This window comes from Falco punctatus (assembly GCF_963210335.1).
Source record: "Falco punctatus genome assembly, chromosome: 1".
Classification (NCBI taxonomy): Eukaryota; Metazoa; Chordata; class Aves; order Falconiformes; family Falconidae; genus Falco; species Falco punctatus.
The window spans coordinates 5,112,123-5,183,378 of NC_137580.1; the positions used below are offsets into that span (position 1 = coordinate 5,112,123).

At 42.9% G+C, this 71,256-nt stretch overlaps 3 protein-coding genes and 2 long non-coding RNA genes across 8 annotated transcripts in view; 2 read left to right on the forward strand and 3 right to left on the reverse strand.

Moving 5' to 3' along the window:
* Positions 1 to 8,857: 8,857 nt before the first annotated feature.
* On the reverse strand, positions 8,858 to 17,746 carry IL21 (interleukin 21; the record flags this gene model as incomplete). 2 transcript variants are annotated; one of them, XM_080373814.1, is made up of 5 exons in its annotated part: positions 8,858 to 12,500; positions 12,601 to 12,678; positions 13,121 to 13,258; positions 17,450 to 17,485; positions 17,612 to 17,746. In XM_080373814.1, 5 exons carry the CDS (start codon positions 17,744 to 17,746, stop codon positions 12,486 to 12,488), a joined length of 402 nt encoding a protein of 133 aa, XP_080229940.1. In that variant the 3' UTR covers positions 8,858 to 12,485. The 2 variants fall into 2 exon arrangements, with proteins under 2 accessions (XP_080229940.1, XP_080229939.1); XM_080373813.1 differs by having other exon boundaries at positions 8,858 to 12,678.
* LOC308058270 lies at positions 13,251 to 48,863 on the forward strand. 3 transcript variants are annotated; one of them, XR_013925753.1, is made up of 3 exons: positions 13,251 to 16,215; positions 17,692 to 20,212; positions 20,485 to 40,909. It is a non-coding gene; the product is annotated as an uncharacterized lncRNA (long non-coding RNA). The 3 variants fall into 3 exon arrangements; XR_013925754.1 differs by having other exon boundaries at positions 17,951 to 20,212; XR_013925755.1 differs by lacking the exon at positions 13,251 to 16,215 and having other exon boundaries at positions 17,693 to 17,829; positions 17,951 to 20,212; positions 20,485 to 48,863.
* On the reverse strand, positions 41,004 to 59,513 carry LOC308058275. Its single transcript, XR_013925760.1, has 2 exons — positions 48,854 to 59,513; positions 41,004 to 44,679 (listed from the first exon to the last, which is right to left on the reverse strand). It is a non-coding gene; the product is annotated as an uncharacterized lncRNA (long non-coding RNA).
* A 7,717-nt stretch (positions 59,514 to 67,230) lies between these two features.
* BBS12 (Bardet-Biedl syndrome 12) overlaps positions 67,231 to 71,256 on the forward strand; it is a 32,627-nt gene continuing 28,601 nt past the window's right edge. Inside the window, 2 exon segments of the mRNA XM_080373817.1 lie at positions 67,231 to 67,643; positions 67,646 to 67,655. Coding sequence (XP_080229943.1) covers positions 67,571 to 67,643; positions 67,646 to 67,655 — 83 coding nt within the window. The 5' untranslated portion in view covers positions 67,231 to 67,570.
* Positions 69,845 to 71,256, reverse strand: part of LOC308058261 (uncharacterized protein) — a 5,410-nt gene continuing 3,998 nt past the window's right edge. The window contains exons 4-5 of the mRNA XM_080373808.1: positions 71,035 to 71,172; positions 69,845 to 70,798 (exon numbers count right to left, since the gene is read on the reverse strand). Coding sequence (XP_080229934.1) covers positions 70,709 to 70,798; positions 71,035 to 71,172 — 228 coding nt within the window. The 3' untranslated portion in view covers positions 69,845 to 70,708. The remainder of the gene's footprint in view (positions 70,799 to 71,034; positions 71,173 to 71,256) is intronic.

The window sequence follows — 71,256 nt, forward strand, 5'->3', positions numbered from 1 at the left end:
CTCATGCCTGGGTCAGAGAACTGACCCAGATGAAATACAGCTTGCCTCCTCACCCCCTCCCAAAAAGATGCAGCTGTTGGGGGCTGGTAGGAGGGAGAAGTAGGAATGGTTTAATCCAGCCCTGCCCAGTGAAACACGGGTGGAAAAACAGCTTGAGGCAATCGGTAGCCAGTATTTTATTCTTCAGTGCCATAAAAAATGCTTACTGCCAGGTGAGGTTGTTACCTGGTATTTGTTCAGCTTTTTGTAGGGCCATGGTGTAAACCAGATAATGGAAAGGATGGAAGAAAAGAGAACCCTCTAAGGCTGGTTTTAACCTGAATCATTTCAGGTTTGAAGAGCAGTTGCAGTTAGACTTGCCCAGCGAAGACAACTGTGGAGGGTTGGGATTGACTTGAGTTGAAAGGGTAAACGAGGACGGGGAAAGGAACAAAAATTTCTGAAGCTAGTCTCACCAAACAGAACTTCCTTTATGTTTGTCTAAAAATATTCCTGTAAAGGCAGGGACTGAAAAAACTAGAGGGGGAGTAGAGTGTAGCAGCTGTCAAACAGAATGTGGGACACCTGAAGAGACTGAGACATTTAAGCAAAAATGATGTGTCCGCCAAGAAAGAAGGCAGTAAGCTGGTGGAGAACGCTCAGAACTATTGCTCGGCTGCAGATACTGTATCAGCATTTCAGAAACAGGCTGAGTGCTCCAAGCCAGAAGAGCAGCAGTGCTCCATGCCACGGGAAGGGTGGCCACTGTGGCACCGAGCCCCTCGGGGGGCTGGTGTAGGGATGACTCCAAGGGACCCGCTCACCACTGAGCCCTCCCACATGTCTTCCTACCCCACTGGCTCCCTGCCTTACCTTCCAGCCCTGGCCTGACTCTGAGCCAGCTGTTCCCTTGCAAAAAATCAGCTTTTGGTTTGTGCTGCAGCTCATAATTGCTATCGGAGAGAAATTGTGTTAGAAACTGTTAGAAGGGAAGTGTAAATTCTTCCAGGGATAGCAAAGAACCTGTACATTTTTCTGCTTGTTATTTGTGATTTATTGAAGTTTCAAGTGATACTTCTCCTAACGGTACAGCGTGGCATCAATGCTTCTGAGCTTTCACCGGTAGGTTCCGAAATAGGAACAGCTTTTGCTGTAAGGGCCCTTTCTGAGAAAAGGCTTTGGTCACCGTCTGGGTGCCAGGTTACAGAGTGATTATGCCACCACACCTGTCTGCAGGGAGGGGCATGCCCAAGGCCTCCCAATGAGGGGTGCCCAAAGCCTCCCACGTTGTAGGTATGGGGGCAGAAGAGCCCTCCACAGATGAGCACGGAGGAAGCAAACAGCTCCGTGGAGTGTGAAGTGGCTGCAAAGGTGCTTTGCTGCACGTAGGCATATTCCAGGACAGAACCTGGGTGGATGAGCGATTGTATGTAGTCAGCACTTACGTATGCGATAAAGGACCTCACTCAGGGTCTGTGCCTTCATATGCTGCATTTTGTGATTAACAGGCTGTATTTAGCTGAGAAGCTGGCCATGGTATGGATATTTCCTAGCTGTTCAGTATCCAAACAGCAAAAGTTTTATGTACTGGTAGCATGCTGGTCTCAGCATTTTATAAAAGCAGGGTGCATTGGCAGCTGGGGATAATTTTAGTGCTTTTTCTGAGTATTAAAGGACCTGTGACATAAGGTGGGGCAGGACCAGCCAACGCTTTCTCCTGTGTGGTGTTGATGTATAGCAGTTGTAAATAGGCACCGTTAAACTGGCTTTATCTAAGGGAGGGAAGGAAAGCAGAAGAAAAAGAGTGATAGAATGAATGAGGAGGGAGTAAAGTAAAATTGGGAAAGGTATTAATATAGAAAGAGGGAATAGAAATTAATAAGTAGGCAGCATTTGAACTGTGCCTGTGGAAGAGAACACAAAGCAGAACTAACAACGAACTCTTTCAAAACTTCATAGGTAAGGTCGTGCCTATTTTCGGTTTAAGTAAATTTGATGTCAAGATATTTTTGATTAAAAATACCAGTTTTCCACAAAATGAGCTCTTACTCAAAAAAAACAACCCCACCACATTGCAAAACTGTTCAGTCTTATCACAGGGTGTGTTTGAGTGGCAAACTAAAATGTGATAGGTGTTCTGGGTTTTCTGTGTGTTCCTTGCTCACAGAACCTGGGCAAAGAGCCTTTTTTAGTTTTTTGATGCTGTTTTTGGTATACCACAAGGTAAGCCAGATGTTTCTTGCTGTGTTGGCTTAGTTCACTGGTGTCTTTATATACTCCCCTTCTTAAGCAGCCTTGAAAAGAGAGATCATATGGGTGGGAGGGAGAAAAACAGTATAAAAACTTCCAGCTTACTTCCTTACAGATCCCGAATTTAAAATCGGCCTCACCATTAGCACGTGCACATGGAGGCTCATGCCCTTGTGAAAAGTGCTCATAAGATACCAGGTGAGCTGTTCGGAGGGTGGGTGCACGCCTGCTGGGTGGCACGCCTGTGTCTTCATAGGTGTCTGGTAAAGGTGCTGGATTGGGTTTGTTTTACTTCACTCTATGCCTCTGTTACAGAGTTTATCTAAGGGCTTGAGAAAGCCATCTGATTACTTTGTGTCCGATTCATTTCTCCGTTGGTAAAATAGGAAGTAATGATAATACTGATGACATGAATTATTTGTGGGGTCCTGTAACGCAGTGATAGTAGGCTTTATAAACACCTGATACATAATGTTTTATCTTTTTTCTAATATTTTTCCTTGTCCCTGTTTTTAACCTGTCAGAATTAATAGTCTTTGCAGACAATGTCTTAATCAGAGAAAATTATTTTTAGGACTGATCAGATCTGTTTCACGGAGTTTGGGTCGTTGTTGGGTAAACGTTGGATTTTCCTTCTAAGGAGTTCACCAAACTCTAAAGTATCTTAGTTTGTATTGAAGAAGTCAGCTTCATAGCTTCTAATCATTAATCTTTTATCAGAAATGGGAGGACCGTAGCTCTTCTTAGTAAAGCTGCCTCTTTGTACGTGATTTCCCTACATTTGAGGGCTGATGAGATGATTTTTTTTTTTAAAGCTGGGGGACGGGGGCTCCTGGGGGGGGAGGGGGGAGGAGGAGGAGGAGGTCTGTTTTCCTTTCTCAGTTGCCTGCTGCCCTCTTGTGCTATGATGTGGTCTTCACACAGGTATGTTCACTCGCCGTCCGTAAAGGCAGTCATGAGCCTGGAGTTGCTTCTCGATTTGATGAAGTGCTGGATTTGGTGTGCTGGCTTCACACCTTTTTCTGTATTTTACTCCCTGCAGATAGTGTCTTCCATTCAACTTCTGTCGTAATATAAACCGACTCCAGCCTTGATCCCTTTTTCATTTATTGTTTCTACACCTGGTTGAAAGTTTTGAGGCAGATGGAGAGAGCTGTTCTGTCACAGTGTTAAGGCATTTGTCTGATCTGTTGTGATAAGCTTTCTATGAAATGGACTTTATATTCCATGACATCTGGTTCGTGAGTGGTTCCTCCACTTCTGTGGCTTAAAAATTAAAATCTTGCTGACTTCCTTCTTCTAAGGATAGTCTCCCATGGATGATCCTTTGATATTCAGCCTGGAGAGGTTGCCATAAACCATATTTTTTCTCATCAGTTGATACACAGCAGTTGTGATGACTAAGGAGTTTAATGCTCATGTCTAGTGGCCCTTATAAAGTTATGTTCAACTGTTTTTCCTTTTTAATGGAATTATACAGCTAATGTTTATGCACCATGTGTCAGAAAATCCATGAAAACAGAAAGGAAATTGGAGGAAGCATAACAGAAGGAAGAAAGCGAATTGGAGTTGGAGAACAAATGTTTAGGAATTCAAAGAATGATTCTCCATCTTTCTCCTTCCCAAGGGTGGGCATGGAGAGAGGACAGCAAATAGGAGAGACAGAGAGGTTTAAGAACAAGGTTATCTTTAAAAGGTGAAAAGAGATAAAAATGAGAAAGCTCTTTACAAAGAAACAAAAAGGGGCAGGAGAAATTCTGCTAGGTTGTTGGAAAACTAATGAAGGGGAACATGAACACAGCATCCTTTTGTGCAGTCCATTACAAAGGGAAAGGAGAAGCTGAAGAGGCTAACTGGCATGGTGAGTGGGCTATTGACATCTTTCAGGAAAGCGGCGATGTATTCAAATGAAGAAAACAGGATGATAAACTGGCAGATATAGTGTAAAAAAACCCTGATAAATAAAAGATGGGCTAAAGAAGAGTTTGAGGTAACATCTAGCAAAAATTAATACTAGATCTTCTCTTAGATGTAGGAGCAAGAAATGCTCCAGAAGTGTTTGTAACACAATGATCAACCATGAAAGGACTGCTGAAAAAGGATAAGGCTATCAAAGGCAAGCTAATTAGTTATCTGTGTAGAATAAACTAAGAAGTTCCACTCGGAATAAAGTGAGAATGTTTGCAACTGTCTCCATGAGGAAACCAAAAGATCTCTCAGGAACTGAAGTGGCTAAAAAAAAAAGTCTGTGGAACAACATTTTACAACAAATGGTAGCAGGCCACTGATGGTATTTGCCCAGGGGTTCTGAAATAGGTGAATTGCTAAGTGAGATATGTAACCTCTCACTCTAAATTGCCATGATAACTGAGAATGAGATGGGCTGCGGTGCATGGGAAGCCAATGTTTAAAGAGGTTCCACAGGGCATTTAGGAAACTGAGAGCTAGTAGACTTTATGAGGAAAAAAAAATGAATTAGTGGGTACCTGAGTAAATGTAATTAAGAAGAGTCACTGTGGCTTTTGGAAAGAAAAATCCTGCCTTACAAAGTATGCTGGAAAACTTTGAAAGGATTGATAGTCATATGGAAAAAGGTGATTTGACTTCCATAATCATGTGGATTTCCAAAACTGACAGCATCCCTCCCTGAAGGATAATAACTCTAAGCATCAGTAGACTCAAAAGGAGGGTCATTGCAAGAGAAACAAGTCGGCTGAAAAATAACAAACAGAAGATGGAAATGCAGTTCTTGTAATGAAGTTTGCCTTGGGGAAGTTTGCTGATGGTGGGGCAGTGAGGGCAAGGGCACAGCATAAGAAGTTCTGGAAAAACTTTGCAGGACTGACTGGGCAAAAGAATGGCAAAATTCAGTGTTGATAGAGGTAAAGTCACATCTCCGTGTCTGTGCGTGGGAAATCCGAACTTTGTGTAGAACAGTGGGCTCCAAGTTCTACTTAATCACACGTGAATGACACTTTTGGGTAACCTGATACTCGCACAAAATAGTCAACTGGTGGTGCAGGGCCAGTCAGGAAAGCAAGTTAAATGTTAGGAAATAAGAATAGAGGAGAGAAAACATTGCTGTGCTACTGTATACAAGCCAGCAATTGCAGGAAAGGTTGCTGGACATAAAGGTGGCAAGCGCCTAAAGGCAAGTTATGGAGAATATATGGTGTTTATGTAAATTCAGAAGCAGGAATCTATTCCCTTCTAAGGACGGCAATAAGAACAGGGAGTGTATTCACTTCATTATCAAGTTCCTGATTCAGGAGGATTGTCTTAAGGTCCATGTACAGACAACATGGAGAGATGTTCTGCAGGATCTCAGTTGACTATGTACAGATAAATTGTTATCTGTTGGCGAGTTGGTGCCAGCAATGAGTTTTGAGGACTCCAACTGTATTCTCTCTTGCCACAGCATATAAATCCTCATCATAATCAGTGTTGCTCCAAAAGAAGTTTTGGAGGTATTCATTAAAGGTTATTCGCTCAGGGATTTTGTTACACGTGGCAGTGTTACTGCCCAAGGAGGATGCTGCAAGTAGCTGCTGTCCTTGTTAGCTTCTCTGAAAACTTCTTTGCTTCTTGGGGCTGCCAGCCAATGTCAGTATAAACAGTAAGTGGTATTACCTGGGCGCCAGGTTTGATCCAATTGTATTTTGAAGGTGATTCTCTGGAAAAATAAGCCAGCTAATGATGTGACATCAATGTATGCATGCTAAAGTGTCTTGAACCCAGCAAAGATACTCTTGTCCAAAAGAAAACAGAGACCTTAATTTAGCCTCCGAATATATGTATATAGGTAGCATGCTTTGACCTGTGCATATGGGTCATGATTTGAGATGATTGGTCATATCTTGATCTTAAACTAACTTCTAATTTTCTGAGTGACTATATATTGCCATACTTTCAGTCTTAATCCTCTCTAATTCCAGAAGTTTTAGCTACCATGTAAACCCTTCATCCTCTAAGTTCTTGCTGTTACTTCAGTCTGTTCAAGAGTGGTGGAAAAGGTATGCAAGAAAGGTGCTGAAGTGACGGAGTCCTGTGATACATAAATAGGTAGAAAAGTGAGATAGAGCAGAGAAGCAAAGCTTTCATCAGAAATGAGCAGATTATTCTGTACGAGTAATGCCCTGTATTTTGGGTTCTTAACATCCCCGAAGCCTAGAAAATAGAAACTCTTTTTGAGTAACTTTTCAGGTGCCTTTACGCTGGGTTTTGTAAACACGCATTTCATGTTGTTACAGCAGTAACGCGATTGGACAAAGAAAAAGAATATTGGGAAGCTGTGTAAGCAGGAAAAGGGAAAACTAAGTGGGAAGTCGGTTATTATCTCTGTAGCGTAACTCAAAGCATACAGCCATGAGAATGATTCTTCCAGTTTACCGATCCTGTACCCGGAACTCTTGAATTTCCGTACATATCAACAGGTGGCACTGCAGCAATTCGGATCGTTGGCTTGGACAAAGGCGTTCGAGTAGGGAACGTTCTCTTTCACCTGTGCTCCTTGTACAGCGTGGATCAGCAGCACGAGTGCAAAGCAGTGAACACTGTTGGGCGCTTTTGTTTTGTTCCCCGGCCCCACAGCTGTTGGGACAATATTCAGGGATGTAAAAAAAAAAAACTTAGTGGAGAGAAAGAGCATGGTGTTCATATGCGGCACAAACCAACGTACTCGAGACGTTCCAACTCTGAAAAGGAATTCTTTTATATCTATAAGGATGTCTCGTTCAGTTTGGGCCACGTTGTGTCTAGGCTTCTCAGCCGAGTTAAATAGTTGAGCTATTCCAGCATTAGCGCCGTTGTCTCTGGTTTGGGAGGCTCTGCTGTTGCATACTGTGCCAGCACGATCCATGCAGCGCACAGCATGCATGGGATGCTCTGCTCCAGCAAATCTTCTGAATGTACCACACGCCTAAAGCCTTCTCTTAAAGCTTCTGTGTGATCTGTTTCAGCTTCTGTGAGGTCTATAATGTTCTGACTGGAGTGGTGAGACTACATCTACACAAAGAACCATGTACCTAGGAAGACTAAGTAGCTTGGCCACGGGGATTCAGGGTCTATTTGCTTCCCACAACGCAGGTCAAGATACGTCGACACTATCAGTTGCCCACAGCAGAGACACTGTTAGATCAGCCACTAGTAATATTCCTGAAATCATACTCACATATTTAATCTGTATTTATTTTTCAGTTTCCTTAGATTTTAAAATCAAAGGTCTGCTCCAAACATTTTCTTTCCTGTATTTTCTAACTTGCTTGTAGCTGTAGGTGGAAATACTGAAAGATGCAAGGAAGAAATGAAAGAAGTGTATATGTGCAAAATTAAATATTTTATACCAGGAAAGAGAGGCTACAGTGTATTTAGCAAATATGCACCTGGAAACACTGCATCAGCCACAGGAAGTATTCAAGATATGCAAGAATATTTTGGCTTGCATGTAAATCCTAGGTAGTTGTGTGAGATTCATCATACCTAGCAATAGGCATCAAATACGTAGTTATCTGAGTGCGAACTATTCCCTATGCTTTTCTCCAGTCACCTATATCACATAGCTAGTTGGGAGTGGGATGCCTGGGTCCAGAGTAGTCTGTGTCTCTTCATTAAGTGGACAGATGGCTCAGGTTTGACTAATGGTTAACTCCGGGTGAATCCCAGACTACTTGACTCGCACTGGTTTCTTGCGTGCAAAGATGGGAGGGATTGCTTGGATTAGACCCTGTCCTTTGGCTCTTCCCTCCAAACACTTCTACAGGGTGATCTAGGCTGCAAACTCAGGTGTCTGTCACCACTGAATTATTTGGGAGCTAACAGGAGGCAACTGGCACATCCAGCTCCTTGGGAGTCAGTCTGCTGGCTCTTATTTTTGAGAGGAAAATACCTGCTGGACGGAGCAGAACTGCTTGTCTTCTAGGAGAGAGATCGCAGCAGCATTGTCCTGCACATCACCCTCCATCCTGGACAGAGGAGCAGTTTATGCCTGAAGTCTCCAGGGTATTATGACACTTACTATTTGTTTTCATGTATTTTTGAAGGATTTTTTTTCCTTTTTTTCTTCCTTTTTTCTTTTTTTTTCCTTTTTAAGAAAATGAGGCCAAATAAATGCGGGTGTGTGATGACATGAAACACAATGGAAGGCGATGCTATTTGAGTCAGTGTTTTCTGAACAGTTGAAAAGGGAAGGAATAGTTGTTCAACTGTTTAGTCTTTGTGTCTCTTAAAGCTTTGTGCTTGTTTGTTGGAACAAAGTCCATTTTTGTTACATTTTAGGGCAAAGGCATTTTTATAAAAGATAAAGCATACCTACTGCCGTAAGGTATACTAGCTAAAAATACTCATTTTTTGAGAACTTCAATACATCCTATCAAATTGGGATGTGGAAAAGGATTGACATTTCGAAGTGAGATAAAAGTAAGATGAGGAGAGAACAGTGAAAACCATACTGGATAATTGTTACTTCTAGAGTTACATTTTCAGGTGTTTGGCTTTTATTCTGTGGGGACTCAAGCCCCATGAAGTGACCTCATTTTTGTTCATGTCAGGCTAAGGATATCTAGGTGGCGTGCTTGAACCTGCTGTGAGTTTACTGAAAGGAATTCATTAAGCTTGAAAAACCAATTTAAAAAAAAAATTCCAAATGAGATGGGAACAATAAAAAAATAACAACCCTTTTTTAACAGTTATATAAGAACTGGGGGAAGATAAACTTTGTATACCATGTCCCTCATCTGGCAAAATCTGTGACGGTGAAGGCTAATGAAGTTCAGAGGGGTTTTATGGGCCACTGGTCCATAAATGACCATTATGGAAATGGTCAGATGTTTTCAAAGAAAAGAGCACGAGAAAATTGTAGTAGCTAAAATTATTTAATATCACTGGCATATAAATAAATCAGACCACATAGTCCTTAGTACAAATATTTCATTCACAGAAATGCAATAAATAATTAAATTAAATGAGTCAATTGGTATAAAAATAAGAATCTTCTCAGGAAAAGTAAGTATTATACAGAATTGTATATACCATGCTAAAACACATCTTGAGGTGCCTGCAAAGGGCACTTATGACCAAAATCATAAATATATCGAAAAACCTCCCTGGGAGGTAGTGAGTTTTTATGGCTTACTCTAAGTACTCAGTTAATGAAATATACATTGTTTCTGCAGAGAGTGCAGTTAGTACAAAGAGTTCATCTTACAAATAAAAATAAGTCACAATTGTGTACACATCTGGAATTGCGATAACTAGTCCTTCCTAGGATCACAAGCTCTTCCTGGGCATCTTCATTTTTTTTTCTCCTGAGAACAGTGTTGAAGAACAAGATGATGTCTTTTCGAAGACTGATCTGCCCTTCATTGATTTCCCATTCTTCATCTGGGATTTGAATAACACACCCTGAATAATACACCGAACCTTTCATAACTGACAAATCAGAGTTAGCACGAGGCCTCAGCATCGTGTGAGTCCAAATGTGTTGGAAGTGCACAAAGCTGCCCACGGTGGGTGGGCTGATGCTGCCCAGAAGTTTGATGTTAAATACAACGAGCTGTGAATATTTTGTGATTAATATTCTCCATACATATCTGGACTGGATTGTCCAGTAAATACCATTTTCTGCCAGATACCGGAACGGTTAACCCTCTACGTTACATTTGTTACAGTTTCTCACTAGTTTTTTGAATCCTATGAACAAGGACTTTCAATTAAGTTGTTCTGCAGGTCCAAGAAATAGCCTCAATTAACAAATGAGTATATTACATTTAAAACAACAACCTTTTGCACTATGCTTGGTGTGATATAGATCCATAGGTTAAAAACAGTGGAGCAAGTCACTAAACAGGAATAGCTACATGACAGCATGTACAAAACCCAGAACCCTTCCAGTGTATGCAGGGGTAACTAGTTAGCTTATGACATGCTGGTAGGAAATTGCTTTTCTGCTATAAAATAACCATCCTGGGTACAAAATTTGCTTCTCAATGCTTATAATGATTACTAATAAATATGTAATATACGACGTTCTCTTTGTTAGGGCATGCTGATCGCTTATCATCTGTTCAATAAGAATTTTAACAGCTTCTTTTAGAATATTGATTTGAATGCGCTTAGCAAATTACTGGAAAAGACATTTACAAATATAAAGAAAAATGCATACTGTATTCTTTGTACAAAACTGAAGCTCTTTCCCCAACACTCTGCATGTGCAAGTATTCCGTGGACGTGAATGAAAAGTGCTGGTTTATTGGTTGGCCTTCCAGGATTCACTGAAAAAAGCACCTGGTTCATGATAAAGGCGTTCAATGAAACATGTCCACAAAAATTTGGATGTAATGTTGTGGAAACATCAGCAGGTACTCTGGAATTGCAGGAGCTGCTTTAATATTTTCCCAGTTGTTTTTACCCAGACCTGAAATAATCAAGTTCTGTAACTTTAAAATCCATTGCAGTCGCAGCTGCAGCTTTGCATATTGCTTACCAGTTGGTGATCATGGGATTTTATGGGTAGCAAAGTCAGAGAAACAGGGATAAAAGGTGCCATGTAAACTTACCAGCTTGATTAAATACGTATGAGGGGGTAGTTCATGTTTAGAATGTTAATTGTCATGCAGTAATGTGGAGACACTGAGGTATGAGATAGAACATTACTCGGAGGAAAAGCAGGTTTTGAAGCAGGAAAAAAAAAAAAAGAAAGAAAAAATATTATGTAAATCAAAATGGTCATTGCTAGAAACAAGGAGTTCACTGTGGAAACTTGGTTCTTTGTTGCCCTGAGGATCTTCCTTCCTCCTCTGACATATGTTTTTTAGGAGGTTCGCTTTTCAGGGTAGTGAAAACGTGGAGGTAAAAAAGCCTTTTGTATTAGTTTTCCTTTAGGCTGACATTGGTAGGAATGGAAATATTTTTATTACTACCTCGTCGTTTTTGGAGGTATCTTAAGCTTGCCATTTTCCACCATAACACTAGATGTAGTTTTCCAGTTTCCTCTCTATACCGCATTTCTACTGAGTAGAGAGAAAATTAGACGAAAGGTTAACTTTTACTGGAAGGCTTTATGCTCTCTTCCAAGATCGGTTTCCACATGTGGGGCTAATATCTGGGGGTAAATTAACAGATGGAAGAGTCTAGAGGTCAGAATCATTGCAAGCAGAATATGGTAGTTTGTAATTAAGCTAAAAACTAGTTTTAAGTGCTATGATACTCACTTTTATTTCAAAAAGTTGCAATGATATCCCTGGCCTTAGTTGCACAGAAATGCCCAGGATTAAGAAGCTGTACACGCAAGTTTCCACATAGCAAAATCTTGAAAGTTTTTAAAGAAAAAATTGAAATTAAAACTTAAACAGAATGAATTGAGAGTAGAGAGAAGGAATAGTGTTAATGGTACGTGAACGTGAGTGTAAAATATTGTCTTTTGAGAAAGAGCAATACGCGTTTGAGCTGCCGCACTCTGAAGAAGCATCAACTACTGGATTTGTTGGACCTGTTGCAGTGGCTCATTGTACCAGCTAGTCATGTCTCTGCTGCATTTGTTACATTAAGTTGAGGGAGTTTAGGTGGAATTCCATCTCCTGAAATGTGTTTTTCCCCACAGATTCTTGTATCTCCAGTAAGAGCAGCTGGCTTACTCCTCTCCCTGTCAAAATCCATGGCAAATGTGCCATTAACTTTGAGATGGATCCAGGTCAGACCCGTGCCATACAGTATGATTTGTAAATGTTTTTCCAGTAGTTCTAAGACAGTTAAATGCAGGATATTTTCCCATAGCTAGCTAAGATACAGTCAAAGGACTTATAAATAAAATTGTGTGTGTGGTATTATCATAAGTAAGGAAATCAGTCCAATACGTTTTGAGGCTTCAAAGCCTCTGATAATTTTTTTTGTTCATTTTCTTTAAAAAGTTTCAGATCTCTGTATGAGATTCATTTAAGATCAAAGCAAAAATACCATCGCATGTATTTCTAGTTCAGCTGAAGGTGACAGTTAAGTCCTTTAAGAAAACCTGTTTTTGTGAAATGCCAATTTAATTTTCTCTATAAGATGAGGCTAGGATCACTTTCCAGAAAACACCCATCTTATGAATAGCCATCCAAATAAGACTGCTTAATATTTTGGGAGAAGCTTTCACTTACCACACACACAGCACAGCACAGTAGCAATGGAAAATATTTACATTTTTCATGTTGTCTTAAATAACATAGTGTCTGCTTTAAATAGTAGATTTTCAGTAGCCTTCAGCTCTGGTGTGTCCTGTATTAGTCCTTGATTAACTGTAAAAACAAGACATTGTTAGAAATGGTGTAAAATAAAGATAGCTGTGATAGTTTGCAAAATGTTAAAAAGCACCCAGCAGGAATCTGCTCCGATTACCTTTCTGACTAGGTTTGCAAAGCTCGTCAAAAACACTTTGGGGTTTTTTTTCTCATGAGATTCACACGAAGACTCACACTGTTGGAAGATAAAGAAAATCGTGCCACTTCTAAACTGCACATTAGGATCATAAATAATACTTCAAGCTTTCTTACTGAAAAATCAAGAGAGTGATAATCAAAGCCTTTTACACACGGAAAAGCTGAGAGACAGGCTATTTTGGAAAGGGAAAGAATATAGTAATGACACCTTTCCTTCACAGGTTTTTGCAGTAATGCCTGTCCTTTTGTCCAGCACATCATATGGTTGCCAAGTACATATGGGCAATTGATGAATAGAGTCAGAGTGAATGCCTCTCCATGAAGTGCACAAAATTGGGCAATTTTATTTCCAAAGTAACGAAAGGCAGATCAGTTTTTCTAACAAGTTTGTTTTCTATAGTTCCACCATTGCAGATGCTGTCTGCTATAGAAAATAAGGAACAATGATCACGATTATGAGCATTGTGAGGAAATCCTACCGTTCCAGGGCTCCTGAAGGTGAATTTTTTCAAGGTTTTAAGGGTTTGGATGAATGTAGAATTTACTTGGCTATTTTCTGGTTGTAATTTCAGTGCGCCATGCTGGAAGCAGGTCAGAGCCATGAAGATGCATGCATCCTAGGGCAAGAAAAGAAGCAATAGCTTTAAAAAGAATGTTGCAGCATTTTTTTTTTCCTGCATGTGTTAGGTTGTGGCCCATGTGCAAAAGTAAGTATGCATGATATTAAATGAGAAGACTCAATGATACTCATTTTTAAGTTAGTTTTAGATACACAAGAGATCTTTGACCTTTACTCTGCCTGTTCTTTGATAATTAAATATTTCCTCATAAAATAAATGTCCACTTGGATATTAATCATGACAGCAATTGAAAGAAAATGCTACTGAAGTTGATCATGTTACATGCAGTAAGTTTTCACAAGCACGAGTGTGAATATTTTTGTTTAAAAAAATTATGAATATCACTCTGGACTGTTCCTCAGTGCTACGCGTGAGAATATATTTTTTCTTCCTTTTTTTTTTTTTGCCATTTCTAATATGATCTACTTAATTATACTTAGAATTGATGTAGAACTGCATATTTTCAAATACTATTGAAATGTTCTCGCTTGATAGCATGGGAAATGAAGGTGATGAAGTAGGTTAGTTGCCTTACTAAAGAGAAAAAAGGGATTGAGGATGAGAGGCAGGATAAGGAGCCAGGCTCCTAGCTTGAATTGTCTTACTGTATCGGTTTAAATTCAGGCGCACGTTAAACCTAAGTCAAGAAAATTAAACACCCTCTGTATCTAACTTGAAAAAGAAGCAATTTATACTTGTGATAGAAACTTTCTGTTGCTGCTGCTTATCTGGAATTAAAGCAACCTGCCTTTTTCCTTTCATGGTGCAGCTGCATATTAATTTTACTGATGCTAACAGAAAGACTGCAAGCTCTCCCTAATCTCTTTTCCTTCACAGTAGCTGTTTTCCTTTGCTAGGCACATAGCTGTGGAAAATACCACTGAAACTAACCCATAGTCAACAGATAAAGAAAAGCAATGTTTACTGAAGCCGATTTCTAACTTGTTTTCTGTTTTCCAAAGGAGGAAACGTTTAGAACTGCTGATTATGCATATTAGAAAGGCTTTAAAGCATCATCCCTGTTTTGCATACCAACTGCTACTGAATCTGAATCTCACCTGGTTTCTTAGATGCCCCTGCAGTTGGCTGCTTTGGCAAGGACACAAGGCAATCTTCATGTATGTTGTTTATAGCAAATTTTAATAGCAGCATTTTATATTGGTTAGATTTAACATTTTCTCTTCCTTAAAAACCACACATTTATGTTTGTTTCAAGCTTCTTACCGTAACCAGTCTTGCTTACTGGAAAAAAAACACTCGTTTTTAAAGAGATCAATTTTCCAGCTGAAACTGAAAACATTTTCTGCCTCATCCGTGATGAGCCGAGAAACCAGCATTTCTCATATATGCTGCCTTTTTTTTTTTCTTTTTTCTTTTGCTGAGTTAACAGTTAGCTGTAGGCAGGCCAACAGTCAGAGTACCACAAGGATTGTGGGTTCTAGTATGTTGTGATGGGTTAAGCACTTCAGTGAAGAGACATTAAAAAGCATAGACCACTGGTAACGTTTGGGGGGGCTAGGCAAATACGTAAAATATTTGTATAGGAGGCAATTTGCAGCAATACTCTGCATCTGACTCACACTAACTTTACAGATTAGCCTGAAAAGCCTTCATTTCCTGAATTAGTGATCAGCATCTAGTTGGGTTAGATGCTGATCTGATGTAAACTGACATTGTGTCACTGGCTTCAGCTTGCAATGTCAATAGATCTTATTTTCACTCTGGTCTTGGATCACTTCAGCCTTAAGACTACTTTTTCAGCCTCAGCATGTTTTCCCTCGAGTTGATTCCTCTGAGCTTTTAAACTTCTCACCTCCACTATGTTGTTTGTTTTGTTTTTTTTTTAAAAAAAAGTATTTCATTGTTGAGTGTACAAGGAAATAGTGTGGGGTTGAACTGGGGCTAACAGTCCACTGACAGGAACCTCAAGGAAGTCAAAACGAAGAGTGAATTTTGAATGTTATAAAAGGTGGTCACCTTCCTGAATATTCAAAGCCAAATGTAAAGCTGGTATAACCAGGTTAACACAGAAGCAATATTTTGGTGTTTGAAACACATTAATACGAAAGACGACTTCTTAAACCAGGTTTCCTGAGGGTTTAAGAACCCAATATAAAATGCTGCTATTAAAATTTGCTATAAACAACATACTTGAAGATTGGCTTGTGTCCTTGCCAAAGCAGCAAGCTGCAGGGGCATCTAAGAAACCAGGTGTGATTCAGATTCAGTAGCAGTCGGTACGCAAAACAGGGATGATGCTTTAAAGCCTTTCTAATATGCATAATCAAGCAGTTCTAAATTAGATTGCACCTAATCACCCTGAGTGCAAATTTGGCACACTGTAATTCATATCTAAGTATGTGGACAATTCAGTAAATGCAAATTTCACCCTGTAGAATGAAAAGGTTGTTAATGTGGGTTTTGGTGATAATTACTATTAGCACGATAATATTTTTAAAAAAAGTTTTTCATGGGAGGTTGAACCTGTATCAACTTAGTACCTTCTAAATATGTGAATTCTCTGTCTCCTCTGGTTTTCAGCAGAGGTACTTGGGACCTCCCAGAATGAGGGTGTAAAGCCCTAAGCTGCAAATTAACTGTTATCTTCCTTCCTGAGGTAACCATGTTTTTTGAGAGAGAGAGAGGAAAAAAAAGTGATTAAGCAATTAGTCACTAGTTGTATTTGCTTTGTTTCTGAGCTAGTGGCAGACACTGCAGTAAAATGACAGCTAATCATCTCCTTCTTTTCACTTTGACACCACAAGTTAGAAAGAGTGTTAATGAAAAATCCCCAGCAATTAGTTAAGGGTGCATCAGGTTTTTGCGCTGCAGTTTTTTCTAGCAATGAGAAGGAATGTATCTGTTTTGGTCATGCTGCTGTATATTTTAGCAAGTAAAAAACTCACCCAACTGTAAAGCCTAGGAGGAAGCTAACAAAACCAGTGTGAAACAAGGTGAGTTTGTTTTTTTTCCTTTCTTCTTGTTGTTGCTTTTCAAGAGAGTTTACAGTCTTGAGTAAATAGCTTTATGCTTTAGGTATTTTTCAAAAGACTATGCATAATTGTTTTCATGTGTCGATCAAAATCGTTTGCTTTCTGAAAGAGTTGTTGGAGCTCAAAAATCAAAATTACGGGTAAATTTAAGGCAGCTCATAACAGAAGTGTAACACTAGGTTAGCCGCAGCTAGCTCCAGACCTTTGTTGCATGTTGAGGATTACCAAAGCAAGCAGGATGCATTTACCTTCTAAGCTTTTAAGACGTGTTGGTACTATTATTAGCATTCAATTTCACAGCATCCTGCCACTTCTGAGTATGCACGCACTTTCTGTGACTCTGGTGTAATTTACTACATATAAGAAAGTACCTGACCTTGCCACATGCAATATAAATTATAAAACTTAAATTAGCATTTAATTTCACAGCATCCTGCCACTTCTGAGTATGCACGCACTTTCTGTGACTCTGGTGTAATTTACTACATATAAGAAAGTTCCTGACCTTGCCACTTGCAAAATACCAGCTTTAAGTAATGTGTTAATAAATATTTGTATTAAAAGGATTAATGGGGACCTGTTCCGGTAATTGTAACTAGCTATAATCCAAAAAGAATACTTGCAGAACGCAGTCTTATCTTCTCATTGGTAGCACGATCCTTACACATGAATAGTTTTGGAGAAATTAGTGTGGCTACGTATGAGAGGAAGTGCTGTGTAACACTGCCTTACAGTGCTACTCGTGGCGCTTTGCTTCGGGGGGAGGGAAAGGAGGGGGCCTTCGGGTTTGGCTCAGCAAGGCTCCCAGTGCGGCTGGAGCGTGTGGCAGCTGGATGCACTTCCACTCCCAAATCCTGCATCCCCAAGAGCACTGCTGCTCGCCTGGATCTTGTATGAACCCTCACTCTGAGCACCGTTTATTGCAGAAATGGAATACGGACCAATTTGAATCTGTGGGTGTGTTAGAATACACACGCGATAGCAACGTAGTAATTAAGATTTCATAATAGAAACACCCCTACCATTAAAAATTCAGAAATAAGGATCTTTTACCAAAGTATTTTCTTATTCAGTCTAGCTTGCATTAAGAGTACTAGGTCAGAGATGTGAAGAAGGCATCTGCCATTTGTCAATGGAATAAACCAGTACAAAATCAAATTGATATAATTAGAAAGAAATGTTAAAGCAGTCTCACCACAGGGTTTTCTGGTGTATGCAGCAATTCAACGTCCTACAATAAAACAAAACTAAGTTAGAAAAGTTTAAGGTTTGAAAGTGATGTCTCTCACAAGATATATTCTAAGCAATAAATAATGCTTGAAAATAATTTCAATACCACAAGAAATACTTTGCTTACCGTATCTTTCACTGTGGTTTGTAACACATTAATTGTCTTCAAAAGCTGTTTATATGTTACTATTTTGTGTGGAGCTGCAGTCAGCCCCGTACTGGAACAGAAGAAAAGCATACACAAAATAATCATCCTCTCCATATTGATGAGTTCTGGTTTAAAATGTGCCAGAAGCAAAGCTGAACACTATTCAAGATGAACACTTCAGTTTGAGCTGTGCTCAGGTATGCTATGCACCTACCTATATATTGCTCCTTGCTGGAGATGTAAAACCCACCCATTTCAGTTTGGAAAGCTTTGTAGAATGGATTAATGAGTAACCCTTTTTTCTTTTCCACTGGCTAGGTGCCTGTATGCAAGTTTGTGCGTAGGGGGCAGGGATTGATGGAGTGAACGAAAATATGCCCCATCTGCACATTGGACAGGAAAAAAAGAGAAAAGGGTGAATTCCCATTTTCTCTTTGAGTCAAGAAATGAACATAGTAAAAAGTAGGTACGTAGAAACCACAGACCTAGGTAAACAAAGATTCTGCAATTTTTTTTCCTGTTTCTTACAGCAATGAATTTCTCCAATCCATCTGAAGTTCTTCAGTACCCTGCTGGAGAAATATGACAGGACTTCTTTTCAGAATTTAAATGTATTTATCTTACTTATTTTATGGCTCCAAGGGATGTCTGTGAACTGACAATTACATTCTTAGTTTAGTTTCTGCAACAGCTATGAGTAAAAGCTCATCTTAGCATTTAAGCCAGCTGAAGTCTGCGTTATAGTCACTCAGAACCAATACCAGAAATGTAACAGCACTGTGGAGAGTATGTCCACAGGGGGTGAAAGTTGCAGGGAGTTGCATCGCCCTGGAAGAGGTGGATCCCAGCACTATGCCCGCTCCCAAGGCGTGGGAGCGACACTGGAAGATGAGGGACTAAACCCTGGTGAGTCCCAAGGGATGTGTCACTTCATGGCAGTGGTCCAATGCTTGTGACAGCTAAACACATTCCGTTACATTCTGCAGCAGCTAGGCTCGAGGTTAGGTTTGCAATTTAATGCAAACCTTCAAAGGATACGTGATCCTGACACCTGAGAATTCTCTTGAGAACGTAGAAGTGCTTTTGTTTTGGGTGAAACCCAAACAAAAGTGCATACTTTAAAAAAAAAAAAACAACGTAAAGCCAGAATAAAACCAGCAGAATTATCTGATTTAAGAAACAAGGCAGATTCTCATTATTTCCTTCAGAACTGATTCCTACTGTAATTAAGTATATATGCTGCTTTTGAGGAAATTTATTTAATATTTAAATGGTGTGCATTTCCTCAGCAAATGCTGGTAAGGCATGTTCTCTTATGGGGACTTCCACAGTTGGTTTCTTTCTAAACAACTGAAGTTAAAGGTACTTAAAGGTATTCTTCTTGAGCATACTCCTTTTTCTAAATTAGTTGCCTTCAGCCCAAGCCCAGTTTCTGTCACTCTCACTGAGTTGCACTGTTCTCAGGAAGGCTCTCTGCAGGCACTAGGGACTTACTGGACTGCCAGCTCTAGGAACCAGTTGGTTTTAAAATCACTGTTCCTCCTAGTTCATCACAAGGAGGGAAAAAAGGGCTTTAAATGGTCCTGGTATTATTGTTAATAAATCATTTGGCTCTTAGGTATTATCATTAATAAATGGTTATCAACACTGTGGTGTTGCCAGTAAGAGGTTCCTGTGAGGAATTAGTAGAGGGCAGTTAGAGTCACTTGGACACCTTCACTGTGGTGAATAAGAAGATGCTCAAGTGTTTTTCAGATTAAATCTTTGCCTCTGGAAGTCCCAAGATTTCAGAGGGCTTTGGAGATGCTTTACAAAATCTATACGGTGTTTGGGCTTCAGTGTGGTGTGTAGAATGCTAGTCTGTGTAATGTGCTGACAACACACAAAATGCAACTGTACGTTTGTCTGGTGGGTGAGTCTGGGCAGCCAAGCCGGATCGCTTATTTCTTGTTGATCTCAAAACGAGTGTTTAAGCTGATGAGAGCTCTATCTGGCATACTCAAGTGAGATTGTTTTCTGTATACACATGAGTATTTACGGTCTTTACGTGCTTAAGCCATTTTTAATTTTTCAGAAAATGGGTAGCTCAAAGGAACAGATTTTACAGGTGTATGTGTAGATACATGTAATGCACTCGTGCTCTCATGTACATGCACACAAAAGCTCTCCTGGTGAAAGGGATGAATCATGAAAAATCGGAACTGAAGTAAGAAAAAGAATACTTTCTTCGACCACATAGTCTAAAAAATAATTTATTGAAGAAAAGGTAGTGTGATTTATTTATGTTTTCATTTCTTTTGATGGACATGTCTTGAAATAATTTTAGATAAGCAGCACAACTAGATTGAGAAGCAGGGAATATCTCAGTAGCTTTTATTTAGACTTTGTGTTAATTTATAACTAAGGTTCATTAACGGAAATCAGGATCTTTTGTTTGAAAAACTATATGGTGACTGATACATATTTTTATGCCCTACTCTCTCCATCCTATTCATGTGAAGTTTTGCAAAATGTGTGTGGGGGTTACCTCTTGTTCAGCACCTCTGTGAGGCTGCTGAGAGGGTAAAGAGATTGTGTCTGGTAGTGGTATTCTTTACATGAAGAGGGTACTTAGCTCTGCCTCTCTTTGCCATAACTGAACCTACATCTTCTCTGTAGGTTATTGACTACTAACTTGGATGACTGTGCATCGTACTCTTAATTCAGTTTTTGACTATGCTGTTGGAAGTGTTGATAGTCAAGGAGCAGGCCGGTGATAATGTCTACTTCTGCTTTTTCTTGCCAGTATTTCAACTGTGAATTCTTTTGAGGAGTCCCGTTGAGCCCAGCTTTGATTGCGCTAGCCCTGTCAGCCTTTATTTTATGCGTCTTTATTTGGTTGATAGGTTGGAAGCTTTCCACTTGGATGTGGAGTAGGGCTCTATTAGCTCAGCCCTCATTAGGTGGTTGGCAGTTACTCACGCAAAGATATCGCTGCAGATTGTTTGCATTGACCAGACAACTTCAGGAGCACCCAAGAACTTCAGTTAATGCGCAATATGACTGCCCATAGATTTTCAAGAACTCAGGGCTTGAAGGGACAACGCAGAGGGCATTGGCTCCTGTCATCGTACAGCTACATTGTACAGTGGCTTTAATATTTTAATTGTGTCAGCCAGAAATGCCTCACCTATTATAGACTAACATTGCATTTGTCCTTGGCAATTTGCTAGACAACAGTATGCATAACAGCATTCTCTGGGAGTCACTTCCAGATACTTGTTCTGGTCTATACAGCCACATATAACAAGACTCTACAACTCTCTGGTAGAATCGTACCTGTGTAGCTAATAACCATTTTAATTTTCCTTTTTTTTTTTTTTTGTCCATAAACCTGTATTAAATATGGATCTCATGCATTGACCAAACCTTCAAACAGTGCTGCTTCTGGGGATAAAAATATGAGCAACTAAAGAGTGGAATAATTGTAAAGCTCGCATGTTACTAGCCTGGACAGCGCTGAGATTCTGTTGCTTTAGGAAAGAAAGGAACATAATGGCAGACAAAGGCAGCTTTAAATCCACTGAGCCAAACTGATTGGAGAGGACATGTACGTGTACCAAGGACATGTAGCAACAGGACAAGGGGGAATGGTTTTAAACTAAAAGAGGGTAGATTTAGATCAGATATTAGGAAGAAATCCTTCGCTGTGAGGGTGGTGAGGCACTGGCACAGGCTGCCCAGAGCAGCTGCGGATGCCCCATCCCTGGACGTGTTCAGGGCCAGGCTGGATGGAGCTTGGATCAGCCTGGTCCAGTGGGGAAGATGTCCCTGCCCATGGCAGGGGGGTTGGAACTAGATGACCTTTAAGGTCCCTTCCAACCCAAACCATTCTATGATTCTATGAAGTTCAAGCCTGTTTGGAGGAGTTCAGGTCATCACAAGCATCGTATTTAAGCAAAGCTGTTATGTTAGGCTGTGGTTACCCCTTCACCTCTAGGTTTACTTAAAGGTCTTGCAAACTGAGTCCAAGTGGGAGAGCCCTGCCGATGGCTGGCAAGTTGTGTGTGCTGTTTGTGGTGCTAACAAAACAAACTTTCTTGTACAGCACTGCACTGCAAAAGGCAGTTTATAACATTAGAGGAGACAAAACGGTGAAGACCACTGCTTATTTTACAGTAAAACCTGCTACTTGAAAGAATCACTGTACAATAACACCAGAGACCGTTTGGGTGGTAAGTAGAAAGCGAAACATTGTCATTTTCTACCAGAAGCATCTCAGAAATATGGCAGACTTTATTCATTTGCTGGTTCAGCAGGATAATTCATGGATTTGGTGAAGGCAAACCTCCACCAAATTTGTGGGAAGTGAGGTGGCTCTATGAGTTATCCCTAAATTAGATCTATTATAGAGGAAATGAGTTTTAGTGTTGGTGGAGTAATTATAATGGGAAGCTAAACAATAGGTATTTGGCAAGGTGGTAGTGGTTGGTTGCATATCACGTCTCTGTATAGTGTCCTGTTCAGTGCTAGAGGCTATAAGGTCACAATAATTGCTTGAAGAGAGGCATGCTGACAGAGAAAGTGAAATGTAAGGACGAAGAAGAACTTCCTTTATGTCTAGGCAGTGGAGAAAACTCCTTGATATCCCTCTGATCAGATAAGAGCGAGCAAGTTGCTTTTTATATACGTCACTTCTCTTTTGTGGCTTAGGAACATGCTGAGTCAAATAATGACACTCTCTCTCGCACAGTCGCCTGCCTGGCCCCAGAGGGACAGGTGCAGAGTGGAAATCTGAAAAACCTCCCATCCCAGGCATGCGAGGCTGAGCCTTCCTCTTTCCTCTTTGCGACGGTGCCGCCCAAGTGCTGAATGACTTCGACCCTGAAAGCCCAGTTCCCCCACCCACATTTTCCTTTACAGTATAGCTGAATGGAGGCTTTTCCCATAGCTTAGTCATGGCAATGGCTCAGCCAAAAAAAGCCTGTAAGGTACAGGGCTGCTTTCAAAGAACTTCTATAACTCACGTACATGACATTTCATTTGTATACTATCTGTGACTGGGGCAGGGGGGATTGCAGTAAAGCAAGGGGAGAGCGTTATGCTTGACAGTGGGAGACTAGGAAGAAGACCCCTGTATAACAGGTTTAGGTAGTCTTTAAAATATTTCTGACAAGTTTGCAAGTTAGTTTCGGCCTCTCTCAATTTAATTTTCTTATTATAAGCTTTGGTACAACTCTGTCTTTTAACCTTGCTTTGAAAAGAGAAAATCAAACCTGGGAAAAAATTATTCCCAAATTGTAATTATACTTGCTGTAAAAATCAGAGTAAAGATGACTCTGAATGTGGTGACATAAACACTAAAAAATTACTAGGCCTATACACAATAAAAACCTGTTGACACGCTCCATGATGTTCCTCCAGGTTTAACTTATAGCCAGTTTCCAGTCCATACTGAAGTGGATCACACATTGGCTAATTAAAAGATCCCATTCAGTAAATGAAGAAATTGGAGGAATAAATGGAGCGGCTGTTACAGGAAATTCTGCATTACTGTCTTGAAGGAATATACTGAGGATCAAAGGGATGCCAAGGAAAAGCTTTTATTACAGAAGGTTCTTCTTAGATCATGGATGGAAGGGTAATTACCTGGAACAAAATATTTAAGGCAATTCTCAGATGTTGGAAAACAAGAAGAATATGAAAAGTGCTCAGCTGGCTGGGTTGTAAGGTGATCTGCTCTGTCAGACCGTACTTGTGTGAGTACCAAAGAAACCCCCTGTCTGCAGCTCGTAACGGGGCTGGAGTGGTACCTGGGTCCTGTGGGCATGCTGGCCTTTGGCCTCTAGCTGTTACCAGATTTAAAAATCATTTGTCTTACACTTCTAGCAGGGAACATTACTGACATTAACATTATAACCTGTGGTTCTCAATTGCAATTAAGGCTGAGATGCAATAGCAACGTAAGAATGGAAGATACTTAGTGGATGGAAAGTAGAACCCGCTTTCAAGAGGAGACAAAATCTTTCTGAATCTAGTGCAACCCTGGTCATGGCTTTATCTAAGCTTTAGGAACAGCTTCAGCTAATGAAGACGTGTGAGAAATGCAAAAGCCATGTGCAGATGTTCCTGCATTGCCTCATTTGTTTCATAGGAGCCATTACTGTCTTTGTTCTCTCTGGTTCAGCAGAAGTGAGTGAGTATGACAATAAAGCAGGACAATTTACTATCAACAGCAATCATATGTACGTTAAATACCAGGTGTATCCTGCTCCTAGGTCAACCCAATGATGCTTGCTATGCACGTAGTTTGATGGATGTATTCCTAGCCTTGTCATAACAAACCTTCCTGAGAAATTGTCTTAACATCCAGAGCCTGACACAAGCCTAGACCCACCATGCGCAGAACCAGATACTCAGAAGAACTGTCCTCTTCTGGCCGTCTCCTTTCAAGTCTTGTCTTTAATGCTGGAGCAGCCTCCCACCTCCTGGCTCTCACCTTTCTCCACATGGGGGATGGAAGCAGCCTCACTGGGTCACCAAGTCTGGTCTCCTGTCGCTGCAGGCATCCACGTCATATAGTTCCTTTCGCATCTCAGCTGAAAACTCCTGCATAAGGCCTTATCAGTCCCGATCTCTGTAACGATAAGAGCTTAGAGCTTTTTCTGTGCCTGAGGTACACTCCAGCTTTTATAGGGCAACTTCATTTTTATCTGCAGCACTGTTAATAATCTTTCCCCACTAGCCGAGGACAGCTACGCTGAGAAGATGCGCGGCTGCCGGCAGGAAGCCCAGCTGCCACAGCTCTCTAGAACCATCTGAGGGCCCGAAGCAGTCGTTCAGCTGAAAGCCACAGGGAGAGGGGGGGGCGAGAAGCAAGAAAAGTCAGCGCTCCTCTGCCGTGTTGCAGCAGCGGCCTCTCCTGCAGCTCCAGTGCTGGATGGCATTGTGCTGTGGGTCTTCAGGTCTCCTGGTGAAACCTGGCCCAGTGGTGCGTGGCCTTTCTACTGCAGGAGCGTTCCCTGTACGCAGTGCATGTCTGCCGAGGGCTCCACTGAGAGACAGTATGGCCCACGGTGGGAAAAGCAGCGATGTGGTAGCACCGAAACCCGGCGGAACGTGCCGTGTTCATTCAAAATGTTCAGAAGGAAAAATCAAAAGGGATAGATGCAGACATTGGACACTGAATGGAGGAAGCAGGACGGCACAGTAAAAAATGCTGCTTTTGTCCATTTACTGCTGGTAACGAACAGAAGGAACGGAGTCAGAAGAGAGTTACTTCTATGTTACGATATCACTAGCATGGAACAAAAAGCTCCCCCAAACCACTGCAGGCTCAAGATGAACGAGCCTGGTGTGGAAGCTAAAGCAGCCTGTGGTACTACATGCACTACATATAGAACTATTCCGCGGGCAGCTGGGCCTTCCTATATCCTGACGTGCCTTGCATGGTGATCTGTGTGATACTATAGCTCATCTTTCAGTATCAGAACGAAAGGTTTGACATTACAACTTTGTTTGGAAGCCACTCTCGGGGTCTGGCAAGGCTGCTGTGCTGGGATGCGCTCCCCGCAGCCATACAGTTTCACGGAATTGTTCCCCCCCTTACACAGTCCAGAGCAAAACACAGGGCACAGCCAGTGAGGGGCTACAGCCCCTTTTCCCTCCACTCCAGCAAATCTGCTCTGATTTTACTTTCCTTAAAAACACATTCTACATAAAGCTATCTTCAAAACAAAATGCATTTTTTTTCACTTTTTATTATCCTTTGCCATTTAGCATGTATTGGCAGAAGCAGATGACTGAACACCACTTTTATTTCTAACGAGTTTCACTTTCTGGTTCTCGGGTATTAAAATATTACATATTGTACCCTCCTTTGTATGTGTATATATGTTTACTGTGTATACACAGTTTCTATTAGAATTTTTTTTTTATGATTGTGTTGGTTTCAAGTTCTATAAACTCATTCACATCCTTCTACTGCCTTTTTTTTTTTTTTTTTTCCCCGGTCTTCCCAGGCCTACGGACAGCATCATGTCATACCATGCTGGGGTGCCTCTGTGACACAGCAAGCAACAGCAAGGACAGAAGAGCAGTGTGAGGTGGCACTGGAGGACGTGGTCTGCCTCCCCTTGGGGTGACTCCTAAGTACCTGCTTGCAGACCTCAACTTCTCCTGTGCCCCGCCAGCATGTGTGCTGCAAACCACTGAGCAGTCATCAGATTCTGCTTGTACTTCAGCTCCTGCAGCAAAGAAGAGGCTTTGGTGTCACGCTGCATGACCAAAGGGGAAGGCTGAGGAAGAAGCCACCTCTGCAGATCTCAGGATGTAGCAATGCAAGCGCTTTCTTCAGCAGCAAGGCCATTTAAAGAACTTTCTACTTGAGGTTACTGCTGCTCTGCTGTATCTCTGTGTCACACTACTGCAGTCTGAGGAGCCTCTGTGACAGTAGCTGGGGTCACGAAAATGATCCAGCTTAAAAATCCCCCTTGCAAAAGCCTTAAGAGGTTGTTGGGGTTTTTCTTGTTGTTCTTCTGCTTTGTTTTGATTGGAATCTTTTTTGCTATCAGCTCTGCTTTCTCCTTAGCACAACTGACAGATTTGCAAATAGTCATGAGTTGCTAGAAGTCAGAAACTCCTCTTCTACTGGCTTTACTACTGATCAAAAATGTGGATCGCCTACGCAATCAGTACCTCCTTCAGCACGCAAGGCTGAGGGGGGCAGGGGGTATTGCTCAGCAACATCATTGCAGGAACAGCAATCTGGTGCCGCTGCAAGCAGCATTCAGCCCTTTAACTGTACCTGAAATTCAATTTCTGGCAGAATCATTTCAAGGAAGAGGATTTAGGGAATTCTGAGCTCTGCAGCCTGGTCCACATTTAAGCCTCTTGCAGGTATAATAGTATCACTTGGGCAGGATTTGTTATTTTTCAGGTAGCTGTATCAATAAAATCTCTGATGTGAATTTAATTATGCCAATATAGAATTATCTTAAATAGGAATACTAACTATTCTGTTTCTCATATACGAATTACTCTATGAATACGACACACTTTGTTATGACTTCCCACTTAAATAAATCTGCGATTTGTTTATAGCAGGTTAGGGAATGCTCTGAGGTGACTAGCTCATACCATCCTTAACAGATAAAACTTTAACGTAGTATCTTTGAAAAACAGCATTTCTTGGTAAATTTTTTTCCAGATGTCTCTGTTTCTGTCTTCATCTACAACTAGACGTTTACAACAGATATGAACGTGTATGCCTGTGCCTACAGATGTATCTTTTCTATGTGCACACATACAGATGTGAAAAGCTATATAGCACAGTTGCTTTGCATAATGAGTTTCATTTGTTTTCACAGGCCAGCACCTTAAGCGAACCTTGGAAAAACTATTGTGTGATCAGTCATCGCACTGAAGCAGCAGCACCCATTTGGTACAGGTAGCCTTGGATAAAAAGCTGAACACTGTGGTTTCAGTGACTTATCGTTGAAACCCTGTGGTTTCTGCGTAGGAGGCTGTACAAGCTGGACACGTTTGACATCCTTGTTTCTAAGCTGTGAAATCTGTACATCTAATTTATGAAAATCATGTCTGGTTTAATTTTATTTTTTTTAATGAAGTCAACATATTTTCCTTGCATTCAGTGGAAACAATAATGGAAATGTTTTAAGATGTACTGTGAGCCTGTTTTGACTTCACAAAGGGAAAAGAATCAAGATATTCTTGATTATGATTAAGCTCTAAGAAGGAAATTAAAATTAAATACAGGGAGTTAGAGGTAAGAGGAAAGCATTTCTCAAGTCTGGAGACAAATAGAGAAAATAACTGTGAGAAGTGACATAGATATTATAAAAGAAAAATATTCCCAGTGATAATTTGATTTTAAAAAGAAGCCACACAAGTAAGGTAATTTAAAGTAAACCATGGTACTGGTACCATTTAGGGTAACCAGCAGTATCTATAGTCTTTCAGGTGGTTTAAATACACGAATAAGCTTATGTTTAAGGTAAATCTAAGACTAATGAATATAAAGTTAGGACAAAGAGGGATCTGCAGCAGAAGCAGTTGCAAGCGAAGAAGAACGTAATGGAACATTAGATCAGTTGTGTGCTTTTTTTCTCTTCCAGTTGAGTTTTATGCTACATTCGGTGAATTGAGTCAGTTTGTTGAAGGGTGAAATGTGCTCATGTTGGTGCAACAGATATGGCAGGTGTGCACAGCTGGAACTGGAAGGTAAGTTTCTTGGCTTCACTATGCTGTGTAGGTGTAGCAGAAACACATCCGTGTCCGCATTGCGGAACTGGAACCGGGACAGTCACGGACCCACGGACACTAGCCTTCATTCTTTCCCTTGCTCTTCTCCTTCCTGCTCTGGTGAGTGCCTATCATCCTGTAACTCCTCAGGAAGCTGAGCTGTGGCAATACAGGATACCTGAGCCTCTAATACTGGCAAATCCTGTTGCCTTCAATTGTCATCAGCAACAATGGCACTGACTGCCCAAATCCTGAGTTTTCACGAACAACAACTTTGCCTCTGGCAGGCAAGTTTCAAGAAGCATGTATGCCATTCCCTGTAAGTGAACCTCTGGAAACACGTTAAAAACAAGCAGAGGCCTCTGAATAGAAAATAACAGAGAAGAAAAAGAATATTTAAGGTACAAAACAAAGTTTCTTGCTGAAATATAAATGAAATTACTACCTGTGTGAAAATAAATATCAGTGCCTTTGTGGGTGTACAAAAATCTGCCTGAAAACATTAGTCAAAGACTTCTGTGTGAGCAAAGATTGAAAGTGTGATCACTCACTGTCAATTAATTTCAGAGGATGACTGCAAGTTTCATCTTAATAATTTTCAGTAATTTCCATACCAAAACATCAATAGAAGACCGTAGATTTTAATCCTTGCTACTGTCTCATTGGTCCTGAGGGAGAGTTGTTCCTTTTCAAGAAAAAAAAACAAAAAAGTGTTACTCTAACATTGTACTTTTGATTGGAAAATTTAGATGTCTTGTCCTGCTTGTGTTTTCTTTCCAGAAATCTGAGCCAGTAAACATGATGACTGCATCTGTAGGTGAATATACAAGAAAATACAAAAACTGCTGTCTTAACGTACTCTTCTGGACAATGACATGCTTCTTGCCTGTTATTTGTGTGTTTCTTGCGGACTTAACACTTGATACCCCCATTCCTTCAGTGCTGTTTCTCTGAACTGTCTTGTAGGAAGCCAAGAGAAAAAACAAGAAGGCACTGAAGATGCTACTCCAGATCAATGGAGGCTTTTGAAAATCACATTTTTTCCATAATCACTGCAAACGTGGGATATACAAGTAACAAAGGAAGAACTCTCTTTTGGAGCATCCAGACTTCACCCAGAAGCAATTATCATGAGATTCAGCATTCCTTTCCATATAGCTGAATTTCCAGTCCCAATCCTCTTCCTCTGATTAGCGTAAGCATTACACAATTGCTTTTATATTGAACCCAAGGAAAGACTCTGTCGATGCTTCTGTTTTCTCTTCTTCTGTGTAACTAAGCCTACAGTTCTTCAAATCCCTGGTGGGCAGCATTTTTAGGTGGTTTCGTAGCCACTGCATTTCCACTTTTAGCTCTGAGCACGTTCTCCTCCTAACCTGCCTGCCTGTTGCTGGCCAGGGATAGGCAGTGAAGCACCAGTGCTGCACCTCTGCCCCAGGCACCCCCTCTCTCTCCCAGGATGGTTGCATCTCAGGTGCTGAGGAGCAAAAGGAGCTGCTTAAGCCTCCCCTGCTACAGGCTTGACCCCCTGGTGTTGAAAGTCCAGCTGAAAAGTCACAGGAGGTCCTTTCTTCCCCTCCTTCTAGCACCAGCCATTCACCAGCTTTGGTGTTTGCCTCTCAGGGAACAAGTTAGGTCACTAAGCCAGCCAAAAATATACCTTGCTGTGGCAGGGAGATGTTGGGCTGGACCAGTCATCCGCATGGTGCATGTCCTGAGAGACACTTGGCCATCAGAGCACAGAGATGCTGCAGGTACTTTGCCATGCCTTCCCAGGGGCATATCTCTTACCAGCTGAGGAATGCTGCTCCACATCATGGGCAAATGACTGAGGTAATGGAAGCTTGCCTCAGAGTGGTATTTTCTTAATTGTTTTTTAAGTGCATCTTTCATTGTCCCGCAGACTAGAAGGTTACCCCCCTTCGGTCACCCTCCTCCCCTGTTGTGGAGTATTCCTTTTAACCCTGATCATTTCAGATGTCTGATGTACGAGTAAACCATAGGCAACTGTTGCTGCATCGCTGGGCGAGGAGGGCTACGACACCCAGCAGGCACGAGGAGAGGGTGGGTATGACTCTGTCCTACCCAGCCGTCACCTTCAAACCAGACCTTCACCTGGTACTGCCGTCAGCTGAGCCACTGCTAGCAACTGCCTATATGCTTGTAGCCCGTTCACAGGCCAAATAAAATGCTAATTGCTTAAGCAGCTAAGAAGATTGCATTTTAGTTGCTCTTTGAACCGGTCAAAGAGTGCACGTGCACCAGTGCTTTTAGCCACACCACCTTGATCTCCGGGAGTTGTGTGCCCATATCATGCACCACACGTAAGGAGGTGCTGAGTGGATTCCAGCGGCTGCAAAACAATCACACTTGGTATTGCTGAACCAAGGGTGGACACGTGAAGGGAAATGGAAACATTAAAGCTGAGAACAGGAAAACTCACAAGAATGTCAGAAACCTGAAGAAAAAAAAAGGAGACAAAGATGTAATTTCCAAAACAATAACCAGAGATCAAAGGAGGCTGATGTTCTTTCAAATCGATGTTTGTGACAAATCTGCAGGAGAAGGTTAAAGAGGAGCATTATTTTGAAAGGTGCGGTGAAAAAACAGAGTATTGCAGAGAAGCAATAGACAGACCCTGTAGCTTTTTTCTTGGCTCTCTTCTTGCCATCACCCTCTGCATTTCTGTGCTAGCCATGCTGAGTTTTTCTGAGAAAAATGCCACAGTGTGCTTCGCTTTAAATTGGCTTTAAATTGAGCAGAGATTAAGCTGTTCTACCCTCTGCTATAACCATATGCCATGGAAATTCTCCTTACTCATTCTTTGAGATGCCTTGTTTTCTCTGCTATTGCTAGATCCAGTCAATGCTTTTAAGGATTGAACTGCACAGATTTTCCCTTTTAGCATTATTCTTCATCATACTCTGATTTTATTGCTTTTCTCCAATTTCTGTCAAAATGAATAAATAATTAGGAATACCAAAATGTTTCATGTTGACACCTTAATACGAGCATTTCAGTTTTCCATTTATAATACTTCATAATGATATTCCACATGATATTTCACTATGAAGATTCGGTTTATTTGACATAGTTCTAAAAGCTAGGAAAGAAACTTTTTCTTCATAATTTGATGCAGAATGTCCAGCCTGAAGTGAACTTTTTTTTTTCTCCTTGATCATCCCAATCATTGCCGTGCTTCTTGTGCCTCTTCATGTGTGTTTTGGCAAATGGAAAAATCAGATGCTCACCCTGTTTTAGCAACCACTCTAACATTTAATAGTCATTCTCTGTGCTTTCTTAGGTCTTTGTGATTCAGTACACATGCTCTGAAATATTTCTATGCTCGCTTTTTGTTTTTTCACAGGTGGGGAACAACATCAGGGTTATGTGCAGTGGGTAATCGGTATTCCAGAGAATGAAGGACCAAGAATTAACTGGTGGAGTACACAGAAAAGAGCCCGACCTTTGGCGTATATAAACTCTGCAATTAGTCCCTTGTCCTTCCCACTTTATGCATGAGGGTTAAGCGGTCTGATATGAAAAGGGGAGGTCAGCAAGCCAACGTGCCAGAGTAGAACTACCCAGGCAATGTAAGGAAGCTTCTAAGAGTTCAGGATAACACAGGTTGAAGAAAATGCTGGGACTTGACGGACTCCTGGGAAGAGGGGGTGAGGAGACTGCAGTGGGGAGAGGTGCGGGCCCTTCACCCCCCGTTACTGCAGCGGTGGGCCTGGCACCATGGCCACTGCCTCTGCCCCCCTGGCACTGTCCTCACGCGCCTGCTGTTAGCCCTGCCCCTGACGCGCCGGGTGGCACGCTTGGGTGACCAGGAGCAGGTACGGAAAATCTGTGAACGGCTTGTGCCGCTCAGGGAATAGCTAGGCAACACTTGGGGCTGGGGACTGGAGACAAGGTGCTGTCTTTCTACCTTAATAATGTCTGTCTGCTTCGAACAGGGCCAGAGAAATTTTCTAATTTTCTTTAACTTACCCGACCTAGCTAGGGGATCTGGATTTAGCAGCTGTTTTGACAGGCAGTAGCGTCCTTTAATTTTTTTCTCTCGCAGAAAAAGAAATAGCGAGGCTTTGGGATTTAAATGATGTCTGTATTTTTAACCTGTTCCTTGATGTTTAAAGAAAGACAAATGTAACCTTTTTATAAGGTTAAGAAAATGGTCAGGAGAAGCCAGTGTTTCAGACAAAAAATTGTCTTTTCATTAGTGCAAAACATTCTTCAGGGTTATTTAACGTCTTCCATAAGTTAGTGGAAGACTGCCTAACGTGGGTTGATGTGGACTACTATGCTTTATTAGTTCTATAGACCTACACAGTGCTTTCTTTGTACCTAGTGGAAATGGGTAAAAGGGCCTTATGTAGCTCTTTTTCAGTTCCCATTTTATCCACTGACTGGAAAGACCAGACCCTTTTTTTGGCTCTGAATGTCTTCCAAAAAATCTGTGCTCCTTCCCTTCCTGAAGGAATTCGAGGGAACTCACAACAGGGGGCTCTCAAGGCTTGCTTAAGGAAAAACATGTAACTCAGCCCTGCATTTCTTCAGTCTAAACGAAATACCCCAAACTAGAATATGAGCCAAGATTTCTGTAAGAATGATGTTGTGCATGAACAAGACCAGTCCAGTGCTACGAGAGAGTTATTACACCGGTATAAATCAGAGCAGCCTGAATCCACACTTGCATTGCTTCTCGGTCTAGCACTGAGAAAGCTTTTCAGGCCTGATTAGTCATTTGAGTGGAGTGTAATAAATATCAGAGAAACTAATTCAAAAAACCTCTCGGTAAATGTGAGGCATAGCTGCTCTCTAGTGGACTTGTGAATAGTGTTAGCAGTGTAGGTACGCTTCCCGTCCCCAGAAAATAATCGTGTGGATACTCTGCTGAGAGACAGAAGATGAACGGTGCCTCCGCGTGTGAGTTCAGCTGCTGCTTCGTTTCCTTGCTGTCTCTTCCCCTCCTTACGGAGCTGACTTACATCAGGGTTACAGCAAATTGCAGAATGCAATAGCAACTTTAAAAAATATCCCCATTGCTGTGGCAAGCAATATTTAATTATCTATATGTTGTAGTTCTGTTTGCAGACGGCAGTGTTTCCATTTAGCATCGTGCGAGAGTGGCAAGTATCTTAGAGCTAAGGAAAACCATTTTACCAGAAAAGGCGAGGTGTACAAAGTACTTTTTTCCTTATGCTGTACAGAAAAATACCAGCTGCACATAGGACCTTCGCATTTGGGAAAGTGAGATCCTCTCAGGCTTTCTCAGGAGAAAAAAACTACTGATTTCAGTGGGATCAACATCAAATCGAGTCAGCCTGCCTGGGCATAAGTGTGTGCACACAGAGGACCAAATAACACGATTCAAACCCCCTAAAAGTTTATGAGAGAGACTGAAAAAGTTAATCTTTAATACTATGAACAAAATAATGTGTGCAACAAAACAGCCTGTACTTAACCCAACATCATTTTTTTATATATGTGAGAAGGTTTGCCTAAGATGTAACATGTATTTCAAAAGGAACTTTAGGCATAACCTGGACATCCCATTTCTTAGATTTTCATTAAATTACTGAGAACGGTGTTCCCACCATAAAGAAGTCTGTCAAAATACTGAAGATGTCAAAAGAGTATCTCATATTATGGATTCTTACACAACCCTTATCTTTTGTGTGTGTGCCAACTTTATTAACAAGTTAATTGTGGTGCAATGGTAAAGAAAATGTATTTAGAGTTGTATTACCTAATTAAATTTTAAATTAACGGTACCCACCTTAATCCGCAGAAAGCTATAAAGAAAAAAAAGATTAAAAAATCTCAGTTAGTGGGGGAAAGAAAGAAGAATGATAAAGAACAGAGTTGGTAAATGGTTTCTTTTGGTGGTCCTTTGGTTCCCTCCAAGGAAGAGTACTGCATGCTGCCTGGATCAAGTCCCCTCAGCAAGACAGTACTTGCTGTGTATTGCTGCGTAACATGAGTATGTTACAGTAGTAGTAGTGGTATGTACCTGCTGTGATGGAAAACAGACATTACAGTGAATGTACACACTACACTGCAATCACTTGTACAACTATGGGAACACACGTGTGGAAGATAGAGGGAAGGATCGAAGTCGGTTTCAGTAGACACAGCACCCCACGTTGATGCAATTACATAAACCAAAAATGTCCTTCATCAGTATAGCTCATTCCACCTACGTGCTGGTGGAGGAATCCAGCTATAGGCCATCTGTATTTATACCAGGAAGTCCTATTAAGCATAAAAGCGTACCGTAACTTTCTCAGTGGTCTGTGGCCCAAGAACAAAGTGCCTGAATGATGGCTGGGGAGTCTAGGTGGCATGTCACCTGGGTTGGTGCAGATAAAATCTCCACCTAGTATTTAGGTGTTTGTTTGGGTTTTTTTTTTATTGGCCTTAAAAGGAAACACGAGGGAAAAATGCCACTACATTCCCTTCTCACACCAGCACTGTAGAGTACGTAAGACGTGGTGATGTGGGGTCAGCAAACATCCAGAACACACACATGACTACCTTGGCTTTTTCAAAGCACAAAGCTCTTTCCCACTGTGGTGGGTTGACCCCATCCAGTAGCTAAACGCCCCCACCCCCTCCCCCTGTGGAATGGAGGAGAGAAGAAGAAGAGCAAAACCAAAAAGACTCATGGTTCAAGACAATGTTTACTATTGAAGTGAAGAGCAGGGGGAAAAGTGATGGAAAGGCAATTGCTCACCCCTTGCCACAAGGAGACTGATGTCCAGCCAGCCTCTGAGCAATGACTACCTCAGAAGACAGCCCCTGCTCCTGCTTTTATTGCTGAGCATACCTTTATTAGGTATGGAGTGTCTCTTTAGACAGCTCGTTAAGCTGTCCTGGCTGCATCGCCTCCCAGCTTCTTGCCCACGCAGCCTAGTTGCTGGGGTGGGGGCTGGGTGAGACAATAGGGGAGCCTTGATGCTGTGCAAACATTGTTCTGCCAAAGGCAAACCACTGGGGTGTTATCTGCACCTTTTACACACCACTGCTGTGAAGAAAGTTGCCTCCATCCCACCTGGAGCCAGTATACCCAAAACGATTAAACTGGTTTGATTATGGATCTGATTACACTAAACCACCCTCATTCTTTTCTGGCAGGGACAAAGTCTAGGATTTCTGATTGCTAATCTGATTGCTAAGTAAAAGTTGCTCATCAATCATGATTTGCATTTTCCACTGGGAAGGAGATCACTGAGTCCTTGTCCCATCACATACCTAGAAAGAGGGTGGATTTTGGTTCTGTACCTGAACTGAGTATCTTAGCTAAAAATCTGGAAAGATTTCCACTTATGCATCTGAGCAGAGGTATTAAACACCTTTCCTTTTATTCAAACCAGGGACAGATTTCCTTACCTTATTAGAGGTAAAAAATCTGGAATTTGTAGTCTGTATCGCCGAGTAAATGATGTTTATTTTATTTAGTTGCAGCACTCCTCTCTTTCGTGCCTGGTCACCAGAATTTTTGATGCATTCCTTCTCTGCCAGATTACAAGTCTATCACAACAGTCCTTTGAGGTTTAGATTTGTTTTTAAACTCACATATATTTGCCCTTGCCCCTTCCATTATGTGCATGTTTGAAGGCGTGCGTCTGAGGTGCAGATCTATGGCATTACACAAACACCTAAACCTTAATATTGCAGTATGTACGTCATTCTCAGCAGTTGCACGGTCTCCCCTCTCCAGCAGGCAGGTTGTCATACCCTCCACATGGGCAGTATTGCAGCTCCCTGGGCAGCCACGGCAATGCACACAACGGTCGGCGATACCCGAGCCCCCAACCTTCCACGACAGCTGGTGTCAGGGAGGCACCAAGGGTTCTCCTGCCAACCTTCAGGCCGTGGCTGTCCCTCTTCCCCAGGTCCAGAAACCGTGTCGGCTGTGGCACACCAATAGCATGCTAATTAGGAAATGCCAAACAAAGTCTTAGAGGTAAGAGGTGACAACATCCCACACCTTAAAGGCATAAAAGAAAGAAGTTGCATGTGAAGACATCTGCCTTCCAGTTCATCTCACTGCCATCAGAAGCATCTTTGAGCACCTTGCGATTCCCAATTAATACGAAGGCAATTTGTATTGGATTGATTTCACCCTTGTAAGCTGATTGTGTTCCCATTAATCTCAGCAATATTATAGCAAGTAACATCCCAGCTCCATGTGGCCTGTGAAAAGCAGGTATACTGAATGGGGAAGGATATGGGTCCTGATAAACCAGAAGAAAGATGCTTGGGGAAAATGCACGCTCACATTAGTTATAGCCTGGGGGATTCTGGATGGCTTGTTACGAGAGGATGGGAAGTCAGTCTGACTTTTGCTACTCTTACTAACCAACAGAACCATCCTTTAGCTCAGTGGGACTGAGGTAATGGTGGTTGAAATGAATAAGGCTCCAACTTGAAAAATAAAAATAGGAAATGTTTGTCTCCGTAGTGAACTTAAGGGGCTCATGTGAAGGATAACCTTGATCTGTGAAAATATGTCAGTCTGAACTGTGCAGAGGTCAAAAAAGATCTATGAAAACTAATATTTTCTATTTCCTTTTTGTTCAGCTTCCTGTATGCTGAGCCCAAGTTGTTTATTCTTCTGAATGATGCAATGGGTTAACGGATAGTATGTGGGTTATCAGTAAGGAAATCTGAAGGTACAAGGACCATAACAGTACTTCATGTTTCACTTTGATTAAACTGGTGGAATTCCGTGTAAATGGAAAATTGTGAAGGCGTATAGCCTTTGTTTTATCAAGAGGATACAGTAGGAAGTAACTTAAAACACAAACTTTCATATTATTTCTTATTTCTAAATAATGAAATGCCTTGAAGTCTTGCAATTCAAAATCCATGCAGTCTTCTCACAAAAGATTAAATACATGCCCAGTCCTTTCTGCAAAGGCTGAGATTTAGGGAGATGTGAGGCTAAGGGGAAGCGTTTGATGTTGCTGCTGCTGAGGGTTACTTAGGAACAAAGATAAGTCAGCAGGAGGTTGTAAGTCTCTAACTTAGCTTGCACAAGATAATGAGTGAGTTTCCTTCTGGAGACTGCTTTCTGTGACAAGCAGCTTTTTGCCTGGAATAAACCACTTTCTTTGCTTTAGAAATCTAAGTAAATTGAGGATATTTTAAATCAGACTTTAAAAAAAATATCTCTTTTGTTTCTTTGTTTCTTTAGAGCAGGCACAGCAATGCAAGGTAAGCTCAGTTGCCTTTCAGAAATAAAAAGAGTTGGTGCACAGGGAAGCTGCCTTCAACCCCCCACTCCCAAGAGCTTCAACATGCGCACTAGTGGCACCCAAGGGTATGGCAGAGCTTCCCTCGTGGGGACCCACACCAGGCCAGGCGTCATCCAAAACACTCACGCAATCCAGCCTGCTCCCCTCCAGGTGAGCATCTTCAGTATCTGTCCACAGGCAAGCCAGACAGGCGTACCAGCAGTAGGACTATTTCAGTCGTCACGTTCACCACTGTGCAACTTGATGGTTCTGAAACATGTATGGATAGTAAGAACATGTCCTTTTTGTCTTACACAAAAATAGTTGGTACTCTATGAGGAAAACAACAAAGATTTTCTTATAGGTGGGTCTGATACACATAATTTCATTGCTTAACTGCTGTTGCTTGAATAAAGATCGATAATAATATTTCTTAAAAAACAGCAGGGAGAGAATGCCCTTGGTTTACTCCACCTCAGCACTGCATGTTGGTGTTCTGAAACTAGGGTGGGGTGGTTTGTATTTTGATAGCCCATTATCTAGGAGGGAAGCAAATAACCTGAAACCTCGACCTTTCAAGTGTCTGTGATCTGAATAGTGTTTTGTTCCTCACCAATGTTGTTGCTTATATGCTGCACGACTGCCTGTGAGGGCAGCCGGGAGCTAAGGAGCATCATTTACACTAAAGGCTTCAGGTGTCCTTTTATGTGACGTGACTCAGTATGGAGGATAGCAGCACCAAATATCATCCTTCACCTGAGTTGTTTTCTCCATATATTCCATATACAGCACAATGCTGAGCAGGTCATTAAGTAATCCCAGCAGGTCACACATAGGGGAATAAATGAGCAGCAAGAGGTTTAAAAATGGTGGAGAAGTGGCAGCAGGTAAACCTTGTGCAAGCTGCTGACAGTCATTGGTGGTTCATGCCTGAGCACCTCGTGGGGCTACTCAGTCCTGTAGGGCAAAGTTGTGTGCCCCCTCCCCCCTTTCCTGAGCTGTCAGAGGGGGAAGTGAATCCTCCTCCTCTGTGAAAAGCTTTGAGTGAAAAAAGCTATGGAAGAGCCTCAGTGTTACTTTTAATACAGGCGGTCTTTTACAGAACTGCGGACGAGACCTAAATGAAGTGCACTTATTTTTGGACGAAGAAAAGGAGCTTGCTTTCCAGAAGTCCTTGACTCCAGTGTTGACAAAACGGTTACCCTAACTTTCAGTGTGCTGTACAGTAGAATAAGCGGGGCTTGTAGTATATGAGCTACAGCAATCTTCTGGGCAGCAGTGTCCTGCAAAGAATGCGTGGAACTGAGCCTGCTCTAAATTCCCTTCTCAAGTAGCCCGTACACCTTGCTGCGCTGAGTTTATGTAGTCCAGAAATTTGTCTCCAGGCTCTTTGCATGGGCAGAATGAAATCAGTCTTGGACCAGGTTCCCAGCAGCTGGCTTGCAACAGTGTAGACATCACATCTGTGCAAGAAAAGCAGCTCAGACCCATCACTGGTTAAATAATCCACTAGTACCTGTTTGGAAAACCGAACAACCACTGTACAAATTTTGCCTGAATGCAGTACACGTTAAAGGTCTGCTCGAGGCAGGAGTTTGTAGACTGAGAACATAAATAGCTGAGTGACATCAAAGCCGCACTTCAGACTCTTCCTATGATTAAGTTTGCTGCTCACGTGGGGCAAAAAAGGAAATACTAAGTCCCACTTCAATACTTTTGATGCTGCTGTGCCTGTTTAGAAACAGGATATATCATTGGAAATATTTGGGACATGAGTTAGGGCAAGGTTGGAAGGAACCTTGAGGTCACTTCCTCTTCCTCCTGTCCATACCTGGTCTATTTTTCTTGTGCTTATTTGTAATAAATGGCAAGAGTAGACAATCTAAAGTGAGAAGCAGGGTGCTTGGCCACCCAGGAGATGCTAATGCTAACATAGTAAATGAAAGCTGCCGCACACCTCTCTCCTGCTCCTGCTCCCCGAGGCCTGCCAGGTACACAAGTATGAAGGTGATCACCTTATAAATGGTTAGGTGGAAAGATAGGAGCTATAGGTTAGATTTAAAGGGACTTTTCTGGTAGGTGGAAGAGATATCTTGATCTCTTTTTGGAACAGGTCTCTGCTCATCTCTTCCCATGATTTTCTTCTTGGCCCCATCCTGAGAAAAAATTTCCATCTCTCTCTACTCTGGCTTGTGTGAGGAGGACTGTTTTCCTTCTTGCTTTTTGCTCTCCTGCTGTTATACTGGCAGCCCTGGGGCACTCTGGGATCTTTCACCCTTGTGCCAAGCAGTCAATGTCCTCTGGATTATGTGAGGTGGCAACTGTTTGTTGGGGAGCCATGTAGCTGGGCTCATGTCTCTCATGATCACAAGCATGGGTCTCATCAGTTGGAAGAAGAGCAACACGCAGTGGTCTGAGATTGATAAAGGACTTCTAATGCTTAGGTCACCTCAAACCACAGTTCAAAGGGCTGAAGATGTGGTTACAGTGGGTGTCTTGGCGGAGATAGGGTGACACTAGAGATGTGAAGCAGAGTCCAACATCCTTTGTGCCTGGAGGAACACCATCATGACTCAGGAGCGCACCTGTAGGGGACGCTGCCCATAGGAGCTGAGTCCTGTGTTAGGTGACCAACGAGGTTCTTCACAATTTGGGCTCCTCGGTAAGACTTGCAGGGCAGCAGGTGAAGGCAGGCCCAGGTCCTGGGTGGCCACAGAGCACGGGAAGTCACCTGCTTGCTCCTGGCTGGGCATGCTGGGCATCTGCACCTACCCAAATCCCTGCCCACCTGGCTTGCCTACTCCAGGAGGCAACTTCTCCAGCATCTTTGGAAACAGCTGCTGTAATGGAGGTGTCAAGCCATCCTCTCCTCCTTCAAATCCTTCCTGGCAAACAGTTTTCCCGGGATGACTTCACCAAGCAAATTAGTTTACCGAGATGCTGAGAATTAAATGTACAGGCAGTACTTTTCTCCTAAACTTATAGGCGAGAGGTACTTGAGTAAGTGACTTCAGTGCCTCGCATATACCTCCTGCTGCAAGACGCAGGACCTGCACGTTCTCAGTGCTGGTAAGAGTCTCTGTGGCATTAGTCACAGAGCAACCCACAGTCACTCTGGCTGTCTGAGCAAGAAAACTTGTGGTTTCATTTCAGCTTCCTTGCTAGAAGTCCCAAAGCCAGACATCCCCCTTTTGGGCAAGAGGTGCACTCCCATACCTGACTTATCCCTTTTATTACTTGCTATTTCAGCACCTGTTTCCTCCTTGGCTTTGACTTTACGCTCCCCTTCACTTTGGCGCCCTGAGCACGCCAGTGCTTGGTGCTCCCACAGCGTTACATGCTGCCTCGATGGTATCGCTGCATCCTCATCCACCGCTTCCTCCCCGCTCGCCCCAGCTCCCACCACCACGGTGCGTCTGTAACGTCACCGGCCGCTGGCTGCGACACAACTGGCGTGTGCACATCACAAGCCCGGCGCTCCTCTGATGGCTAAGAACTGACTCCCAGATGTCTCACCAGTTTTAAAGCCCCGTGTCTCCAAATTCTGTCTTTTCACCTAATACTGGCCATTTCTCTCTCTGCCTTCAGATTCTTTCTCTCTGTTCTAAGCAGAAGAATTTTCTTTGCCTTGAGAAAGGCTTTTTCATACAACTCTGCCTCATTGATTCTCCACTCTTTCCTAAATCTCAGATGGAAAATGCCTCTTCCTGCCCCCAGACTTGTTTTTCTTTTCTGCTGGGACTGATTTAACTGCTTATTACTCTGTGCTTCCAACGTCGCTCAAAAGATGTTGCAGAAAACAAAGCTGTATTTCATTGACACAGAAAACAATTTCAGAATGGGATGAATCACCCTTTCTTCAAACCCCAGCTAAAAATAATTAAAAAAAAAAGATGATTCACTGTAGAAAGTCTATATGAGATTTCTCAAATCCAGTTCTGGTTTATTATCTGTGAGGCAATTCTGTGCTTGTCATTCTGGCAATGTGGTATCATTTTACTTGAAAATGGCCTGGTGGTTTTATTGATTCATTCTGGGAGATGACTTTATTTTGTTGGTAAATCTGAAGGCAATTTTCCCTTGTTTCATGAAGCATTTGAAGCATATCTTGCATTGCAGACTATAGAGTATTTTGGAAAATTTAAGTAAATATATAATAAACCAACAAGAAACACAATAAAAATACAGCACGTTAGAATTTTTTTTTTTCAAGCAGAAATAAACCACTTTTTTTTTTCAAGCAGAGAAAAAAAAATCAAGCAGAAATAAAAAAAAAAAAAAAAAAAGCCAAGGAAAGGCAGTGCTTTTTTATGCAACACACAAGCTGTGGAAGTTTTTGTCTTAATGCCACCAAGGGCAAGATCTTCATGAGATTCAGAACAATTAGGCACACTGATATCACCTATAGTTAAATTGCCAAAAACAGATAAAAAGAAAACATCAAAATGGGAGGACAGTGATGCCTGCAGCACGTTCCTTAGGATGCAGAAGTAGTGCCCGGTGCCACGGACTGCCAGTGCTCCCTCGGCCAGGGACTGGGGCTGGTTTTCAGCCCCCTCAAGCTGGATCCAGCCTTGCAGTTTCCTTGGCATTGCAAAGGCTGCGACTGCCTCTGCAGCCTCTGCACCGCAGCAGGATTGATGCCTCGATGTGGTGGGCCATCGGCTGCCTTGCAGTACGTCAGGGCTCTGAGGAACGGCGATCCTCCCACCTACACCAAATATTCCTGGCCCTTCTGGTCAAATCAGACCAAAAGCCTGGCCCCACGTGAAGTCTGTGTTTCCATCTTTCGCTGGTGAGTGGGGTGAGTATTTTTTAATTTATGCAAAAACGTATGTTGTTCACATGAGCTTTCTGTCTACGTCTATGTTATCACAAGCATCCCCAAAGAGGAAGACCAGAAAAAAGCTTTGGTGGAGGTCGAGTGCGGGAGCACTCTGGAGACCCAGCAGCTGTTTTGTGGGCTGGGGGGGATTGGATGCGTTTTGGGGATTGGTCAAGGAGGGGAAGGGGTGTTCCTCAAGCTCACAACAGATCACCCTGGATTTAAATAAAAAATACAGGTGCAACATTGAAATACTCTTTATTTTGCATTTCTGTAACAGTAAATTTTTCAAAATTATTTCTGTAACAGTAAATTTTTCAAAATTATTACAGAAAAAGACTGTGAAGTAACCAAGCATTGCTATCCTGGTGTGAGCAGAGGAATGAGGAGCAGCACATGCCTCCTGCCGAGCTCTCGCAGCGCGGCTCCTGCAGTCTCGGCCGGCATCGCCTGCCAGCCCCTGGCTCCTGCAGGTCTCTGGGGCACCGAGTGACTTCAGGAAGAAGTGGGATGATCAGAGGGTGGGCAAAGTTAGCGAAGACTGCCACGGTGCCCTGTCGCAGACAAGGTGTGACATTTATGGCGGTGCTGACATGCGTGCTGTGAACTGAGGAAAAAAGGGTGCACAAGGTCAAATGTCCCAGCTCTGACTCTCGCTGAGGGCTGTCTGGAGCAGAAGTCAAGCTGCTGCATGGTGAAAGTTTTTTATGAATGACTCTCAATTAATACTTGTGAAGCTGCTGGGAGGGAGAAATATGAAGAGGAATGAGCACTGAGTGTGGCCAGAAGCACTGCTGCTGACAGGGCAAACGTTCCCCGTAGGCACGGGCAGAGCAGCAGCAAGGCTGGACAAAGATTCGCGTCTGCACATAAACCGTATGCATTGGCAGTTTCCCCAGACAGATTTTGTTAGAAGTGCCAGCTAATCAAACTGCCTTTTAACCCAGTTTTCACAATCTACACACTTCATTAGGGCTACTTTTGACGTACCTATCAGCCAAATTTACTGTAAGCCTGCAAAAGTAGTAAACATGATTTGTTTACAACTTACTTAGAAATGATTTCATGAGTTAGCTAGAGTGCTTTGTTCTGGGGAATTTGCTTTTCAGACATTCCTCCTAGTGCACCAAGAGTAGTCATATTCACGCGGGAAAAAAGATGAAACCACCTCATCCATAAATTAATGTCAAGCTGAATATATCACAAAAAGAAAATAAGATCTGTATTTTTCATGCCTTTGGTGTGTTCTAAGTCTGTGAGGTATCACACCAGTAAACAACAAACTCTTGGGGGCAAAACTGGCAGTCTCGACCCCATCTCAGAATGTAATGCTTGGCCAAAGCCAGGCTTAAGGAAGCGAATTTTAATTGTGAGCACTGCTTAGAGCACGGTCAGCTTGCAAAGGATGTAAGTTGCTTCCAGAGAAAGTGAGGATTGCGGGGAAGACAAACTGTTGGACGTTGTTTGGTGCTTCATGGATGTCTTAGTTTTGCCATGAGGACGCCCAGCACAGCCAGGTGAGCCTTTGCAGTTACCGTGCTCAGCTGAGCCGCAGTAGCCAGGCGTGCGGCTGTTCCCAGTTCAGTTCCATGCTAAATGAGCTGGGAAGCTCCAGCAGCGCACCAAGGTACTGCTGCTCAGCTGGCAAGTGCTTGCTGCTGTCACCTTCTTCCTCTCTGCTCTTTGCTTGCTGTGAAAGATAGCGGGCTGGATCTTTGGTCGCATCCTCTGTGGCCATTTTCATACTCGGTGTTACGCTGAGTCCGTAAAGACTCGCGAGACATAATAATGCGTTAAACATCTTGAGTTACGCTGCATGTGCTTGTTGGGTGCCTCTTCAGTCAGTTTTCTGGTGGCGATGGCTGAGGCTGGTGTATCAGATGGGAGATCTGGCTTGCTGAGAAAGGTTGTGTCAAAGCCAAGATTTCTGTCCCAGAATCACCACCTACAGCTTCCCAGGAAAGGCACTATTTCTGTTGGGGTAGTTGAATATTGAATCTTAGTATCAGCTATGACCGTTGGCCAAATATCACAGCCACATTTTCAAACTTCAATTTCCCAAACAATTTTGCCCGTGTTTGCTGTGCCAGTATTTAGTGGTGATGTAAGCCAACTTTGTTTGTGCCACGGATGGGGTGGGTTTTTTCAAAGCACTGTTAGATGATAGTGTGCCTACTTAGCGGAGAACAACAGAGCCTGGAAAGAAGATGCTAAGACAAGCTCAAACATCAGATTTTTAGATGTATTTACTACACCGTAGGGCAGCAAAAGTGGTGTATAGTTTTGCCATACAGAGAAAATGAGTGTGCTTTGTTCTGGGGAATTCACTGTTAGATTGGAGGTGCGGGGAGTTCAAAACCAACACGGGGAGCAACGATTATTCAGCCTGAAAAGGACTAGAGGTACATCCAACAGAGGCTTCCACCCAGCTTTGGTCAGGCTGACAAGATACAGCTTCCCTTTGCAAACCTGGATTCACTTAAACCTGTAGGTCATCACAGCTACAGCAACACAAGCACTGCAGTTTCTACCAGGCTGCTAGCAGTTCCTTTCACATGCACGTTAGTGCCCCTTTCCTCAGTGACAGGACACCTGGGAATATGCAGAAATCGTTACCACACAACTCTCTATATACAAGTGTCAAGACTCACCCCTTCAGAAACCCCACTGGGGTTTGTGGTCACAGATACTCGCACCTGGGCACATGCTGGAGTCAATTTGTTCACTGAGGGTGTCTGCAAAGCACAAATGTCACTGTGCAAACTTGTCCACGTGTTCCCCTTTGCCACGAAACAGGACCTCCTTTGTATGGGTGCCCAGGAGGTGTCTTTTGCTTAGAAATGTACCCCTTTAACACCAACTGATGAATATGATATGGCCAAACCTGAACGCTGTAGCTACCATCAACAATACTAAGCACGCGAATGGTGATAAGGCAGGGCAGTGCATTAAAAAGAACTGTTACAAACAAGGCAGCATAATAGGGGACTTAAAGATACCTTGTTTTAAAGAAGTGAAAGATTAAAATGTAGGCTGATCTTCTGTCACTTCTGTTGTTTTGCCTTACATTTTGCAATCCCATACACAAATATCAGTACATGTTTATTCTAACACCAGTTTGCTCACTGATTTGCATTTCCAAGGATAAAATTTGCTCCTCTGTATATAGACGGGTGTTTCGCAGCTTTGCCCTTAATCATGGGCAAAGACAAACTTGTCTGCCAAAGCGCTGTTCAGCCACCTGAGAGTTTTCCAGAGGCAGGTAATTCTCAGATACTGAAAAAGTTGACAGATATCAAAGGTTCTCATTCAAAATTGCCTTTAAAATGATATTGTCTGCAATACTACTGCAAATGTTTTTTTTTTCCTGAAGGCTTTGTCAATAGTATTTGCTTAGGTATTATTTCTGCAACTGGAAATGGCGTAAGAGGGGTTTTTCCTTGTAGAAACTGTTGTAGAAGGTCAAGTTTCACTAAGCAGACTCAGATATCCTATGCAGTTCTCAACTGAATCAAATAAATCTACTTCAAGTCAATGAATGTAAAGTTAATTTAAATTTACATTTGTGAGAATTTAAGGCCTAGACAACATAAAATAAAGAATTTTACTAAATAAAAGGAATAGCAGCGCTCACTGTACAGTTTGGAGAGGTACCTTGTGCTGTAGCACAACCAAATTAATTCCTTTCCCTTGCACACATCGTCAGGCTTAAGGCAGAAACTTTGATTTCAGACTAATTACTTCGCTAAAAATTGTAGAGTACTTAAATTTGTAACTTCACCTTTGTTGTTTGCCATCCTTCTGCTGTTCATATTACCCAGAGTTTTACTGTAGTATTTGTTCTTATAGATCCGTCCATTGCTCCAAATTATGCCTAAGTCACTTGCTCTAGCAATGATGAAAATTTCTGCAATTAGTTTTGGTACTCAGTGTTGTTTAGGTGATTGGACAAAGTATCAGAAAACATTTGTCTATGTTTTATACACACAGCAATAAAAAGGAGCGGGATAGCAGAAGGTTTCTGCCAGACCAATGCCAACCATGTTATATGCCCTAAGGAATGACCCAAACAATGGGATAGACTCATAAACACAGCAAAAGCTGTTGAAGAAAAATGTCTTTATCCACATACTCATGGAGTAACATGGCCAATCTTACCAAGTTTCACAATGAATAGTAAGTGGGAACTGAAAAAAAACAAACTCTTGCCCAAACATTGTTACCGTAAATGTAAAGGAAAAGAAACACTGTAGGTGGGGATAGTAGTTCTGAGCCATTCCTTTGGTGTCTTAGATGTAACTGTCCCAAAAAAACCCCAATAGGACTTCACCGTCAGAAATCTCCCATTCTGCAGACTGCCTGTCTGCTCTTGCCTCATTGGCCACAACCCCTGAGCATTCTGACTACCAAAAAAAAAAAAAAAAAAAAAAAAAAAGAATACCATTTGACGTATTTCACATTTCCACTTCTGTTCGGTGATCTTTTTTCCTTCTGTCTGCGGTTATTTAACCTTGATCCAGCCATTCAGGTGAGAACAGAGAAAAGTGGAAACAAGTCTATATTTTTTCCCCCTGCATGTCAAGGTGCATGGCTACCGTCTCAGCACGGTCAGAGGTGGACTCAATGGCCTTGAAGACAAAGTGTTCTTTAAAAACAAAACAATATTTTGCTTATGGCTCAATGACTTCTAATTTTTTCAGCCAAAAGCAATTATTTTACTGATTGGCTGCTGAAAATAGCAACTGCTCTTTGCCCCTGGGTATGGCTTTGGAACCACAGAGGAGATTGTGGGATAACACCATCCAGATGCCAAGCTCCAGAAGCTACAGTGCAGCCAATGATCAGCCTTACATTTTGCAAAATCTTCCTTTGCATGTGGTGTGTTGTGCATGTTTAGGCCTTCTTATTTGCAAGCTGTTCAGCTGCAACTAAAAATTTCAGTGCGGCAGGGAGGAGAGATGCGTATTTTGGGATAAAAGCCAAGCTGACGTTCCCATCCTGTGAGCTGGCTACATTGCACTGGCAGCTAAGTATTAGGTGACTCAGTCCTATACGGTCCAAGTCAGGCAGAAAATAGCAACGTTTGTGGCATACAGGGTGGTGTGGCTGGTCCCATCCTATTCAACAAATCAGTGTTTAAATTGATCACTGCACTTTTCCTTTCCCTGGCGCAGCACCCAGACCAGCCTGCTTAACTTTTCAATATCCCAAGTACAATGGCAACATTCAGGCCGGTGCTTTCAAAAGTAAGCCTTGGAAAGTGCATGTGAAAATTGCCCTCCCCATTTAGACACCGAAGTAAAGTGCCAGCCTTCAGCAACACAGTTCTGAAAACCCCGGACTTTATCATTAGTGACATTTTGTTGAGATCTGTTATCTGTGTGGTTCCACAAGTGACCTAGAATAAGAACAGCAGAATTCTTGTTCTTAGAAATGGAAAAATTTGCCCTTTAGGGAGTACTCCACCACGCAGAAACAGTCAGGCACATAAAGGATGGCCGTTTGCCTTTGCTTCGACTATCGTTTCATAGGATGCTCTTTCTCAGCAGTAGTGGAGTTGCCCAGCGGCGATTGATGAGCTGCAAAAGCAGCTGGAGTTGACTCGGGATGGTTTTGCTCGCAGTGTTAAGTTTCCCAGGGTGAGCAGAGCTGGGGAGGATGAATATGCTGCAGCCAAGGCTGCAGCAGGGCAGCAGAGCGGAGGGAACTGGTGGCACACCACAGCTCTCGTAGTGAGTGACTGCTGCAGCCCACAGCCACAGTGCCGAGTGGGGTTGCCCTTGGGTTTTTCAGTGATTTCTTGTAGCGTATCTGCAGCCACAGAATCTCTGTTTGGCTTTATTTTAGCTTTACTTGAGAAGAACCCAAGCAGATTTCCTCGTGTTAGTTGCAGCAGGGGGCAAAGGCTTGGGGCAGGGTTCATGCTTAATGGCTGGGAGCGGCAGGTCCCAGGTGCTTGGCACAGTCAGGGGACCTGTGTGGGCAGCTAAGGGCGTCAGACACATTTCGGCTGCGTATTTCTACTGTTTCACATTGCACAAAATCTGGCCCCATATTTGTATCAGTTGGGAGTCAACGAAGCGTAGGAATACCATACAACCATTTGCTTTTTATAATTGTTCTTATAAATACACCACACCAAAGACCCAAGTTCTGAGTGCTGCCTAACAGGAAAACTAGACCGTGCTTAATCTCCACTAGGATTTCACTTTAAGTTAGTTAGTTCCAATTAAGAACACTCATGTTTTCAGAGGTAAGCCAAGGGAAGGCAAGAGCAGAAGGTACAGCTCTTACCAGAAGTAGTATCATTGAAATTACTGGTTGTGGAGAGGTGTTATAGGACTCGGTCCATACGTTGAAGGGTTGATCAAAGTTGACTTAGGAAGGGGTCCTTAACTGGATTTGTATCTTTAGGTACCACCTTGCAGTTTCCCAAACATAATCCTTTTCTGATTGAATAATGAAGGAGAAAATGGTTTGCTGAAAGGGCACGTGAGAGGCAAAGCACTGTCTAACATTTAACATGGACAAAGTTACATTAGGTAGGAAAAGAAAGATTTACAGGAGACTATGAACTATTTTTTCCTGTTGGAAACATGCAGAAAGAATTGCCATGCTAGGCAAAGTCTCCCTATACATCCTAGAAGTTCAATATTTAGAAGAAGTAATCACCAGTGCAAGACCTTTCTCTCTTTTGCCAACCTACACAAGAAAGATAAAAATGGATAAACTACATGGGGACCCATCACTCTTAATCCAGAATACACCTGTCTGCACATGGAATTATTCAGGAAAATCTGCTCCTCAGCAGATCCAGATTCTACCCTTAGAAAAGCATAGCAGGAACAGCAGCTTAAACAAGAGCTAGCATCTTCCCAAAACTAAACAGAGACTATTCTCTAGTCTTACCTTTTCAGTGTGCATTCTCCCTTCACATTATCCATCCATAAAAATGCAAATGTCAGTATTGAAAGCTGTGCAAGGGAAAAATGATGATTAAACCCTTTGCCTCTGTAAATGGCTTGAAGACAAAAGCCCATATCTGCAGTTCTGCATTTTTTTGGTATAGGAAGCAAGCAGGTCTGCAAAGAAACTTCTTAAAATAAAAAAAAAATCAGCCTAACCACTGGTTCCGCCTGTGTATTAGTACATATGTTAGCTTCTGGGGGCTTCTCTTACTCAGAATTGAACTGAGACTGACAGTAACATTTGTTTACTACGTATTTAATCAACCTTTGCCAAAGCAACTGTCTAGAAAGGAGCAATGTATTCATTGGGATAGGAACATAATTGTTAAGGATTATTTAAGATTAAAAACATCCACAGGTCATAAGCGTACATATTACTGGAATGAAGTTTTGCAGAAACCAGAAGATACTTGCTTTCTCAAGGCAAAGATTACTAAAAGGAATGCATGAGATGACACTGAAAAAGATGATCTAGAAAGAAAATAAACATTATCAGTATAATAAGATAGAAACTCTGAAGTCTCTGGCTACAAATCAGATACTTTAGTGCTTCATTAGATTGTGCTTGATTTATCTAAATTCAAATTTGCGATGTTGGGCTTCAAAATTCCCAAAATTTGCATGAAATGGAAGATGTGCAGCCAAGGGTTAATATCGTACGAAGTGAAAATAAGTTAATAGTCAAAGACCTGCTGAGAAAACTTGGCATTATCCTCAGGGAATATTTTTCCTCAAAGCCTTATGCCTGTTTTGGAGTGAACTATTCTAAACAAAAAAGGAAGGGGTTTGCTTTTGTGGGGAAGAAGAGTGGGGTGGGGTTTTTTTTCGTGTGTTGCTCTGAAGTGTGGATTGTACGTGGAGTGCATGTTGAAATGCTCACAGTTACTTCTGCCCAACACAGTGCAGCTCACACTGGTGGAAGCTTTTATGTCAGGCAGCAGAGTGCTTATTACTGTTATTAACTTCACTTCCAGTAATTGGTCCATTGCTGAGACTAAGGAAGAAAAAAAAATATATATATTTTTTAATCATTACAGCTCTTTCACTGGGAGCCTCTAACAGTTCCAACCTCTGGAACAAGATTCTTATGTTTGCAAGAAAGAGACGGTGTCACCCATACTAGTGTCACAAAACCATCTTCCTCAAATGTAGCCAGGTAACAAACCCAGAGCATCTTGGGGGGGGGTGGGGGTGGGGGTGTGCCTTTCTAGAGCCTGACAGTGAAATTTCCCAATGCGCCTTGCCCTGAGGATGCTGTGGCTGAAGGTAGCATGGCCAACGAGCCCTGCCTGATCCAGGGAAGCCAGCTGTGGCTTCAGAATTGTGATTAAGACTTTCTTCTAATATCCCCATAATAACCTTTTATTTCATTTCCCTAACAAAGAAAGTGGTGGTGGTAGAGGAATAGAGATCCTGAGAGGGAGAAGGCTGGAGGGCAGGCATGGTTGCGTCAGGCAAGGGGGAGCTGGACAAGCAAGGGAGCTGGCAGGGCTCTGGGGTGGTGGGACCAGAAGAGGACAGGAGGCATCTGTGCTGCAGAGCATGGGTGGCATGGCAAGGCAGAGCCAGTGCATCTGTCCCTCCCAAGGTAGGTCCATGCAGAAGATGAAAAACCTTTGTGCTTTCAAGTCAGGCACAAGCTCAAGGGACAGAGATACCAGTGCTGGGGCTGCCCATATCCCATAGCCTGGTCACAGAGAGCAGGCGTCTGCCTGATATCTGAGGGGTGTGTGTGTGCAGTAAATAAAATAAATAAAACAACTTTTACCTTGCCCCAAAAGAAGTGCTGGTAAAGGCTTGCTCAGGGTTCAAAATCCTACTTGAGAAATGCCCTGACAACCTTACAGCTCCTTTCTGTATAATGCAGGAGTGTTTATGTCCTTTCCACCCATCTTTGCTTTTTAATTCTGTGCCTATATCTTGCACTCTGAGAAAAGCCTTTACAAGTCCCCAGAAGCTTGAAAAATCATGAGTCAGACTCCCTCAAAAAGAGGGTTTTGTGTTTGTTTGGGTTTTTTTTCGATCTACATGACACTCAATACTTTTATCTACATGTGTGCATAAGACAATAAGGTGTTAATTTTTTGGCCTCTGGGTAGGGGATATCTGTCAGGTTAGTTTGATGATGTGGGGCTTTCACCCGCTCCCTTCGTCACCAAACCTGAAGCCAGGCTGTGTTCCCTTACACCCCTCATCATCCCAGCAATTAATCCTGCCCCTGATTTGATCATCCTCCACTGACCTCCCCTAGCAAGGCATTTATAGAAGCCATTGTGCCTGCACAAGCTTCTACTCTTCTTCTCACAGACTGCATCAGATGTTCAGCAAACTGAAAAGACAGATTTTTGCAATGCAGAGCCAGAATTTGTGCATTCTCCAGGTGCCCAGCTCAGAACACCCGGGGCCTTGATGAGAAGATGAGCACTAGCAGCTGTCAGAAAGCTGTGCCTTGTGCTAAGTGTTGGAACAAAATACTAAATATATTTTTTCTCTGGCTTTTAAAATAGGGAAACAGTGCACAATTGCTCTTCAGCTGTTTGAAAGTAAATATGTTCAAGTATATAAGGAGTGAGAAGGTTTGGAGGAGTACAGCACATGAAAGAACGTGGATGTTTTCTACAGGAACTTATGCTGGATTTATGTGGTGCACAAAATAATGCAAAGAATGAGAAAGATCATACATTCAGTAATTTTTTGTCAGTAGGAAGAATCCTATGGAAAAATCTGCAAGGTCATGTAATTAAAAAATAAGAATGGAACTCAGCAACAGACTGAATTAAGGTTGAAAAAGTCAACCTAGATGTTGCTCTTAACTATGCAAGTTTGGCTTTGCAAGTGTACTGCCCTTTCCTGGCCGTTTTCTGTGCTTTCAGAGAGCTATTGAGTCTGTTGAAGACAGGAGATTAATTAGTCATGTCACTCTTGGATTCAGAGAGAGATTTGCTTAAGGTTCTAGTGAAATGATGTTTGCTCATGTGAAACCTGTAATATTAAATCATAGCATAATGAGATCTGTCAAAGTGGGAAGTCTGTTATTGAAATCTGATGCTTTTTCACCCCTGCTCTTTACAGGGCCAGTTCCAAAATCTCAAGAGCTTCTCTCAGCTCTCCCCCATTTTTAATTATACTGTTCAGCTTCTGCCGTTCCTGTCAAAGAGTCTTAGTGATTTCATTTTTGAAATGAACTGGCTAAAGTCCTTTGAACTGGCTAAAGTAAAACTGGGGACATTGTGCTGACCTCGGAGTCCTCCTAGGTCTGGGAGCTCTGAAACAAGGGTTGTCCTCTTTGAAGGTGGGAAGAATTGTGTGTTCATGGCTTTTGGCCATTGCAAAACAAAACCTCCAGAGACATCATCCAGAGCTGCTCTTGAAATGCCTTTGTAAGGAACCAGACAGATTCTGCTCACATTGAAGCTGTTCTGCTCTGTGTCTGGATTTTTCTTTACAAAGCCATCTGATGAGGAAGGACTAACCTCATTCACAGCACAAGCACGGGCAGAGTTGTGGCATATGCCTGCAGTCTTAAATTTTTTTTCCGCATTAGTCCCTCATTACTAATCTCTGTTTTCCTCCATCTTCCCATATTTTTGTACCAAAGCAAATCTTGCTTTTAAGAGACAGGGATGAAGAGGAGGTGCTTGAAACAGTTTCACAGGTTTTCTATGTTCAAAACCATTTCTGAACCACTTACAAGACTTCGGTTAAAGTAGATCAGTATCTGCCAAAAATAATCCCTCAGATGCATTTCCACAGCCACATAAAACAAACAGCCACCTGTGACCAAATTGTGCAAGTGGTGCAAGCTGCGTAGTACCAACAGGATCCTGGTTTTCCTCATCTACTGCCTTCTCAGTTATGCTGTGAAAGTTGTATTTGACAGCAAGTGCTACGATGGGGTATAAATAAATCGGCTATTCATAAACAGTTCTACAAATCATTGTTTATCAGCCATTAAATATCAGCACATGTTCATTAAAAAAGCATTGAGAAAACTTTTTAAAAGCTAATAGAGGAAGGGCATAAGATGGCGTGATATGCTTTGGTTTAGCACAGTGATTTTCATATTGTAATTATCATACCTTGTCTGGTCTGTTGAAATTATCAAGGGCTTCCATCTTTTGATCATTAATAGTAAGAGATTGACTTAAATTACAAAGGAAGAGAATTGATGGAAAATTATCACTGAAAACCACATTGTCCTGTATGCCTGCAGACTTTACTGGGTATCCGACGAGCTGCTGAGTCACTAACATCAGCCCTTGGGCTGCAAAAGGACCGAGGCTGCGTGCCTCGCGGCGTTTAAAAGATCAAATGGAAATCTTGACAACTGAAAAACTTCCCACACAAGTGCCCGTTGCTAGTCTGAGCTAGTGGATCGGAGGACTGTGCGTAGTCTTGTGCTCAGTCTTTAACACCACTCTAACCAAAAGCCTGCTCCCTGTTGCTTTCTTTTAATATGTGAAGATAAACCCTTTACTGTGTGACGGAGGCTGTCAGCTTATTATAAATGTATAAAGTGTGCGTGTCGTTGGAGATCTTCAAGAAATGAGTTGAACAGTACCATACTTCTGCTGGCTGCCAGATCAAAAGCCAATCCCTGAAGTCGGATGGCTGCTGCTAGTTTCAGAAAAACGTTATTTCCCTGTGCCTTGACTTGTGCATATCTGAATTTTAACCTAAATTATCATACCTCTGAAGCCATGGAGGGTGGAGTATTTGTTAGCTCCCATTTGGTGTTTTGGTCTTCTGACCAGAAAGCTTGTCCCTCAGCTGAAGAGTAAGAAATGATAGCGTGTGGTGTAACCAACCGGCACTACCCGTTGTAAGTGCAAGGACTGAGCAATTGACGTGAACTGTTTGTAACCTATTCCCAGGAAAAGGGCTTCTGGTGGGGAAAAAAAAAGAGTGTTGCAAGTTATTTACAGAAACCAGTACTGGTTTGTGACTGATTCACAAATCTCTGGGCTGAGGTGGGCAGATAATATGTTGGCCATTCGTAATTTTGCAGTTGGGATAGATCAATCCTCTGCTCTGAGCCTGGAGAGATCCTAAACGAGTTACACCCAGGTGAACTCCGCTGAGCCTGGTTTTCACCTGGCTCGTAAGGTAGGAGAGGGCAATGTCCCTCACTGGAGAGGGGAAAGCAGTTTTCCTCTATCAGGCTGGCAGAGGGAGGTCTCTGTTGGGGACCTCTTGGCTTCCAGACAGAGGATGAGCCCTTCGCAGGTCTGTAAGTTGTCCAAGAGAAGCAGAGCTAGGGCCAGCTGGGGAAGTGGGGAATTACATAAAATCATCTTGGGAGAAGCTATAACAAGGATTTCAGTCCTGGTCCTTGCCCCGAGAGAGGGCTGGGAGCTCCCCCCGGGGCTGGCCAGCGAAGCGTTGCTGGAGGAGAGGGCCTTAACACAAAGCAGGGAGGAGGGAGGAAGACATTGGTCATCTAGTTAAAGTAGGTCAATATCTGCCAAAAATATTCCCTCGGAGGCACTTCCACAGCCACGTAAAACAAGCAGCCACCTGTGACCAAATTGTGCAGCACATCCTGTGTTTAAAGATGGTTTGTACATTTGTGCCAATCAGTTTGGGGTGTTGGAAGGGGTTTGGATTCCGATCTTGATCAATTGACCACGGCAGTTTTCCCTCCTTTCACTCGAAGCCTTGGAGGAACTTTGCCCATCGCTCCGTGGTGTGCGCCTCTCGTTTGTCACTTGAAATGATCCTCTGTTGTGTTATTCTTCAGCTAAAGGTAAAAACTCATCCAGATCTCCTTTAGAATTCAATTTTCAACCTTCAAAAAAGAAATCTGAAAAAACAGTCAGAGATATTTACCATTGGAAGTCAGGCTGAGGGTAAGAACTTGTGCTTCTAAATCCTGTAGATGTTTTGTGACTGCTGCTGCCCAACAGCCATGCCTTGTGACTTCACCCTTTAGGCAGTTTTGGATGAGGGGAATGTGTGGAAGTACACCTTGAGGTAAATACTGTGTTGTAAGAGTATGGACTCCAAGGAACAAGGGTATCCATTTTCATTAAAAACAGCTGGTAGAGAAGGGGAAGGACAGGTACGAACAGTTAGCAGGAGCCTGGTGTGCTTGTGGTGGTAAAAGTGATGTTCTACTGACACACACATATATATATATAGGTATACAGAGAACCTGGTACTTTGAAAGGTCTGCTTCTGGTGACTGATGCCTGCTTTTATCATTTTTGCATATAATTATGCAAACATATGTTTGCTTAAACATAAAGATGAAGGTTAGACATGTATATAATTCCCCTCTTCCTGCAGAGTAAGTGTATAAGGAAAGGGGAAACTGAAAACCACAGATGGTTTTGGCAGAAATTCAGATTAACTGCATTACCTGTCTCGAGATCATAGTCCCCCAGGGTCATGCAGACACTCTTGTGTTGCGTGCAATGGTTGTCCTGCTGTGGATCCTGCCTTGCTCGGGTCAGGACTGCCCCAGGCCACCTGTCTTTGTGTGACTGCCCATGTGGCCATGGCTAGGTGTTAGGTGAGGGCGCCTTGGCACTCTCCTATGCGGAGTTTCCCATCGAGTGCTTATCCTTTTCTTCAGCAATCCAGGGGGGGACGCGCTCAGAATTTACAAGTCTCATGAGGAGCAGCTGAGGGAACTGGGAGTGTTCAGCCTGGAGAAGAAAAGACTCGGGGAACGCCTTACTGCTCTCTACAACTACCTGAAAGGATGCTGTGGGCAGGTGGGGGTCGGTCTCTTCTGCCAGATAACAAGTGACAGGACAAGAGGAAACAGCCTCAAGTTGCACCAGGGGTGGTTTGGGCTGGATATGAGGAAAACCTTTTTCACTGAGAGGGTGGTCAGGCACCTGAACAGGCTGCCCAGGGAGGTAGTTCAGTCACCATTCCTGGAAGTGTTCAAAAAAAGCATAGATGTGGCACTTAGGGACATGGTGTAGGGGTGGGCTTGGCAGCGCTGTGTTGACAGCTGGACTTGATGATCTTAAAGGTCTTTTTCAACCTGAATGATTCTCTGATTCTGTGAATCAGCTGCTGCAGCTTTCCCTTCTGTATAGCTTGCCCTGCAGGCAGCTGCAGTGTGTTTTGCCCCCTTGTGCACAGGTTGTACTGATCAAAGTGAAACCAAGTTGCCTCAAGTAGTCGGTTGAAGTATTGAAACAACCTCAGGGGTCTCTAACGTCAGTTCAGTGGTAGTTATATCTGGTCATCTTGCCATTGTAAAGGACCCAGATGACACACACACACACACACACACACACACACGTGTTGTTCTGAGAGTTTGTATTACTTTACAAGGATAACATGGTTCTTGAAATTGGTGGAAACCCATGTGCAGCAGAGGTGATAAGAAGCAGCTGGCGGTGCAGGAGGAGGTGCAGAATGAGGTCAAAAAAGAGCCAGTCTCACTGAGGGTCAGTGACATGCAGCGATGGGAACAGGCAGAGGAGCTGCTGGCTTTGGGAGTAGGCTTTGGCTGGGACAGCAAGCACCAAGTGAGAGGTGAGCAGCACCGGCAGTGAGGCCGATGAATTGCATGGCTTTGGGAAGCAGGAATGATTATTAAAGAGCATTTTGCCAAAGGCAATGAGGAAAGTTTGAGGTGTGTGTATGGCAGCAGGCTAGCAGAGAGACAGTAGGAGTAAGCTGGTACTGGGGAGGAGCTCTGCCAAAGCAACAGCAAAGCTGGTGGTACATTAGTGTGCATCTGTTCAGGGATATGTGTCCACCGTCACAGTTTAACAGTTGGGTGAGCAAAGTGACCGTGCCTGAGGAGGGAGCAACCCCATTTCATGTGTGCCACGTCCCCCCCCAACCCTTTCTGCCTTGCAAAGGGCACAACTGGCTGATGTGCTACTTCTCTGCAGTTTGCTGTAAATTTTTTCCCCAAGGTGCTCTAGTATATTTTATATTAATTGCTGTTGCAGCTGTCCACGCTTCTTTCCAGCTCCTTGCTGGAGGCTGCATGGGCTTCCCAAGGCAGAGGAGGCAACTCATGCCCTTCCTGTCCCACCTGCTCGGCTGCCACGCTTAGAAAAGGATCTTGCCGTTCTCATGAGCGTGGCATGGCGTGTTGCGTTATCACACAGCACTGTGGTTACTGACGGCTCCCCACCGCTGAACCCAGGGAGGCACAGGAAGCATGGTGGAGTACGTGACCCAGCACAAGGCAGTAAGAGGGCACCTTCAGTCCCTGACATGACAGCCACCCCAAATTCTTGCATGTCTTAGCATTTATCCCTAGTCTGATGTTTGCGTGGCAGTCCACAGGTAAAGAAGGGACTGGGGGGGGGGGTGTCTTTGTGGTGACAAAAGCAAATAGCAGGGGGTATATCAGAGAGTGCAGTGTATGGCCATCTCTGCTAGTCTGCAGAGAGGTAGAGCAAAATGGATCACACCTGGTTCGGCTTCCTCCTGCCTGGTGTGTTGGCTTCATGGCAGCCACCTGGGTATCTCCATACAGATCACCTGGGTGTCCATCAAGCCTTGTCATACCAGATGTACTTTCCCTGAGTCCTCCAGGAACCCAAAACTCTGAGCAGCCCAGGCCAAAGCACCCAAATGTGGGTTTTTTACATCATCGCAACTAATCTGCAAGTCGGTAATTTAGGAGCAGCCCTGCCCAAAAGCGTGGAAACTGCAATTGGACCTCTGCAGACCTGGAGAGCCGTACAGCTTGCTTTGCCCATGCCTGAATCTGCTGGCTCTGCTCTGGGACACCCCCAGTGCATCCAAACCTGCAGCATGGGTAACCTGCAACACGCCTTAGGCACCCACAGGCAACTGAGAGCTGGCTGAGCTGGCTGCGCTTGCAGTTTGATTACTAAAGCCCCAGTATCTTGCTTCTCACTCAGACTTGCAACTTGGACAGCACCTTTGCTCAAGTTGGGGACTGCTCTGTGTCCAGATCGTGTTTAAATCTGGATGTATGTATTCAGTGATGTAAAGGTTTTCTTCACAGAGCTCAACTTTCTTCCTGTATCTCTGTTACTGCAGGATTCTTCTTGGCTTTCACACAGTCGTTGCCAGCTACTGCAAAGCCAATTTCCCAAGCCTACCTTGCTGTTTAAATAATTTCTGTGATACCTCTCTCCTGTATTAGATGCAAGTAAAATGCCTGCTCATTCAAGGCCAGCTGTGGTGTGCTCTGAGCCTCTTGATCATCTCCCACTCACTGTCGGTACGTTCCCTCCTGCCTCTTACTGACCTTACTGCTCCCAGGCTCTACCACCCACCTGTTAGGTATTTAAGAGTGCATGTTGCTTGGTATTTCCAAAGCATCCCAATTTCAGTCCTCAGATGGCTTTGGGAAATGCTCCTTTTCTAAGAAATGACTAACAGAAGGATAGTTCTTGGACGTTCCTTGGATTTCTAGCCAATACTGCCTTGTGTATCATCTGTCTGTTACCACCTGCCTTCCACTGACGTTGAAAGCTATCTAGGGCATGGGGCTATTACTGTTCTGTTTGGATAGTCCCTAAAAAACTCATATGCAAATAATAAATAGTGGTTATTGCTAGGAAATCAGTGTGCTTTATCAGGTAAAATCTACTGAAGTTGTTGTAATGTTTTTAAAGAGATGGTGCCTTGAACAAGCCAATTTCTCAATGGAAACTGCTGAAATAAGTGTCAAACTATTTCATTTTTGTCAAAGACTTATACCACCTTTTGAACTACGAAAGTTTCAGGATGGCAACAATGCCACAAAAATTACTGTCCTAGACTCCGTTTTCCATTAAATACCTAGATTCAGTTTGAATCAGTGCTCACTCTTAAAAACAAATTATTTTGTAGGTTAAAAGGAACTCATCTGCCACCTTTACATTTTCAGGTGGTATTCAAAAGCCACCTTAAACTTTTGAACTCCAGGACAATGAGCCAGCAGGTCACACACTGTTTGTTGATATAAATTCATTCTAACTCCCATGCGTAAAAGGAAATTCACCCGAATAATAGTTTGCCTGGCAGGGGGTATGATGAACCCAGCACTGGGGGAACCTGTGGTGTAACCAGCTCCTCCCTGAGCAAGGCCAGTGGTGGAGTCAACCCCTGTACAACTTCCCAGAAGAAAATGTTGCCGTTGAGCACCAAGTGTTAAAACATCCCACTGGTGACCCGGTCATGGCAAAGTATTTGCTGGGCCTTGTTTCTCCCTTGTTGGCGTAGATTACAAAGGCAGGCTCTCTTGTCTGCCCATCAGGCCGGGTCAAAGGCACTTGGTCCAGGAAATGAATTCATGCTGAGACAGAGTGAGGAAAGGCTGGTTTGTTTTTCCTTTGACATGCAGCTATTTTCCCCTGTCTGTGCTTTCCTCTTTTAGTCAATATGAGCATGGAACAAATGTGACAGGCAATGGATGTCAGGAGAATTTTTCTCTCCTCTGTTTCCTGCGTGGTCTGGCTTCTTAACCTTCCTGGAAGAAGTTCAGGTGGCTAAACAGAATGGGAGGACAGTGCTGGAGGCGCAGGGGCAGCAGCTTTGCTAAGGAGGCATGAGGAGGAGGACGAGGAGGACAAGCCTCCAAGGAAGCATGGCACTAGCAAAGTAGGGATTGCCTTAGGGCTGTGGGCTTTGGCTGGGGAACTGATGCCAGCTCAGAGGCTTATAGGACCAACAGAGGCTGTTTGGTTGCTTTCCTAAGGCAATCCCTCCTGGTGCCAGCTCTGCTGACACCTCTGTGTGTGAGCACACATTTGGGGATGACAGGTCTCTTGTCGACTCTGCAGGAGCAGCTTCTCAAAAGAGCTTTTGTCTGGAGCAACTGCCCAGACAGCTGGGCAAACCCCTGTCAGTCTGCCCCGTGTTTTCTTTCCCAAAAGCAATACCCAGCCTTAGGCTGGAGAGCCAGGCTCTGGCTGCCTCACCCGAGATGCTCGCGGTGTTCTCAGAATAACACCAACTCAGAATAATCAACATGAGCTTGGCAAGTGCCACAGGGAACTCGTAGGAGGAAACAACATGGATCTGTGAGCAGCGTTGTCAGTTGCTTTCCCAGCAGTGTGCTTGCAGAGTCGTCATCTGAAGCAGCACTGGCAGTATTCAACCTGTATTGGCAGACTGCAGAGATTGCAGCAGCCCTGGCTGATTGCACCCGCCTCTGCAACTGTCTGCTCGTGGAGAACAGCTGAGTGAGCCTGGGTGGGTGGGAAGCGAGAGGAGAACCTCTGGTGACCTTCAGTGGAGCCCAGCAGGTCTAGGCTGGCACAGCAGCACAGCAAGACTAGTGACTTCAGTAAGCCCCTGCGCTCAAAGGCGCACAGCCTGCGCTCCCGCGGGGAAGACTAAGGGCTTGGTGTGACCTCCCCTCGCCAAAGAGCAGGGAGACAAGGTGAGGTGGGACAGGAGAGGCGGTTTCCTGGTGGCCCTGGCTGATCCCCATGACGGGAGGTAGCACTGGTCATGTACCCGAAGGCACTGGGGTTGGCACACCAGCGGGGCTGTGGGCGGGCATGCGGGGCAACGCTGGCCGCAGGCTCCATGCACAACAACTTGTGCCCTGGGAGCCAGCAGGCCACCAGCCAGGTCCCGGGAGCTGGCCCTGAGCCTGCAGACACCACCCACACCACAGTGTCCCCTTTGTTTTTGGTGGCCACGAATCCCGAGGCTGTAGCTGCATTTCCTACACCTCCTGGGAGCACGTGGGATTTTCCTGGCTGCGGGGCAGGGGACGGCTGCGAAAGGCAGCGAGAAGCTCTGCAGGCTGGGCCAGTGACTCAGCTGCTGGCAATGGGCAGGGGACGGTACAGACGGGCTTCCCCCTCTCCGGCTGTGCAGCAGCCTGAGCCACTGTGCCTTTGCAAACCTTCATCCTTTTGTTTTTCCACCCTGCTCTTTGTATTTTATAAAAAAAAAAAAAGTGGAACAGTTGGACATGCATTTATCATTCACCCCACGCTGGATGCATGTGTGTGCGTGCACACACGTACTGTATACCCACACACAGATCTTGCAATCATACCATTGTTGGAGTTTCACGTACTTCTGACATGCAAAAAGTACAAATGTGAGCATATGTTTAGAAGCTTCACTTGGGAAGAGCAGGGGATTTGCTGTAATATTTTAGTTCCGAACAGGGAATGGATCTGTGCACTGTAGAGTTGTCTCTCTACATTTTGTTGAACACTGTATTTGTTCCTAATATGAAGGAGGAAGCTGAAAAATGGCCACGTAAGGAATATGGTTACCAAACACTAATCTCAGCTAGGGTAGTTTTCTGCTAAGAGAAAATAATTGTCGTTTTGCCACCTGTTTTACCTGTTATTTACAAAAACACGAGAGGCAAACAAACTAATTTCGCCAGCAGGAGATACCCTAACTGGTTTGGAGAAACGAGCACATGATTTTTATTTTAAAAGTACTTCATTCCTTTCATCACAGTCATTTCTGCAGAAACACAGTCAGAAATTGCTGTGTAGGAGTATGGATTTCTGGTAACAAGGCCACCTACGCAAATCCACCGCAGGAAATAGGAAGCCCGTACCTAAAGCCTTCATTGTCTAGGGCCCAATTCTGCAAAAGTGCTAAGCACCGCTTAGTCCTGCTGAAGACAATGGGAATAGATGATGCTGAGCAGGAGGTGGTCAGGATTGAACCATCCTATATCTTGACTCGGTGAGTCATAGTATTGCATGGCATTTGATAGTCAGGAGAATTCTGACTCTTTGTGCAAAAATCCCCACATAATAAATGATATCCTGTTGAATACATCTATTGCACCTTGCTTTGGTACTAGGAAGCATAAGAATACTGGTTTCTTCCCACCACCCTCCTAAAAACTTTCATTTCTGGGAAAAAGCTTCTTTAATTTTGATACATAAGCATTTTCAAATATATCTTCTTTTGGATTTGTAATATTACTCTTTTTAATACTGTAAGCAATAATAAAATTGTTTTCTGCAGAAGGATCCTAAGCATTTACTTCACCCAGGCAGTTTATCAGGATTCGACAGAGTATATTTATTTATTTTGCAGCACAAACAGATATGATATTCAAACCTCTCGGCCATTTTGTTGAACATTTTATTTGTTCCTGATATGAAGGAAGAAGCTGAAAAATGGCCACGTAAGGAATATGGTTACCAAACATTAATCTCAACTAGGGTAATTTTCTGCTAAGAGAAAATAATTGTCGTTTTGCCACCTGTTTTACCTGTTATTTACAAAACCATAGGTCTGCTCTAGGTGGCCTGTACCTTCACTGACATGGATTTTTTCATCTAGAAAAAAATCTTCTGTTTTTGCAAAGTGTACCTGTTGTTCCACAAGTAACAGATGAGGCTACTACAACTGAAAAAATATTTGAAAAATAATCTTTGTTCACTTACTGTGCTCATTTTGGTGGTTTTAAACAAAGCTGGTTTCTGTTTCCTTGTGTAACTGATTAGCCATCAGGAACTGAGTAATTGAAAAAGAGCTTTACCAATGGTGACAGGGAGAAACGCTTTGAAAATTATGGGCTTTAACATTTTATTTAAACAGGACCACCAGTCCTGCCTACTCAGAGTTGCAGAGAGGGCTCACCAGAAATCTGAAATTGAATTAATAAAAGAGATCCAGATGTTGGGTTTGGTGGATTTGTTTTTAAGATGTAAATGATAAGTTCTGTGTGACCCATTTTTTGGACCTCATCAATATGTGAGTCCCATAATAATTTACTTAACTTGGTAGGAAAAAAACAACAAAAAACCAAACTTTGCTAAATTTATCTATCTCCCTTTCCAAAAGGAGCTATTCTGCAGCAGTCATCTTTGACATCACGTAATTGAATACATTGTATGGACTGATTGAAACAAAGCATTCAAGAGATATGTGGAAACTGTGCATCTGTGGATTTCTTTTTTGACTGATCGTGGCATAAGCTATCTAAAGAGAAAACATCTGAATCGGTCACCTTAGCTTTTGTTTTAACATGGGGAACACAGACCTTTAAAAACTGAAATTGAAATGATCTGGTACCATGTTTTTAGAAGTCGGTATAAATGACGCTTTTTTTTTGTAGTGAAATACTTTCTAGTGTTTATAAATCAGATCTGCAATGTTTGCAGTCAGTTTTCCCTTGATATTTAGATCTTTCATGGTACTTCTCGTTTGGATGTCTGAAATAATTTACAGGAAAGTATGTGTCTTTTCTCTATGTTAAGAGTATTGAGCAGAGGCAAGTGAAGAAGGAACCATACTAGGAAGGAACTTTAGACAATAAATAGCATGCATGTGTAAATTTTGCTGCTTTTGTTTGTGCTAAACTATTTTTGAGGAGAGCGTGCTTTGAAATATCATTGAAAATGGGCTAGGTTAGCTGTTGCATTTGTTTCCCATGGACAACTTTTTTTTTCTCTCTTTGTTTAATGTTGGGGGGGGTGCTTTTGATAGTGAAACTCATGGCATTTCTAGATGCAGTCAGAAGCTTTCAAAGGAAATAAAAACAACCTGTGTGTTGCAGACCCCGAACCTGGTACAGAGGCTTCCCAGGCCAATTCCCACAGCCCTTGCTGGCCCAGTGGGATTTTCACTCCAGGGAAATAACAGCTAGGCTTTGGCTCCACAACTCTACAGTAGACGGATCCATTCCCTATTTGGGACTAAAATGTTACAACAAAACCCCTGCTCTTCCCGAGTGAAGCTTCTAAACGTATGCTCACATTTGTACTTTTTTGCACATCAGAAGTACATGAAACTCCAATAATAAGATTGCAAGATCTGTGTGTGGGTATGCAGTACGTGTGTGCACGCACATGCATGCATCCAGCGTGGGGTGAATGATAAATGCATCTCAAACTGTTACAGCTGTGCCCAGAATACAGCACGTCTGCGGCCCAGGTCTGACAGCTTCGCTTAGTTCTCAATCCCTACGTCAAATCTAATTCGGACAAGCAAAAAAAATTGACTCGAGCAATTTCAAGTTTAGGAATGAGCAGTAGTCAGAACACCAAAGAGGTCAAGAACTATAGTTTTGGGTCCCCAGCTCCACTCCAGTGGACCCCTGAAATCAGCAAGGGCTGAGGCTCTCGAAGGTAGGGACCGTGTGGGTACCACTTGGGATGCACTGCTCACACGTGCTACGCTGCACTGCACGGGAGTGGGTTTGTCACGGGCCAGCTCTGCTGGGCTCCCAACTCAGCAGAGAGATTTGGATCATCACTTTAAGCCTCTTTGTCTGTACTGCTTAAGGAATTTGGGCACATATAAATGAGGTTTTGAAATATTGAACTTTGTAGGTCCTCTGTCTTGCTCCACCCTAACTCCATGTCTCTTCCTCACCGGCCCACGGTATTTTTCCAGCAGTAGATGACAGCTGTCAAGCTCTTGATATTCTCAGTTGCCTTTAAGCAAAGGCAGGTGCCCACCTGTCGTACTTTTGATCTCTGCCCTGGCAGTTGCCTGAAAACGTATTTATTGATCACACTCCACCGCGCAAGGCCACTGGAATAAGACACATCCCGATGCAGACAGTATCCTAAAGGTCAACACACTCACCTTGTGGCCAAGAGTCTAATTCTCATATCCTTGTTCCTCTTGACTAGAAGCAAAGCCACAATTCCAGCTTTCCCACATCCCGAAGGAGGGCCACAAGCATCCTGCAGCGGGTCTGGCTTTATGTGTCTGCTTGAAGTGGTTCCATTTGACAGCAATATTCTCGAAGAGAAATAAACTCTACAGAGCAGTGGTCAGAGCGCTCGGGGGACTGTGTGAAAAGCAAGTTCAGTTCTCTGCTCCCCCGAGAGCCTGTCTGTAATAATTGATACAGAGTGGGAGTTTCAGAAAGTGTGGTTTGGAGGTTTAGCTTTGAACAACCAACTAATAATTATAGCATTTGCACTTGAGTTGTATAAGAAGCCTTGTGTTCCTTTTTCAGAAAAAGGTTATTGTGTCCAACCGCATATTTCAAGCCCCAGCTGGATGGTGTTTGTTAGCCTACTTTCAATCGTCATTAAAAGCCACAGAGGAGGGAAATAAGCATCACTCATCTTACACATTAGTAACTGGATGCCCTCTAGCGAGACTGCAATGCTCTCAGACCAGCTCTTTATTCCCTTATAAGAGGGAAAGACTTTTACATCTTTCCTTAATGTAAAAATTTATGAGTGCATCCTGTAGTTAAGCGGAGTGTGCAATGCCCACTGAAAGCAGAATTTTATGCCTGCTCAGCAGAGGCTTGCACAGAAACTTCGGGCTGTAGCGAAGGGGCAGTCCTGGCCTTCTATTCACAGAATGGTTCAGAGGGGGTCTGTGTGCTCACCCTGGGCATCGGCACACAGTCCTGTTGGTTGGGGTGACTGTCCGCTCACAGCTACGCTTATATTGGTATATATGACAAAAAGGAAGCCATCTCTGCAAATTATCCTCAGAGTTTTGTCCTGGATTCAGCTGGGATGGAGTTAATTTTCTTCTCAGTAGCTGGCACAGAGCTGTGGTTTGGATTTGGTGTGAGAACAAGGCTGATAACACACTGATGTTTTTAGTTGTTGCTGGGCGATGTTTATACCAAGTCAAGGACTTTTCAGTTTCTCAGGCCCTGCCAGCGAGAGGGCTGGGGGGGGCACAAGAGACTGGGAGGGGACACAGCTGGTACATCTGACCTGAGCTGGCCAAAAGGATGTTCCATACCACAGAAGGTGATGCTGAGTGTATAAACGAGGGGGGCGTTGGCTGGGGACAGCTGGTTGCTGCTGGGGGGCTGGCTGGGCATCGGTCAGTGGGTGATGAGCAACTGTCATGTGCATCGCTTGGTTTCTTTTCTCCCTTCCCTTTGGATTTTATTCCTCTCCCCTTCTCCCTCCGTTTCATTATAATTGTTGTTTATTATTGTTGTTATTATTTTATTTCAGTTATTGAATTGTTCTTATCTGAACCCATTAGTGTTCCCCAGTTCTCCTCCCCATCCCTCTGGGGATCGGGGGAGTGAGCGAGCGGCTGTGTGGTACTTGGTTGCCAGCTAGCGTTAAAGCATTGCAGGTTTATTTCCTCAAGCATTAGGGATCATCCCAGCCCACGGACCAAGCAGTTTGTTTGCTCCCCTGCACCAGGAGGCACGTGGGTTGCTCCTGCCCGGTCACTCATGTTGAAGGATGTCTGAAGAACACCCCTAACTATCTGATTGTTTGCTCTCCCTGCCTGATTTTTGTAAAATGTGTCAGACTGCTGCAGCTAGTTTCTGTTAGCATGTGTAACTAGGTTTTCAAACAAAGCTTCTGTTGTCAAGCATCTCAGAACCAGCGCTTTTCTCATCTTCGTTTGTTATTATCTGTGTAAGGAAACAAAAGTCATTTTGAAACAAATATAGCAGGGAGAACAGGTTCTGAGCGAGCAGGAGGGCCACTGGCAACAGTACTTGGCTCAGTCTCAATGGTTCCAATTTGGCGTTAACACTGACATTTTGGGAAAATGGATGTCTGCAAATGTGCTGCTTAAAAGGCAATACATCGTACCAATATGCTTGCAAAGATTGCCAAAAGTACCAGCCAGCGCATGGAATCGATTTAAGTAGTATGGTACTGTAGAGTTTTTGTTGGAGTCATAGAAAGATTTAACCCGTGTCAGAAAAATGTGTGCTGCCAGCATTTCCATGTGTCAAATGTGGCAACGGCGATTTCTAGCCCAGAGCAGGTTCCACTGCCTGAGTTTTTTCTCAACATCATTTACGCTATCCCAGCATATTTAAAAGCAGATGTAGTGTGACAATATTTGATTTATATGAACTCACTGAGGTTTCCAGGGAATTAATACTTAACATTTCAAACATGTGGTGTGACTTCACCAGGCAGTTTGCAGGACATGGCAGTTATTCTTCAAGACTGTAAACGGCCAAATTGAATATTTTAATATTAAATGCCACATGCATTTATTGAAATATTTGGGCTCTGTTAGTACGACTCTTGGCACATGAAAGTACACAAAGGGTTTCTTTTGTTGCTTTCCCCACATCCTTTTTTAAATACCAAGATTAGGCTTACCTGAGAAGAAGCCACTATTTTTTCTGCAGTGTCAGAAGTTGACTCTGTGCTTATTGCTCTGAAACAAACTCACACCTAGTGAAGAGAGAGCATAGCACTAGTTGCTAGTTAACTGCATGAGCACCTCAAGCAATGCAAGCCTCTGCTAGTCTTTTGCAATCACACGTGCCTGGGCAGCCTGCAGCTTTACGTGCATCTGGCACGGGTCTAACTGCACAGAAGTGCTGCCTTTATCCACTTTTCACTGTGGTGTGATAAGAAAGCACAACTGTCCAGTGCCTCAAGTCACCAGCTCAGATTACTGGCAACATCTTTGCACACTAGAGAGTAACATTTTGTTTTGGTTTCTTCTCTAAAGCCAACAGAAGATTTGCTGTACTGTGGTACCAAGAAATGGTAAGGAACTTAAAAGTTGCACAGGGGAGATAACAGAAAAGGTTAGTTAAAAATTGCCATGCAATTGGCGTATTTCAGATTACAACTTGTAATTTTTTTCTCTTGAACTATTTCGTATTTTATTCAAAGCCCAGTACATCTTCATTTACAAACATTTTTCATTGGAAGTCATTTGCAATACTATCTCCCAAGAAGCTATCACCCTTAACAATGATTTGACATTTAGGTGCTTGCCAAATACACACTGCAGTTCCACTTTCCTTTTTGTACAGTATCTGGCTGGCACAAAGACTCAAACTGAAAACCAGGCTTCGCTGATGATGCAGAAGGAAGGATCTCAGCTGGATGCACATGTTGCAGCATCTGAATTGCAGCCACCTGAGAGGAATTTGCAAATGCCAGGTAAGAACCCAGCCTCTCTGTCAGCATGAAGGGGAAAAGGGATGCCCAAGATGAGGCTCACAGCCACCTGCCTTCCCCTCCCCCCAGAGCTGCTCAGGTCGGTCTGTAGGGAACATTCAGCACAGTTGTGGCAGAAGCCTCCCCCTCTGCACCAAGTGCCCGTCAGTGCGCACTCACACTGATGCCCACTTGGACTCAGGTGCCTTGAGGGATGGGTCCTTTCACGCAAGGCAACCTGAATCACCGCATGGCCTCCTTTTTGGTGCTTTAGGAATCCAAGTCTCCTGGAAGAGAGTGAGCCCTTCCCAGCTCTTATTTTTGAGAACAGAGTGAATGGGAGGAGGAGGAGGAGAGGCGTGCAAGTGTCTCCTCCAGTGAAACCTCCCCATTCAGGGCAAGCTACTTGAGTAGGCACTAGAACAGAGTCCGTGAAAAAGTCTGCTGGGTACCTTCCCAGTTCATTGATCTGAGTCACTTTCTGCAGCGCAACAAAAGGATGAAATTCCAGAATGGGCAGTTCAGCACCTGTTCCTCACACAAGGCTAACTCTGAGTTCTGCCACTGGCTTCAGTCAGGCTCCTTTTCCTCCACCACGTATAGAAATGTAAAAGATAAAAATCTAGAAGGGACAGGAAGGATTCACAAGGGCACTGAAAATAATTCACAGAACCACAGTATACTGTGCTTTAAGTTGTCACAGTTGTGCGATACTGCTGCATTAAGTTGTCATACTCAGTGCACGTGGCTGAGGAGGGGGCAAGATACCCCTCACTATCACGTGAACTAAAGCAGCATGAGACACTTGTTCTATTACATTAACAGTTGCAAATTTTGTGCTGATTCAGCCCATGCTCAACATTCCAGACTTAAGAGATTAATGGGCAAACCAGAAGTAACATTTCATCATTGAGTATACAGGATAGGTATGATGGTGTGGTTTTTTCCTACCTTCAGAAGTCAGGTAATGGTATTGGAACAGGAAGAGAGAAGTGACGTGCATCATAGGTAAACAGCAGTCATCAGTCTGTGGCGGCATTTAAAAAAGTACTGTCACTCTAATAGGCTCTGGGATTCCCCATAATCAACTAGAACTTCAAATTTCCCTTTCTGAATATAAGTGGTTAGTCCTAGAAACTTTTAATCAGCATAGTGGAAAAGGAATTATACGATAGACTCCTGCACCTAAGAATTTCTCTCTTTAGAAAGAAAAGATAAATGAAAGTGAAAATATACTTGGTGAACCATTTAACACTTAAAAATTATCTTTGAAAAGTTAGTTTTCACAGTAAGCACACCAAGTTACAAAGCACCCAAAATCCTTAACTTGCAAAACAGTTTTATTTCACACTTATACAAATTTAATAGACATTTTAAAATGCTTACAGCACTATAGGCTACATCTACTGCCACTGAGTATGGTAATAGAGGACTTCACAGGTCTCTCAAGTTTTCCAGGGTCCTACACAATCCCTGTTCTCCCACAGGTTTAAGCCTCCCTCTGTACATGTCAGGGTCTGTTTAGAGTTGTTCAAAGTACAAAACTCAGAGGACTGGGGCAGACTGGGGCAGAATGTGCCAGGTCTGCACCTGCATGCAGAGAATGTAAATGAGCACTTCTCCTTTCTGCTCCTGAAACTAATTCTCCCCCTGCTGGGAGGAGAGCTAATGAAGAGCTAATTAAGGAGCTGGCTATTCCTTTCTTCTACAAAGCTCATTAGTTCCGCCAAGCAGCAGAAGCTGTCTGAAGGAAGGAGGGACCTGAATGGATACTGGTGAAATAGCATTCTCTCCTTCCTCTTCCCTCTGAACCCTTCTGGCCTTTTGCTACCTACTTGCCCCTTCACTGTGAGCAGTAACAAATGCACCTTCAGGCACCTTATTAGAAAGAGAGTGGTTTAGGGTTATACCATTTGCCTGCAGTTTTGAAGCTGATTGTCTGCTTGGGACCCAAGGACAAACTCTCCTGCAGAACCACGTAATCAGATGTCACATTCTGTGCCACTGCTCAGTCACCATAACACAGAAGGAAGTGCGGCTCTCCAGGAAGTCCTAGATTGACAGTATATGCAGGAAATTAAGAAAATTAAGGTACTCCTAAAAAAAACCCCACCACAAACCTGTGATGTCTGAAACTACCTTTGATTGCATGTATCTCAATATATTCAGTGTTCCACAGATGTCCGAAGCGACACTTCTGATGTGAGTCCTCCTTGCAACTTAACTGTAAACACCCAAAGACATAATTTACTGTCATGCACCACAGGACTGAACTTAGGTAGCCAAAATCCTTGCATAACAGCAGCTCTGTAATGTCTTGGGAGTAAAACAATGGCACCAGATGTGTAATGGTCATACAGTAATCTCTGATAATCCACACAGGACAGGTCACCTTCAAGTAAACTAGGTTTCAGATCATCAGATAAAGAGAACGTCTACTGATGGCACACAGCTCCAAATGAAGAACCAAATCTGGTTATCTATATTTGCTTCCCATTAGGTCCAAAAACAAGTTGCCATGGGAACACAGCGTTTCATACAGAAATAAAGACACATACGCAATTGGGTTTGGAGTCTTTCATGGAAATAAACAAAAGACAAATACCAAAAGATAACCTAAAAGTCTTAAAAGGAATAAAAATACTGTGCTTGTACCTTCGTTCCGTAGCCCTGGGAAAGTCAAAAGCAGCCTTTCCCAGCAGCAGTGGGAATCTTTAAACCTCAGGTGAAATGTCTTCTAGTTAAATAGTTGAATAGTTAAATAGCTGAAATACAGTGTTCTTTATCCAAAATGGCAATCAATTAAATTGCCGAGAAGGGACCCTGCCTTGTAAGGGCAGTTCATCCTTCCTTTTCACTTCTGCAATATCTCATTTTAACAGTTCTGGGTAGTGAAGCCCCCCTTCGCCAATTAACATTGCTGAAAAAAGAAGAATGAACCAAAAATCTACCCTTTCAGACTTTATATAGCAGAAAATATGCAGGAGACACAAGCCCAGTTTTTAAGTCTTCTCTAGGTTATCTTTTGGAGCAGCTGTACAGCAAAGCAACAAATATTAATATAAGCTAGTTTTCTTCATGATTCTCAAAAATTCTTGCTCACTCACTTCTCCATCTCCATCTCGATCAGCTTCATCAATCATTTCCTATAAAACACATTTTACATTTGATCAGGCATGGGGCTCTCAACACAAGATCTTCCAGTCATGAAACAACAACAAATCAGAAGCTCTTCATGTGAAAACATAACCATGTATTTGATTGCCCTTCATATTTCTGACCTCTCAGCCCTTTTTGCATAAGCATAAACTTCTACCCAATCCTTAGCATCCTTAGCATTGGTCTGTGCCTGTTAGAAAAGCTCTGGCAAATCAGAATTTACCTGAAGTTCTTCATCTGTTAAATTTTCTCCCAGCTCCTTGGCAACCCTTTTCAAGTTTTTGAATGAAATTTTTCCTGTTCCATCATCATCAAATAATCTGAAAGCTTTCAAGATTTCTTCTTTTGAATCCTTTTCACTCTAAAACAAGAGTAAAATGTACGCTAATTAGAAAACACCTGCCACAGAGATACCCCTTTTCAGTATTTTTTTATAATGTCACAA